The 72089-nt window shown below is 36.6% G+C and overlaps 5 protein-coding genes across 6 annotated transcripts in view; 3 read left to right on the forward strand and 2 right to left on the reverse strand.

The window, feature by feature from the left end:
• The first annotated feature begins 5897 nt into the window (after positions 1-5897).
• On the forward strand, positions 5898-13387 carry LOC113500020 (probable nucleoporin Nup58). Of its 2 annotated transcripts, XM_026880664.1 has the most exons (13): positions 5898-6142; positions 6363-6613; positions 7038-7178; positions 7637-7792; positions 8679-8723; positions 9477-9539; positions 9856-9986; positions 10558-10708; positions 11386-11529; positions 11837-11995; positions 12207-12329; positions 12697-12780; positions 12943-13387. In XM_026880664.1, the coding sequence occupies exons 1-13, from the start codon at positions 6063-6065 to the stop codon at positions 13074-13076; spliced, it is 1662 nt and encodes a 553-aa protein (XP_026736465.1). In that variant the 5' UTR covers positions 5898-6062; the 3' UTR covers positions 13077-13387. The 2 variants fall into 2 exon arrangements, with proteins under 2 accessions (XP_026736465.1, XP_026736466.1); XM_026880665.1 differs by lacking the exon at positions 8679-8723.
• A 3956-nt stretch (positions 13388-17343) lies between these two features.
• LOC113500194 lies at positions 17344-24467 on the reverse strand. The gene is made up of 3 exons (XM_026880904.1): positions 22779-24467; positions 19170-19486; positions 17344-18796 (listed from the first exon to the last, which is right to left on the reverse strand). Exons 1-3 carry the CDS (start codon positions 24465-24467, stop codon positions 17344-17346), a joined length of 3459 nt encoding a protein of 1152 aa, XP_026736705.1.
• Positions 24468-26284: 1817 nt separating this feature from the next.
• Positions 26285-29134, reverse strand: LOC113500242 (zinc finger BED domain-containing protein 4-like). The gene has a single exon (XM_026880948.1). The coding sequence runs from the start codon at positions 27721-27723 to the stop codon at positions 26731-26733; it is 993 nt and encodes a 330-aa protein (XP_026736749.1). The 5' UTR covers positions 27724-29134; the 3' UTR covers positions 26285-26730.
• Positions 29135-34560: 5426 nt separating this feature from the next.
• On the forward strand, positions 34561-41615 carry LOC113500240. Its single transcript, XM_026880947.1, has 2 exons — positions 34561-37121; positions 37152-41615. The coding sequence occupies exon 2, from the start codon at positions 37166-37168 to the stop codon at positions 41336-41338; it is 4173 nt and encodes a 1390-aa protein (XP_026736748.1). The 5' UTR covers positions 34561-37121; positions 37152-37165; the 3' UTR covers positions 41339-41615.
• A 29928-nt stretch (positions 41616-71543) lies between these two features.
• The window catches only part of LOC113500195, a 1233-nt gene continuing 687 nt past the window's right edge, over positions 71544-72089 (forward strand). Inside the window, exon 1 of the mRNA XM_026880905.1 lies at positions 71544-72089. This exon is cut by the window's right edge and continues 687 nt beyond it. Within this exon, the coding sequence (XP_026736706.1) occupies positions 71544-72089 (546 nt within the window).

Raw genomic sequence — 72089 nt, forward strand, 5'->3', positions numbered from 1 at the left:
AGAGCGGATACTGTTTTTTTTTCAAGATTACCTATTAGTACGAATTTAATGCGACCAACTCCGGTAGGCCGTCTTTATAAAGTTAAGTTCCTATGACCATCGTCCAGGTCCAGGAAAATTTGCATTCTCACGTGATATAGACAGAAGAATCTACCTGCAATAGTCAAAGTCAAGGTGTCTTTGTGTTGATTGCGTAGGTTACAGGTGTTAAATAATAATAAACCAGTACAGCAATCAGCCCATTTAGGCATAAAATAGTCAAATAGTCGCAAACTTTATAAAGCACGCAAAATTCAAGGAGGTCTAATTTAACTTGTAAGATTCGATTTTAGGCAAAGGGAAGCTTTTAACAGCTTGTACCACGGCCATGGTACGGCCACCCTAATATTACGATATTAATGGATGCAAATGCGTTGAAGTTAATTGGGCGTGTAGTGTGTATTTCCAACTTGGATAATTTGTGACTTGGACTTGGGAAAACCTGTTAGCGTTGTCAATCGATAAGGAAATGGGGAAATATTTATTCATGTCAAAAGTCCTTTGTTGTTGTTTTTGTTTTGGAAACCAATAGTGCTACTCTTTTGCTAATCTTCTTTTTAGTACTTCTAATACTTAAATCAGGCAATAATTTAAGATTGAAATCCTAATATTTCCAGTTTCAATAATGCTACATTTGTATATAAACATTCTGCAGTTGTAAATAAAATATCATATCTCTCTACTGCACTTAAGTCGAATAAAATCTACTCCGCCAGCTACTTAACGTGAATATGATTCAATAAATCAACCCCAGCAGCCTAATCTAAAAAGCAAACAATCTTATAACTGCATCCCGGTCACACATCGATCGCACACACACAAGCACACAGACGCAGCGCTGCGTCGCGACTGAGCAAATAAAACAAAATGCACCCCCCTCCCTTCAGTCTAGTCACTAGACAACAAAGGGTGGGCTTGCAAACTTAACACAAACATCAAACAAGCAAATTTCGGCTCTATCGTAATTGACTAAGTGTTATATTGATGGCAAAACTTACCGTTGCGTGGTACAGGAAGCGATGTGTTAAGAGAAGTTTAGACTTAATAGCGTTTACAGATTTTACGGTAGAAATGTTGTTAGTACCCGCTCCGTAAGTACTTAATTCCCTGTGTTTTTGTTCACGCCATATTATATTTTTGCTTTAAATAGGTAGGTGTGATGTTCAAAATTTAAATATTTTTACACTATCTGCGCCTTTGTTTTGTAGTAATTAGACGGAAATTTATAAATATTTGGTACAAATTTAATAAATAATAAATCAGGCGAGCCTATGGGCGATTTCGAGATTACGTCGTTGTCTTCTTAAGGCATCGGTGTCTGTTTCATAGGAAGTGGTTCACGACAGAACATTCTGGAGTAAAACGTGGGAGGCTAGCCAACGAACGCACAAAGAAAATGCGTGTTTTTAAAGTTTAAAGAACTTAAGGGATTCAATTTTATTAGATAACTTAATACAGTCTACAGAGTCACAGCAAATATACTAATTAATAACAATAATATATTTAAGTGCTTTTAAATGTGTTAAAAGAGCACGAATGGTGAAGAATGAAGATGAGTCTACGGCCACGTCTTAAAGTAGGTAATTAAATAGTATTGTTAGTGAATCTATAATCAGTATCACCTTAAAACCCATATGTATGGCTTTACCGTAAAGTCCTGTGCCCAACAGTTCGGCTTTTATATTCTGATATTTTATTATAAATATATTAAACAAATGCGTAACGTGCAACAGATTTAAAGTTTTTCTATTCCTCTTCATGTCGAATTTCAGCCAAAAGAGATTCATAATTTAATTATAACGAATAGGTAGGTAACGTACGGTAAACGTAAGGTAGAAACAGCAAACTATTCATTAAAAGTATAGTAAAAAGTAGTTGCAGAAAGATGCACTAATTAAAGTAGATAAATAAAACGGAACTTTGTTCGTTAAAACTGGTCGACCGGAAGAATGAAATATTAACTTTTTCTTTAGGAATTGTAAAATCTTTCATTACAAATGGTCGACACGACAGATCCGGATTTTAATTTAGGCACAAGTTGAATTTTATCATAAACTACTTTAATTACATACTAGATACTGACAGTAAAAGCAGCCAAACGCAAGTCAATACAAAGGGTTCATATCAGTAAAAAAAATCAGGTTTCTTGAAGAAAGAAAAAAGTTTCTCGTTAGATTAATACCTATATATTTTTTTTATTCCCTGCGTATTTTCTGTTATATCGGCAAGGTTTTTAAAGAAATTAAGTAAGTTTCACGCTTCTTGCATACCAAACTTGAAAGCAATATTTTCATAGGTATAAATATTTGATATTACATGTTACCATTATTTTGCATTTAATACAAAAGGTATTGTTTCCGACGAATTTCGGGCTCAAATCTCATAAGAGGAGCATTTGACGTTATATGCTCGGATACTGAGTTGTATAGATCACCACCCACAAAGCGACTTGCCGCGGGTTTGAACCCCGAGGACAATCATTTGTGTGATCCACGAACGTTTGTTTTAAATCTGGGTATCTTTTTGCCTTATTCAGAATTGAATATTTGTGAAACCATCCGCGACACAACGATTAAGTTCCTTAATGCCGAAAACGTGTCTCATTTTTAATCATAATTCTCAAATTGACTTCCTATGTTTTACTATTGTGTGTGGTACCGCTATAAAATCTTACTCTCTTCAAGGAATACGAGTTTACTCTTTCGAGTGAACGTTAAAAAGGTGTGAAAAAAATGTGTTGAAATCATTAAAATAACCCTAAATACGTCCCATCTACATCTAGAGTTTTCTCCGGTGTATCTTTTCTCAAGTTTGTAATTAAAAATCTTGAAAGTCAATTAAACTTGGGCAGCAGTGGGACCCTCGGTTTGCTTTTAGATTGAAATCGTAATGAATCGTGGAAAATCAAACTCCGTTTCCAATAATATAGGCGTCATTGTCTTGGGGTTGAGTAATCATCGATCCATTTGTCTAACTAGTGTTAGGTACCGATTTTGTCCAATTTCATTGGGTTATAAAAAGAGTTGGGTATGCGAGTTCTCGAGTGGAGACCGCGTCTCGGCAAACGTAGTCTATGACGTCCTCAGGCACGGTAGAGTGATGATCTACGCAAGATGGCTGGCAGGAGCTGGATGCAAGCAGCCGAAGATAGATCTCGATGGCGTGCGATTGGGGAGGCCAACGTCCACCAGTGGACGAAAATGGGCCGATGATGAGAGTTTCAGATTTTTAATATTGGAACAGACATAATTAATTAATTTTTAAAATTAGATTAGCATAGAAGTTCCATAACTTATAGGATACACATACATTTCAATAAATCAGCTTTATACAATTTAATAGTCTAAGACGCCATATAAATGCAACGAGCTGTTTCGCGCGGATTCGTCTGCGTAGCCATGAGATATATGTTTAGAATTTATAAAGTCGGCATACTAATTTTGGAAAGCACTTTTCATTTTCTTTTCTAAAACGTTCAAACAACGTCGTCTTGTCTCAAACTAAGCAAAGCTTAGTCTTATGAGTTCTAGAAAACTGATAAACATACTTATATAATTCAAAATTTTATATATACATAATACAGAAAAATTTCACCCAGACACACACAGAACAAATGATCGTGCTCATCACACAAACCTTTGTAATGGGTTCGGAATCAAACCCTCGACCTCCGGTATAACAGGCAGGGTCACTGACCATTAAACCATCAGGCCATCATCATCTTTCCGTTGTGTCATGTTTTTTAACTACTCTGCTCCTTTTAAGTATTGAATCACACCATATACTTATGTATATTATGTTCCATGGTTTTATTAAGTAGTTTACGAGATTTTTTCTTTGTTTTTAAAAGAACTCCGTTGGCGTTCCTTTTCTTCTCAAACAGCCGTGGCCGCGTGGTAAGTTACGTGAAAGATGCGTTTATCAGATACATCAATACTTGTTAGAATAACATTTAAACATGTCGGTTAAGAAATGGTAAAAGTGAATAACTTTCATACTGAGTTTAGGCACTTTTCGATGTAAAAAATACTTTCTTAAACCTACTGTCTGTTAATTCTTTTTTTTTTTTAATCGTTTGTTATCTAGTAGGTATCTACGGTACTAGATAACAAACGATTTTTTAAACCACGACTCCTCTTTTTTTACGTACCGCAGCCTGACAACAGCCTAGTTAAATAGATAATTAGAATTTTATTACCCCGTCATAACTAAAAATATTAAAAGATAATAAAAAAAGATCTGTAATTGATTGCATATCGAACAGAAAGGGACACATTTTTTACCATAATAATTCAAAACAAAATTAAAAAGAAGTGTAACCGTTCCAAAAAGATACAAAAACAAAAATTTAAGTAAATTGTTAATATTAGTAAAGGAATTAACAAGGCATTTGTATTTTGGTTGTTAAGTAAGAACTTGTTTTTCAACGTCTAGTCTCTTATTAGGTATGTTTACACACATACCTAAACATATTTTTCGAAAGTCGTCTTCTTGTGATCAGCGTTAACTAACAGGACCCTGTTTAGAGTTACTAAATTGTATCTAGGTACTTATTCTACATTATAATGATAGACACCAAAAAAAAATCACTTTGAGCTAAATGGATTTATTCAATTTTTTACTTACAACTTTACGGGTTACAATAAATTACAAAACTAAACAATATTTAAATACGCACATTTTATTACAGGGTGTAATCAACAATATTGTTGCAAACTATACTGCCTCTGGCGGTATCTATTTGTACTACGTAAACACCAAAATGCTGTAGTTACTTAGTATTACCGCAATAGATGGCGCTATTTTCAATAAATCAAAAACACCCATAATTTAAATTTTATCAGTTTAAAAATAAGTATGTAAGTATATTTGCTAAAATCAAATAAACGTTGCATCAACTATTTCAGCAGGTTTAGAAAAGGCTGATTCAGCCCTCAAGTTTCCTTTTGGCAGTCTTCTCAGCATTTCTGCATGCCCTTGCACTGGTGGACGCGTTACTTTCTTTATCTTTGGTTCAGGGAAACGCGTTATCAGAAAAGGAATACGAATATTCACTGGTGTAGTCCTAAATACGACCTTACAAGAGTTTTGTATAGGTCCTCCCCAAGCGAATTGATTCATGATTACTTCGTTGTGCAAATATTATAATAAGGTAGCAAAAAATTTATCTCGAATACCAATGATTTGTTTAATCAACTTGACAGATGTAAACTTAAATGTTTACTTGTCTGTGATCGTTACAAAAAATGCATAAAAATCCAAAGGAGGGCTCACGTCGAACGGGCTAAGTCAAAGAGACCCAACATAATATTACGCTATGCTAAAGCGTGCGAAAGAGATACAATGATATTAAGAATTTAAGAACACTGCCCACGAGTGGAATAATCAGCAACGTGAGAGCCATGCTTTAAAACCTTTTAAGGTCTTGCCTAGCCGATATTATTTTATGGTAAACTTCATTCATTTGACTAAACCAATAATTAACTTGTAAACGTTGAGTGGTAACAATAGCTGTCGTGTTTTATGTGACGACAAGGTTATTATTTTGGTCAAACTTGGGGCAATTAAATTAATGGAATGATCTAAGGTTACTTAAGTAGTAGTTTTCTGATATTTAACGATTAATTGGAAGTAAAAGCGGTAATCGGTATCCCCAAGTTCCCAGGGTGCCGATGCAATAATTTAAGTTTAGTTGAAGATGAAAAAGTAAAATTTATAATGTATGATTCTAGTAAAACATAAGAAACATTAAGGAAATTATACATTATTAATACATTTTTAGAATTCATTTAAAAATTACAACATTTTTCGGATTAGGTAGAATCGGAAGTATTCGGAAGGTGTTCGCATCGCAATAGCATTTTATAGTCTGTGGTCTTTCAAAACTCATTCGAAATGAGTCGTAATGGTTGTTCTCGTAACTGAATTCGTATGAAGTTTATTACCTTTCTCGTTCTAGGTTACTTTGAAAAGGCTGAATTAATCAGTAAATGTGTTTGATAAGTGTTTAACAACATAAAACAATGTCGTTTTCATTTGGTACCCCGTCAAGTGCGCCTGCAACAACAGGTCTTGCAGGAGGATTTAACTTTGGCGCTAACAAGTAAGTAAAGATACACAACCTTTTCTTTCAATGAACATGCGACTTCTTTGGTACTCAAATATGTATTTTGAAGAATGTAATGTCTATCGTTTTTATACAAAGAATAAAAATAACGTCTGTCAAAATTAGATATAACCTCTTTCTTGGGCACCGCCAACCAACTTTGATCAGTAAGTAAAGATTTTTTTCAATTGTTGTGATCATATTTTTCTTGTTTAAGACCAGCCACGCCTGGGTTTGGATTGACTGCAACATCACAGCCTGCGACTGGACTGTTTGGAAGTACACAGTCAACGGAGACGCCAGCGTTTGGTTCCACTGGGTTTGGGGCTACGTCCGCAGCGCCCGCCTTTGGCGCGACTACAACTCCTGCCTTCGGGACTGGGACGCCAGCATTTGGTTCGACTTCTGCGGCTCCTGCTTTTGGCACTGCTGCACCAGCTTTTGGAGCCACAGCACCAACAAATTTTGGTAAGTTAACATCCACATACTGAGCTATGAAGACGAGCATGTACTTACTAAATTCATGTAATTTTAATAAGTATAAACCCAAACTGTGGTGAAGTCACATGAAGATTGGTTATTGTAATTGTGCTAAGTGGGTGGTAATACGCAAAATTTGTTAAAACTTGGTCTAAATCTAAAATCTAGTCTATTTGATAGAAAACAGTTGTTGCCCTATAAAAATGTAGATCATCTTAAGAATGGTGACATAGATACACTTAAAACTCATTATAACATGCAGTTTTGTTTTCATAAATGCATAATCCTGATCACTTCCTAAGTGTTCTAGCTATTGACAAGAATCTATTCAATGAACCCCATAGTGTGTACAATTATAGTGTTGATTTCAATATTTCACACATTCAATTTCAATATATCACATTACTTTTAGGAGCTACTGCAACACCAGCTTTTGGAGCAAGTGCGGCTCCTACATTTGGTGCTACAACTGCACCAGCCTTTGGTACCACTGGACTTGGTACCGGAGGTCTAAACTTTGGAGCTGGGGCTGGTACTGCAACTTCTAACACAGGTAATAGTTGTTTCAACATGTGTTTATGATTAATTTTAATAGGTTTTATTATGACTATTCTATCTACAAAATGTGATGTCTTTTGACTAGAAGTGTGTGCAACTTGTAAGTCCAAATATTGCAATAGTAACTAGTTTAGGACAGTTTAGTTTTAGAAGTGCAAGTTGTTTAATTCTATAAAATCTTAAGTAACAGGCTCTGATTACACATGTCATCTATATTTTTAGTACTTTCAGATGGAAAAAAAATAGGAATATGCATACAAATGAAGGAATATTTTTCATTGCTTTCTCTTCATTGATGGGTTGGCTACCAAGTTAAACCCACTGTGTGATATGTGTCGCGGGTCCGATCCCCGCGTAAGATATAATTATCTTGTTCTGAGTCTGAGTGTCTTTTCTACATAAATATTTAAAAAAAAATTCCCCTCAATACAAACAACAAAATGTTTTGTGCAGGGTTAAGTTTCGGTGCCCCGGCCAGTTCAGCAAACACAACAGGGCTTGGTGGTTTAGGCAGCTTTGGGTTTAATACTACTGCCACTACTCAAAGCACTGGCTTTGGAGCATTTGGTAGTACCACAAGCACTACCACAACTACTAATACCCTTTTTGGTAAGTAATTTGATTTATCATGTTAAAGAATTTAATTATAGTTGAACAAATATATCAATTTAAGCATCTACTTAAAAAGCTTTATGACCAATCATTGAGTGCCACATTAGTGGGCCGCCCAGTTTTTCTCCAACTGCACCTATCTATTAGAACCTAACTGCAACATGTTCATGTTCCAATCCTTTTCTTTCAGTATGATGTTCCCAAACCCCAGTACACCATTAACGACTCCATACATCCCAGTTACGCAGACTTTTCAAATGTTGCCTCCCGTTACAACATTCACAAAACCTAACTTTGACCTCTCTCCCATACAATGTGAACCTACGGACTGTGCGTACAAGTTGTTAAGTGCTAAACGAGATTGCTATCATACTATTACACCAAGTAGTGGTGAGGTGCACTTTATATTTGTAATCAAGGTAGAGAAATAGAACACTCTGAGGTGGCCCCTAGTCCTACAATACATTTCATTTCATTGTGCGATAAGATTAAAAGGTGTTTCGGTCTTCGTCAGGACGAGAAATATTGTGACCTTCAGCGTTGTGTAATACTTTTTAGTTAGCTCGACACAATGCATTGTGAAATATGATTAATAAAATTTCAACAGGGTCAATCCTTGTGCAATCTTAATCGTACGATATAATTATTCGTCTAGGGGCCGCCCTAGTTTAATTTGATACACATATACTAGTTTAGAGGTTGACAAAGTCACCAATTAGCCAGAATGTTATTTACGGTCTAATGTTCATAGACATGTAGTCTTTTCCCTTTAAATTTTTACCTGCTTTTATAACCCCATGTTTTATCCGATCCTTAATCCCATTTTCTTATTTATTTTAAAACCCGTTTACATCCCTCATTTAGTTTAATCTTATTTTTTCAGGACCAAATTTGAGTACATCTTCTAGCAAACAAATACCAAGTTCAGGTGTGTTTTTAATTATCTACGAAATGGACTAACTCAAACTTTTTCTGGGATATATACAACCTTAGTTATAAGCTTTGCGAATATCTAATATTATAATAAGTTCAGCTATCGCACTGCATGCATAAATAATAAAAGGAAAAGGTGTTATTATGGCGTATATGTGGTACCATACGGGCACACTTGACTGAGTTTTGTTTGGTCATGTTTCTTGTATGAAAAAAACAAATCAGGAATGTGTATTCCACTCGGGACAATTAAATAAACCCAACCCTAATTCTTTTCAACATCGTCGTAGCGGAAACAATGTTTTGCAATAATAATTTAGCGTATGTCTGAATTTAAAGCAAGTTTAAAAATCATTATCTAATCCTTGGTGTTTGCGCGGTATCATTGCTACTGTTTACGTCGTCAAAACTACACAAAATGCAAAGTAAGCAGAATTGGTCAAGTGAAACATGGATAGAACCAGGCTGATGATGATGGGACAACATTTCCTTTCATTGTTTGAACAGGTTGTCCTAACAAATAATTGGTTGTGGTAGGTGTATAACATGCATTTACCTTTGATAGCTAGCAGTTTCTCAGGCAGAAACTCTTATTGTGCTTTGAAACTATGTGCCAGGGCATCCTGTCTAGCTAGTGAAGGTAAATACATGTTTATTATTATTTATGTTTAATGACCGAATGGGTTGGGTAATGTGATGTTTCGGTTATTATTATGTATGTTTTTTAACTTGAATGTTTTTGTTTCAGGAACTCCTAGCTATGGATTGAGCCAGGTCGCCAACACAAGCGGTATTGGAGTGAATAATAAAAGTAAGATCTTATTTCTTACTTTTTTAGATTTGTTATATCTATTAAGTAGACATATAGCCGGAAGAGCTTTGACCTGGATTAAGAATGGCCTAACTTCTGAAATAAGGTACAAGGGGCTAGAAAAAGTGTTTTGTTTTTATCAAAGAACGACAAATTATATTAGTTTAGAAGCCCTTTTATGAAGTCACAAAAATTACAAAGACTTAAAAAAAAAATTGCCAATGTCTTCTATATGGGGGATGTGAGGTCAATTTCCTTAATTCTTAGTCTTATAATTATATATAAGTATTGTCGTTTAATTAAGTTTTATTTCTAGGTGAACCACCAAAGCAAAATAAGCTGCCAAATGAAATATCAACTATGGTAGACACTTTCAAAGAGTTTGTTAAGAAACAAAAATCACTGAGTTCTGAAGTAATGAGGGTGTCGGTCAAACCATTGCATAAGGTATGTTTTTTTTTATTATTTGTTAGTTTTTAAACTTATTGTAAAGTTCTGTGCGTTAAATACTTATTCTTCCATCTGTTGAATAGTTCTGTAATAAGGAATGATAAATTTTAAGTAACAAGTAACTTACGCCAATAAAAAGTGTTTATGGGAAGGGTTTAAGCTAGCTCGAATTAACAATTAATTTAGTACCGTTTGTTGTCTCCCACTATTACGGTCCAAACTCGTCAGGGTTGCTTCTGCTAAAGCTCTGGTAATTAGTTTATACTCCCTTTGGTACCTTACATAGACACCAAATGAAGTGTAAATCAATTACTCTTTAGGTGTAACTAAAGGTACAAAAGCTGTAAATAATGTCATAAAATATATATTAAACAAAAAACTAGAGTTTGTGATTGTTATTTACTTTTTTTTGTTGCGGTTTAGTAATAGGTTAGGTAATGGTTGGCATGCAACAGTTGTATGTTATATTTTTGTATGTTTTTCTTTAGTCTATTAGTTCGGAAACCTCATTGTCACGAGTCAAACTCGCACCAAACCGGTTTATAATAATCTTGGTTTGTTGTATCAGGTGTCCCGCGAGGCGGAGTCGATCCTGCGCGAGGTGTTGTCGCTGAGCGGCGAGGTGTCCCGCGGGCGCGCGCACTCGCGGCGGCTGCGGGCCGCGGCCGCCGCCGCGCTGGCCGCCGCGGAGGCCGCCGTCTGGGACTACACCACGCCCGGTATCTACTATGTACTACACGTACCCTACCCTCACCCCACTCCCACACTAAAGAGTTTCAATAATATACCGCAGGCGATACGAACACATTCATCCGACTTGAATGTGTAATGTGGATCAAGAAATCAATCCCCAAAACGAGCATTTCTGGATTACAAGCTCTGTGATGGGAAAACAGGGAAATGCAGTCGGTTTGGCGTTTTAACTTTGGGATTAGACCTTTTCTCCACCACCACCCATTTTCTGTGTTATAAATCTTTATACCTTCAAATTGCCAACAAGTAACAACTGTGTTACTTTAATTAAAAAGCAGTATTAAAAATGATGACTAGGCTAGGTCAGAAACTTTTGTTACGCCTATCGCCCTAAAGAAGTAGGTATATTAATAATAATCATTTATTTATCAGATTACAAAATCCATTTATTAGTAACACAAGTATCAGGATCGCTACTAAAATGATCCAATGCACCGCTCTTTTTCATGTCAAGGGACATAATCATACAGTGATAGCTGCTCCAGGTTCATTGTCTGTCGGTATCTGTCAATGCGAGATCACTTTATGCCGGTCAGATACAAACTAACAATGAATATGTAGTATGAAATCGTCCACTCTCTGTGTATTGGCAGCAAAAAGTGTCTACATTCGATCTTTCTCATCAATATGTATTTTGTTTCAGGCTCTGAATTGGAAGGGACAGCTCCACCTGCTTACGTAAAGGAGTTGATTGCTGAGTTGGAACAGCAACTTATCACTTTCCGTAGACAAATGGATGTCGCTGACAAACAAATGCAGTCGTCGCCTAAATTACTTACTGAACAAGGTAGGTTGATGTCCGTCTGAGCGGGTATTTAGGTGCATCTGTTTACACTGGAAGCTTTTTCCCAGCTGTGTTGGTTAAATGAAAATGAATGAAAATAAATAACTTTCCATATGGATATCCAATATGGATGTCTCTTGTAGTTAATATTGTTATATTAGTAAGGGTTACGGCGATTATGAAAAGCATAAATTTATTGTGAATTGTATGTTAGTTCCGGATAATTAATAGTTCCGCTCATACTCCAAAATATCCGAAACTTGAATATAATATACTTAGCTCCAATGCATACCTGGTTGGTGTCCCGCAGAGCTGACGCTGGGCATCCGGCGCATGCACGAGTCGCTGGTGGCGCTGGCGGGGCGCCTGCAGGCCGTGCACGCCGCCGTGGCGCGCCAGAAGGACCAGTACCTCAACCTGCGCAAGTACGTGCTCAAGGACCCCACCAACGTCTTCGACACGCCCGACCGTAAGTCGCACACGAGAGTCTATCAGTTATGCTTGAGGTCACCGCGCCAAACCCATTTGTATCATCCACAAATGCTTGTTCTGACACAAGGATGGGATCTTTCATAGAAATTCGGATTTCGGCCCTGGTTTTATTCCCATCCAGGACAAACATTTGTGTGATGAGTATTTATGTATTTCGTTGTCTGAAAACTTCATTATTACACTTACAGCAAGCAATAGTCTCGACCAAATACTACGTGACGCTGAGACGAACAAAAAAAAAATGAAGCCAAACGCTTTCGCGGACATTAGCCTCGGCAGCGCTGTCATCTCTGATCCGAGAGCAGCTTTAGGTAACTATTTAAAACAATTTTTTACATAATAAAATTATGTACAGGTTGTAGCAAATGATTGTTTTATATTTATTTGTTTTGAAAGATGGAAACATACAGGGCGTCATTGAAGTTGTGTCACCCTGGTGTGTCCTGTGTATATAATAATAATAAATAGATGTTTATTTCACACCAAAATACAGGATCAATAAATTGTTGGTAAATTAATACTGAACCTAGTGTTGGTGAATATGACTCAAATTAAGTAAATTAATGCATCAAGCAGAAAAGCAAGCAAGTATATAAATGTTATAGTAAATAAATACACACCACTAAATATATTTAGATGGCAATAATGCATAGTTACTAAATAAATAAATGTTAACAGGTAACCTACAACAGTTGGCAGGCCCAACGCCTTTCACGTACATCGGCAGCACATTGTCGCCATTCCCTACGGCTGATACAAGTGGTTAGTATATTTTTGCATTGCTCTGACTGTAAACTAGATCGATGTACAGATTTTTTGAGTATACTGTAAAGAGTATTAACATTCTACTTAAACACCGTGCAATTTACTATATAAGCTTTAAATGTTTATATTTTAACATTTATTTTTCATTTATTGTCTCAGGTCCAAATTGGCAACCGCAGTCGCAGCCGACCTTGAACACGTCCTTTAACACGAGCGGCTTTGGAATGACTGCGGTCGACAACTCGTCCGGCTTTCAGCTGCAGAAGCCGCCCGGGAAGCGCGGGAAACAATGATATTGGCGCTAAACACGCCAGTGTTGACGTGTCCCACACGACTGACAGTGATCTTACAATAGTGATGTGTGATTACATGGATTTAATTAGTGTTCTGTATCAACACAAAATTATCAAATTAATAGATTTAAAAATCTTAAAACCTACGTTTTTAATTGTCACTCCATTCAAATTACCGAAATCGGTCCTGCCGTTTTTATAGTTGTAAATTGCGGTGTCATCAGGTTTGAAGTTACCCAGAAAATTTCAGCCTGCTAGCTTATTGGGTAGTGCTTCAAAATTCGTGAATCACGTGAGTTGGTGCGAAAAAACCCAAGTTCCCAAAAAAAATGAAATCACTTATAAGTAAGCTATGGGGGATTTACGCTTTAAGGCGTCCCTAAATTATATACCTTTCTCATACAAGATATGGTAGAGCGAAAGTTTAGTAATAAGAGTGAATTAGCCTGCTTGAATATTTAAAATTTACTGATGCAAATTGTTAAATACATTCAAATTGTAGTTACTAAATCCTTCATGGGTCCATCAATAAGTACATATACAGTAAATTATACATATTGTTGTCTATATATGTTATGTAATCCCCATTCAGTTTTTAATATTGATATAGAAAAACTGAAAATACGAAACATGTTTCTATAAAATTTAGATGTAAAGACGTTTTATTTTTCATTTAATTTGTTGCAAAAATATTTGTAATATGTTGGCTATTGTTTTGATTACATCATATTTTTATATGTATGTTGAATATTATTTCTTTGTCTTACGTGAATCACTACCCTTTATTGAATTTGAGTATGTTTGTCTTTTTTTAAGGTGAAATCCAATTCAATTTATGTCTCTCAATGAAAATACCAGGTATTTTGTAGGCTGCAGATATGCTATGTCATCGCCATCGTCTTGAAGCACTCGTTCAATTGGTAACGTTAAAAATACCACTGCAGGACCTGAATTCTGCTATTTACAATGGCCGATGAATTAATGGAAATTGTATGTAACAGAATGAAACACACGAGGACGCGTGTAACGCAGGATGGCCGAGTTTGAATTATTGGTCATGTGAATAAATTGCTAAATTTTAATTTAAACCTCATTCGTGATGAATAGTCCGCAACCTCATTCATGAAACCTTTATAGTTACTATTATTGTCAATACTGGCAGGTCGGAAAAAAGAAGTGCGATATTTAAATTAAGAATAGTGATTTATAAAATTCAAGATGTCATGAAACTAATTGATTATTGTGAAAAATTAAAATGAGTAATTATTGAGACGTATTTAGCGATCGTGGATATAGATTGTGTAAACTAACTAGATAATGTGTAATGATTGCACAGCGCAAGGCAGGGGAGTTTGCTGCGTCGTTTGTTCTGTCCAGCGCGCTTAGCAAGCGGCGACGGGCGGGCGTTGTTTTGAAAATGTCCAAATTGATGATTAGGCTAGGAATAAACGATGAGGTAATGAGGCTTGAATCTATCACGATGTCGGCTGTCCTGAAATCCAAGCCGACAATCTGTTTTCGAGATACCGGCTGTATATAATTAACGTGATTTCTATTATCGTCGAAACTTGTCTGCTGTCTGTCTGTTGACCCTACAGACATGGACCGTCCATCTTGAACAATTTGTTGTAATTCACTAACGCCTGTCGAAGTTTAGGTGAGTTACGGTGATGAGGAGCTTACGTCGCTGGTAAATCTAAATAGTCCGTAACTAATATACTTAAATAGACAAATAAAGTAGAATTAAGAGTATTCCTTTCTAAAACATGTGGAATGCAATAAAAGTATTGAGTGTTAAGTCTTGTGACTCGTCTGGTGTTGCTAGTGTCCATAAGTGGTCCACGGTATTGCTAAACTTCAGGGGATCAGACGGATCCTCGTCTGCTCGTTTGCTCCTATTTCATAAAATTAAAGAGTATAGTTTCATTTTCACAGCATTAAACCTATGACGTCCAAATGGGGGGAGTTCAATTAAGTCAGGACTTGATGGTTTCGCTGGTTGTTGGCGTTTTGCGAATCTCAGCAGTAATAGGCCTATTGGTTTTTGATAATTCTATTGTTGTTGGTGTCGCCTACTTTATGTATACTACAAGGTCAGGCCACGTGTAAGGTCTAGGTGCTGGTTATTATCATTTGGTCGTAATGTTCTTGGTGACGTGGTTTGAAGATCGAAGTGGCTTTGGTTTTCGATAAACGATTTTGTTTGTAAAGGTTCGTTTTGGTTTTTTTTTTGTTCTTAATGAAACTTTTGTGGTATATTTTGAGAAAAATATCGTCGTTGTTACTGGAATACTGCGTAACTTAGTAGGGAAAATCAAATACAAATACAAATATTCCTTATTGTGGTATATAGAAGTTTTTAATATCGTACACAGGTATGACCCGCCTTTAATATTTTTGTTATAATTGATAATGAAATAAGTACAAAAAAATAAGCAGGAAGGTATTAAAAGAATATACATTAGATATAAGGTATGTTAGAAATTATGTCAAGACAATTATTTTAGCTTCTTTTAGGGAGAATAAAAGAATAATAGTATAAAAAAGTTATTTTCACTCGTAAATCAATACTTAATACTTTCTTACTACAAACAAAGAGCTTCTCAATTATACATTAATCTATATCTATACTTATATATAAAGCTGAAGAGTTTTTTTGTTTGTTTGCTTGTTTGAACGCGCTGATCTCAGAAACTACTGGTCCAAATTGAAAAATTATTTTTGTGTTGAATAGACCATTCATCTATACTTCTATACTCTATACTTAATATATAAAGCTGAAGAGTTTGTTTGTTTGTTTGAACTCGCTAATCTCAGAAAGTACTGGTCCAAATTGAAAAAATATGTTTGTGTTGAATAGACCATTCATCGAGGAAGGCTTTAGGCTATAAACCATCACGCTGCGACTAATAGGAGCGAAGATACAGTGGAATATGTGAAAAAAACAGGGCAGGTATAAATCATAACTTATATCTTCTACCCAGGGGGACGAAGTCGCGGGCAACAGCTAGTTAATGAAATAAAATATTTCATAACATTACATTATCGTCGACCAGCAGTGAAGAGCACGTAAGTGTTTATAGCAAAATTTTACCTTTTTTTTTGCAATTTATTTTTTCTTTTAGAATTTAATTTTTAGTGGCGAAGATATTACCTTAAGTTTTTATGCATGCCTTAGGTACGTATCACATTGTTTCTTATATCGTGTGCCTAAATAAGTTTGATGTACGACTTACAAGGTTTTCATCACCACTTAATATTTTTTGTAATTTTATATATGGTTTTCCAATTAAAACGATGTATCGTTTTGGTAATCAGTTTGTATTTTCTTGCCATGCTTACATAAAAATAATAGTATTACGTAAGGGGATAATAAAATACACCATAAACTTTAAATTTGACTTATAGACTACAGACTTCTTCCAAAATTATAAACTTGTACAAACAAAACAAACTAAGAAATAATATTTAAAATTCTTCATTTCAATATCGTATATTAATAGGCACTTAATCTGGCAAAGGTAGGTGGTAATTATTTAAACACAGTAAAATGTATAGAAAAAAACACAAAAAAAACTTCCAAAGGTATGAACTTTGAACAAAACGAAAACAAAGTATTAAATGTCTCCATTATCTAGCAAAGATGCGTAAAATTATCACATCATATTATTAGAAGATCACAAAAGAAATCATTTTTAAAAATTATAATAAGTACTTAATATAAAATTAAAGCTACCTTTTAATACTCAATATTTTATTGCACTCCATATGTTCAACAGGTGTTACATAATATAAGTATAGTACACTTACACTATGGACTAAAGATGGCGTTATTGGTTGAATTTATTTATCTGTTAACCGATAATTGATATTTTTTTTTATCGATAATTTTATTGGTTGGAAATATCGAATATTTTATTCCGTTGAAAAATAAATTTCGCTAATGTTGATCGTGAATGGTTGATTATATCTACGTAATTTTTTATTCAATGAACTTTCCTTCATAATTTCACAGGCTTAGGACTGTCTAGCTGACATAATGGATAGTTATCAGCTTATTTAGGCGTATTTAAAAGTTCATTGATTTTTTGTACATAATATTTACAGTGTATCAATATAAGTATTCACATTTTTTCTTATTTACATTTTTTTTTTATTTACAATAACGTGTATTTTTGTATAAACTATGGGTATAAAACCCATAGTTTTTTTTATAACTTTTTGTATTTTTTTTTGTTTTACTTATTAACACACTATTAACATTTTATTACAGTTTAAAAACATAATTTGTGAGACGGGTTCTTCGATCGTTTATAATATATCCTACTTTGGAAAATGCCCGTTCACAAGAAACTGACGTCACCATAATATTACATCTTATTTTATACAGCATGGGATATATGCATTTATGCGTTCGCCACCAACTCAGTGGGCATGCTTTTCTAGAAATTATTGTCTCCTTTACATACATATCCAGTTCTTCTTTGGCTTTCATCTCAGATGTCTTTGGAGCATGAGATGATCTTAATTTGGAATCAAATTCACCCCATATTGATAAATTATCGCTACTATATATTTGGTGATCTTGGTTATCCATCGTCGCTGAAAGATCTTCAACGTTCGTCTGAAGTAATGCTACCATCAATGACAGAACGTATGATTTAGTTCTATCTAGTGATGGAGCGTCAGGGAATGCCACTTCCTTGTACCGAGGGTCCAAAAGTGTGCACATGGTAATGTGTGGATTATTCTTAATATCACCCAGCCTTTCTGTCAGCCCTTGTTTTAATTTTCCTAATAGATCTATCACAGGTGAGTAAAAATCTCTGGATGCCAGACTGTCACAAACAGACATCAAGCTTGAGGTCAAAACCATAGCGGTACTTGCGGTCAGATAATTTTCTCCGCTCATTACTTTACTAACCTCGTAAAATGGTTTTAAAACAACGCACATTTGCGCGATGCACTCCCACTCTTCGTTCGGTATTATAGGGAGAGCAACATTCATAGTAGCAACTGTTGCTTGTATTGCTTCCTTTAAAGAGTAAAATCTCTCCAGCATTAGAAAAGTCGAATTCCACCTGGTGGAAATGGCTTTCAGAAGAGTTCGATGCTGTTGGACGTTTTGGTTATTCATCTGGTATTTCATTAATTTTTCTTTACCAATACAGCTCTTTTTGAAAAAGGATACCGTTCTGGTAACCTTGTCGATCGTATCTTTGCTAATGTTTAAAGCATCCTGGACCAGTAGATGTAATTTGTGCTCAAAGCATCCAAAGTGACTCCAATTAAGTAAAGAGCTTGCTCGTAGCATGTTTGAGGCATTATCTGACACAAAAAATATAACTTTTTGAGATATAGCCCATGCATCTGCTATATTCTGAAGCTCCTGCGCAATTCTTGAACCTGTATGACTGCCATCGAGTTGATCACACTGTAGTAAAACTGACTTCATTTCTAAGTCATTAGAAAAAAAATGAGCAGTAACACCCATATATTGGTCCATGGTTCTTGAGGACCAGCAGTCAACTGTTAAACATACACTTTCCGCGTTGTCCTTAACATAATCAAGAAAATATTGCTTACGCTCTTCGTAAAATGCAGGTAGTAGTGACGATGAAATTGTCTTCCTGCTTGGCAACTCGTACGATGGATTTAAAGCATGAACAAACTCCCTGAACCCAATATCCTCAACTATCGAAAATGGTTGACAATCGTATGTTATTTATTTATTTATTTATTTATTTATTTATTTATATAGGTTTACCAACAGCTTCTGTGTACAGTAATGCTTATGTATTTTGATAATTATGTCTAAGACTTACACAGTCGCCAATTACTGGTTAACCAGCATTCACAAAAGAAGTGATAAGTGCTAAGAATAATCCAAAACTAAAACTAAATTAACTAGGTTACATGAGCTTGAAGTTAAAAATACAATAGAGCAATAAACTTAAAACATACTTATAAAACAAAAACAGTATTGTCTCTTTGCAACAGGAGAACAGGAAAACTAATAATAATAACCTACTGAGATCAGAGTTGAACTTAAAAATAGATAACTTAATTAATAATAATTAATTAATTAATAATGTTATTAGCTTGATGAGGCATTTGTCTATGATTTTTTTATCGCCTGGCCGTAGCTTCTTAGGTAAGTAGGAAGACATCATGCGTTGCAGTTTATTAGGTGGTTCATGAGATGAGGATGCTGCAGCCCTAGAGACAACAGGGTTTGGTTGGTGTTGAAAAGTTGGAAAAGTTGCTGAATCGAGACCATTACCGTCGAGATTAGGATGAATGGTTGCGGCACCAGCCCCACCACCACCATTGCCACTTCCCCTATCACTACCACCACCACCACCAACACCATCACCTCGACGAGCTACACCACCAGCTGCGACATTTATCTGACCATCAGATTCACCACTTACTCCATGTGTACCTCGTGTTAAATTTGAATACAAGCTGAGGTGCTTTGTTTTTAAGTGAATTTTTAAATTTTTTGTAGTACCTTTATACGATAAATTTTTCTTACAGTAATTATAATTAGCTAATTTTTCCATTTCCGTGCACTTTTCAAAATGCTCCCAAATTTCTGCATTTCGTTTCGGCATTTTAAATTATATTGCAGCACGCTCACAAACAAAGTACAAGTCTCAAACACACGAAGTTTGTTAAAAAAGTCTTTTATTACCGTAGTACACTAGTACCTAATCAAAAAACAACAATGCAACTTTATCGTCACAGTAGTAAATCTGCACTGACCTGTGACCGGCCGAAATATCAATTACTAAATTACGTTGAAACAATCAACCAATCACGTCATCGTCGTCACAGCAAAAATATCGTCTAAAGTAACCGTCATGAGAAGCTATAAATTTTGTAAACAAGTGTTCAGGAGTTCACAACATTTGGACCAACAAAAAAAATGAATTTGTTTAAGATTTAATAAATTATTAAGTAACAAATATTAATTAACATAAATATTATTTAAGAATAATTATTCGTCAGATTCAGATGTTTCCATTTCTGTGTCAGAATCAGTGACATGTATCACGAAGCTGTCTACAGTTTTATCAATCATCTCATCGATTTTGGAATAAAAATTATCTTCTTCCTTGATAACATGCTCCACACAACGCTTCCAATTTTCCGAAGTAATCTGCTGCAGTCCCTCTTGTAATAATTGTTTTACCTCGTCAAATTTAAAATTTGTATTTTTGCGAGCAACATATCCTTTTACGTTGGCCCAAATTAGCTCAATTGGATTAAGCTCACAATGATATGGCGGGAGTCTCAATACTTCCACCTTATATTTTTTTGCAAGCTCGTCCACTACATAAGTTTTAAAATTGTCTTTAACATTTTTTACTTTTAGCAGTAATTCAGTCTTAATTTCATTGTCGTCGTAAGAAATATTCTTACTTACAAGCCAATTTTGTATATCATTTTTTTTCCAGGCAGTAGTAGGAATTCTTTCAAGACGCCTTGAGTGGTATGGTGCATTGTCCATTACCACTACTGCATTTTCTCCAAGTTTTGGGAGAACGTTTTCGAACCATTGTTCAAAATGTGTTGCATCCATTGATTCATGGTAATCTCCCGTCTTCTTGCATTCAAATATATTTTCACCGCCCTCTACAAAACCGTTCTCATTGCCGATATGGGTAATTATTAATCGTTTACCTTTTGACGTTGGGTTACGTGCACCAATGCTAAGTCCTTCTAGGAAAGCCTGCTTCTTACTTTTAACTTGTTTGTCTACCCAAGTTTTATTTACGGTATGTCCTGTAAAAACAATTAAACATTTGTTAATTAGCGTCTTGCGCAGTAAAAGAGTTGAAGTACATTATTATTAATACACACTTGTGATAGCCCTTAAGAACTAATGTCTCAAGGTCGGCGGCGCGTGGGTTATATTTATTTTGCAAATAGATTTGCAGTATCATACACATCACTTCACGGTAAAGGCGACGGTATTTGCTTACAATCAGGCGAACCGTATGGTAGTCTGCCGTTTCACTGCAATAAAAAAAAACACACTAACCTGCATTCACCCATGTCTCATCCATGTAAAATATCTGGCGATTTTGTTGTCTATAGTCTTTAATAGATTTCAAATATTTTCGCCGCCATATTGTTATGTCATCTCTATCAATAAGTGCGTTATTTCGCTGTCGTTTTATATATTTAAAGTTTAAATGCTTTATTAGCCGCCTGAGAGTTGTTTCGCTAAAATTTGGCATATCTTCATCGTCATTGACTGCCTGAAGAATCTTGGGAATTGTTGGTAATTGGCCATTTAAAAAGAAACTGTGAATTTTTTTCCTAATTACGGATTTATCAAAATCGTCTACTTTCTGATAAAATTTAGGCCTGTCTTTAGACTTGATAGGTGATTTTATTCCCTCTTCTGATTTATATTCTTTTAATATATTATACACAGATGCTATGCCAATTCCCAAAATCGATGCTGTTTTTTTATTTATTTCGGTTTTGTAGGGATATTCATTCGATGGCCAATTTTCTTTCACGTACTTATATACGTTGATCACCATATTTTTCTCATTAACCGTAAAGCTCGTCACCTGTAAAAATCACCGGTAGTCACTTGTCACACGAAGCTCAAGCTATATCTCCAGGTATACCAATTAACCTAACCAATTACTTCACAATTTAAAACCTACTTCTAATATTAACCTTAAGTTTCCAAAGATTAGCGCGTTTGAACAAACAACTCTTTCTTTTTACTTATTATATATTTTAGATAAATTGTATTACGCACCTTTTGACGTTTTTTTCGTGGCGAATTTATTTCCTTAGATGTACTGGCTACTGGCTCCATTATACGTAATAACAAATAAAATTAACGCAACAATTAAAGTAACAACAATAAAAAAGTGATAACGAAACAATAACAAAATTAACAATAACAACCAGATCCGCGATATATGCAAAGCAATGAAACAAACTCGTACGCATTCGAAACTCGAATGATGCGTTTATTTCAAAATGGCGTCCCGATAGTTCACAATCCCTGCGACGGACGCGTTCCGGTACCAAGAAACACAAACGATAGCGCTTTGCGTCGTTAAAATATGATCCGACTAAATTAAATAGGTTGTTACTTTCATATAACCCGTCTATATTTCATGTCGATTGAATATGGTCAATTTATTATTATCTCGCAGTATAAAATGTTTACTTAGTAAAAGATGTTTGTTTACATAATTTATAGCTTCTCGTGACGGGTACTTTAATTTATTTCAAACAAAAGTTATTACAATAACAGAATAAAACTTTGAATTCAATATTGATCTTTATTTTCAACATTATAGAGCATACATTCCGAATGCATCATATTAAAATATTAAGATGTTAAGTTGACACATCTATAAAAGTCGAAAATAAATCTCATCGTAAGTGAAATAAAGCTGAAATTGCTGCTTCGCATCGCATAGTGATATTTCCGATACTTACGCATGGTATGTGCTGAGTAGGGGTATCCACTTAAAAAATATATCGATATTTATATTCGATGTAAAACATCGGATTCCAGCATCCATGTTTATCGATATATCGCTAGAAAACATCGATATTTTTCTACTATCGAATACTTTCCACAAAAGTTTAATATTACCTTTTTCCAGTAAAATGCGCAAAATTTGTGGTCTTTGATTTTTTACGTTGCCAACGTACTTTTTTATGGCAAACAACGCATCGGAGTTGCTTAGGCAGCCTCTGTGGGAAGTGTCCACTTCCATCTAATGCCAGTCCTGGTACTGCGGATGATGGTTTTCGTCTTCGATCTTGGCGTCCATCTGATTTCAAGTACGATCTCGAGATGGTACGACGAAAATAAAGCTGGTCAATTTTTTCTTCATGGGTCAAAGTATGTAAACGCCAAGCATTAGCTAAAGCCAAATCTAACATGTAAGTAAACAACACCCACCACCATTTTTTGCCTCGAATAGCGCATCTGTATACTGCAACAGACTGATCTGCTTGGTCGACACCACCCATGCCTTTATTATAATTTTGAAAAACGTGGGGGATGTCCATATCTACTTTTCTCTTCTGTAAGCTGTCCCATCTCTTTACTTTTCCTAACGGATGTACGCTGTCAAAGTTGGTACCCATAGTACACACGCTGTTATCAAGCCAACGAACAAACAGAATTTGATTACTGGTATCAAATCTGTAGTCGTAATCCGCTCTATTCTTTTTTTTTTTCATATCTTTCATCGATATAAGAGGACACTTTTTGGTCCTATTTTCACGAACAGTGCCCGTTGCACGAAATCCGGACTCGCGCAGTTCTCGTAACAATGCATAGCTGGTGAAAAAATTTTCAAAATAAACAATATGCTCATTTGGAACACATTTTATTTTTTCTAGCAAAAGCTTCACTACTTTTGATCCTAATGGTTCGTTATTTATTTGTAATGATGATTTCCCGCAGTAGATGTCAAAAGCGTAACAGTATCCATCCGAACTAGCTATCATCCAGTTCTTGTACCCAAACCGCACCGGCTTTCCTTTTATGAACTGTTTTGCCGGATGACGTCCAAAGTATTTTACCATAGATTCATCGATAGATAATAATAATTCATGAATTACACCCCATTGCAAAAATTTTTTGATAAGAAGGTCAGCCAGTGGTCGTATTTTGAACATTTTATCAGTGGATCCAACAGAAGCTTCATTGTCACAGAAATGTAAAAACTTCTTTATTTCGAAGAATCTATTTTTCGACATGGTTTTGGAAACTATTGGAATGTTGCAGTCTTCATCTAGAGACCAGTATAAACGTTCCCTTGGTAATGAATGGTATCCGGTAAGTATAAGTATTCCAAAGAATTTTTTAAGCTCTTCAATGGTCAGATCAAAGTCATGTTTATTGTTTTGTGCGGCATATAGTTTTGAATTTACTAAAATCATGTTCATGACTTCTTCATCGAAAAACTTTTCAAATATCTCTAATGGTCCTAAATCTTTTAGTTCCGTCACTAAGTTTTCTTTGCGTATATTTAGATTTTCATCAGTCGACGCAAAATTTTCGTAGGAGCTTTCGCATTTACGCCACTTTGGATCAGTTGCCGCAGGTTTCCTAACTTGCTTTTGCAAAGGTTCTTCATCACTGCTGTCCCAATCATTATCAATTTGAGGAGCAAAAACTTCTACTCTGCCAGGAATGTCTCGAGGTAATATATTTTGCTGGATGTTATCTTCGTCAAACTCTTCTTCATCAGTCAGAACACTAGGATCTGGAGGAATAGCAACTAATTCATATTCAGTTTCCTGATCATCTTCGTCGTTCAAAGTAGTCTCTAGTGCTTCTTCAAGCCCTCGGTAATCATTTATTACATCAAATTGTCTTTTACTCATTTTTGATAAGTAACGTGTGCTAAAAATAAATGAGAAAAAAATTACAAGTTTATTATGAAAATATAGGGATGTGCCCAATGTCCCTATACAGGGTGTAAGGAACACCGTACCACCAAAGTCGCATAATGACTTTAAAATAACGTGTTAATTAATATTAAAGAAGTCGCTACCGTCGGAGATTAATATTTATAGATTTAGTCATTTTTGAGCACGCAATGAATTGGTTACCGCGCGATCCTTACGCTCAGCGTACGTACTTACACGAACTGTAATGTGGTAGGAGGGCGACACTCGGCGACACGATCGAAACATTCGAAACGCGCGCGCATTTTATAAAAATGTTGTGATGTAACGAAAAACAATCACAAAAAAATACCAATCAATTTACACTATTCTGACTTCAATCTGTGTCTTGTGTATTATTAAATCAAACCTACTCTTACCTTAATCTCGCTCACTTCTAACCAGATAAGGTTCGAAAATTTCGAAATGTCAAATTTTGGCGCGGCGAAAAATCTGCTGCTGAACCCGGGGCAAAAAGTACCGCGTCCAGTAAATGTTCATCGCGAGACTTGCATTGCCACGTGCTTCGCCATAACACATTAGCATGTTGCCATTCTCCCGGGCGGTAAAATAACCTATCGAGCTACTAGGATCGTAATTTAAATAATACACACACAACACACGCACTTATATCACTTAACACAATAAAATTGTCTGCCTACACGATAATTAGTCCGCGAATTACCCGATTGCACATGCACATTCGATTAGCGTAAGGAACAAACTGAGTAAAAATAGGTACTATTTTGAAAAAAGCCGAACTTTCGGTTTTACCTTTGAGTAGTGTTGGACCTAGGTACCTATGATTCTTTATCGATAAATTACATGAGGTCGAAGTGAATATCGTAAAATTATTCTTGACAATTAAGTACTTAACTTAAACCTTTAAAATTGATTAATCACAAAATGTACTTTTGTGTAAGAACATAATTGTTTTATGTGACTGGAATAATTATTCAGCAGTTCGTAGGAAAAAAAATGATAAAAAATTTTAGGCAGGAATTTCATTAGTAGATGATGGATATTAGTAACAAAACAGACTTTAATTTTAGAAAAAATAAATTATTGTTTATAACAACATGTTTTAGAACTACAGAATTCTAAACAAAAACAAACTGTTAATAATAAAAGGTTTTAATAAATTTCGTGATAAGTTGATAAACGCTGAGAAGGTGATTTTCTATTTTATAACATGGAACCCGTGTAACAAAAATCGATGTACTATTTTATCCAGTGTCACAGGTACGTCACTCGCCGATACCGCTGTAGGTGTCGGCGACGCGCTGGCGGTGTCGACAAAGGCGGCTAGCGGTGCCTACAAAGCGCGCGGCTTTTTTTAAAGGAATAGTAGGCAGGATTACGAATAATGCGTGCGAGTGCGCGCGCAATAGTTGCGCTATCTCTTACGCTTGTCGCTCATGAGTATTGGTTCGGTTTTGACGTCACTTTCGGTTAGATTTGCAAGAGAGCGATGACCGACGAGTACCTTTACGAATCAGCTGATCGGGAGCAGTTTTTAGTGTTTCATTTACATTGCCTTTTTTTGTGAAAACGGCTTAATAATGATTTTGTTTATGAAAATATTATTGAAATACGTAGGAAAAATGATTTTATGACACATAAAATTAAAAAAACGCGAAAAAAAACTGCAATTTTCATGAAAAGACCGATGAAAAATTCCAACGCAGTGGGGTTTGGAATCATGTCTAGAACTCAGGTCCCACGGAAAAGTCACGGTGTTCCTTACACCCTGTATAGGGACACCTGAGTAAACTATGACGTCTATTCACCAAAACTTAAAAATATTCATATATTATAATATTATATGGTTATTGATAGTACAATCTAATAATAATTACAAAAAAGTGTTAAAAATTTGCTTATAAACATACGATAAAAAGCCTTACCTTGTGGAGATAATTTTTGTGTAGACTTGCGCGGACGAAATTAACAATTGTATCACTAATATTCCAAAAAACTGTCAATTTTTTTAAATAAATTCTAAGATACACTATTAAGCATACGAAATCCAGTTAATTGTTATAGATACCTAAAATATATAAAAACTTGTGGGTAGTTGAACAACTGTCCCTGTACAGGGACAGCAGATCCAAATGGGTTAGATCAATGCTCTTTAGACAAACTTTGCAAAAATAAAAGTTTACTTAATCTTTTACCTTTCATTCTATTTCTTTGTGGATTAACTATGAGCAGCCTTAGAAAATAATCGTTCAGATGGAACAGAAGTCCCGACAATAGTCAAATATTTGAAGGCAATCTTATAAAGCTTAGGAAATTGAATTTTTAGATCTTGCCAAATCTCTAAAGGATTCTCATTGAGCCTTCCTACTACTGGACTACGCAAGTACATTGATAATTCATCAGAAATTGCATCATCTGATTGTGATGATTTCCAACTCTTGCTTACTAGTTTGTGATGATTATCCCATAAAGAAAAGCTCTCTTCTAGTTTTTCAGATTGATCAGAATCTGATTCGGACATTTCAATATTTTGTGTAGTATTTTTCATAAAGTCTTTAATTTTTGCGACTGCTGTGGAGCAAGCAAGTGCGTCTTGGAAGTGAATTTTTTTATACCTGGGATCCAATACAGTTGCTATGGCGAGTGGAGTTACCCTCTCGATAGCGCCCATTCTTTTTTCAATTTCATTAAGCACAAACGATTTCAATTCATTGGCAAGCGAATCTTCCAATTGGAGAGGTTGAATTTTTAAAACTAAGCAATGAACTAACGGAATCACCTTGCTGCTTGTGCAGTATCTGTCCCCAGAAACTTCTTTAGTAGCAGCTTCCAGCGGTCTTAAAACTAATAACACAGAAGAAAGAACTGACAGTTCTGATGCATTGAGCATAGGTGGCGCTGTCTTATGGCGAAATATTATTTCATTGATTACAATACGTAACTCTAAAAATCTCTCAATCATATAGTAGGTAGTGCTGTTCCATCTTGTTGAAACTTCTTGAATTAACTTTGTTTCTTTTTCTGTGGCTTTTCTTAATTCATTGCTTGCTGTATTACTTTGCTTGAACCATGTTACAATAGTCTTGACCTTAGTTATTAGATTTTGCAATTCTGGACAGTGTTGAATCGCATTTAGCGCAACTAAATTTAGAGTGTGCGCAAAACACGGTATGTGTTTTTTACCAAAAGCCAGGTCGACCGCCTTAATCATAGATGTTGCGTTATCCGTTACTACAGCCGAAACTTTATTATCGTCAATGTTCCATTCAGAACAATTACGCGTAATTAGTGTTACGGTCAAATGACTGATATACTCGAAGAGTAATAGAAAAAAAATCGGTACATATACCAAAGTGACCGGTAATTCCAAGAAAGCTTCTCATACTCATTGTTTCTGTCCACATATCGGTTGTAAGTGTTATATTTTCTACACTTTTTAGTTTATTTTTAAACACAGCTGATAATGCATCATATTTGTCATCAACCCAGCGAGTCAACGTTGTCTTCCTTGGAAGCTTGTAATGTGGTGCAGTTACTTTCATAAGATTACGAAAACCGTCATTTTCTACAATCGTGAAAGGTTGATTATCTTTGCAAATCATGTAGATGAGGGCATTGTTGACTTTCAAAGTTTTATTGCCACTTTCCGAATAAGCAGATATATTTTCGAAGCTTTCATGAATCGACTTTTGCCGTTTTAATGGCGGAGGTACAGGATTATCGACATGGATACCTTTTGACGCAGCTGTACTTGTTGATGGCAGTGGTTCAGGGCTGGGAAAAACAGGTTCAGAATCTGCTTCATTTGTTTCATTGTGGATATTTAGTTAGTTAGTTATATAGAAGTTGACATTGTTCAACACTTGCGAATTTTCTTTATTCATATCTAAAAACGCAGCCTTATGGATATTTTTTTACGTGGCTAAACAGGTTTGATGTATTGCCACAAGATTTAATTTGTTTTTGACAAATTTTGCACTTTACAAGATTCTCATTTCCCTCAATTTTCGTAAAAAACTTCCATATATGACTTTTCTTTAGAGGCTCCCAATTATAACTATGATAGTTGTGGATGGACTATAGCTACCCACTCATTATTTTGTCAAGAATCTGTTTATAATTTGCTGCAGGCATACAGCAATTGGTTATCTCATCACCAAAATGTTGATATAATTTATGCGACATGTTTTGACCTATCTCATAACTAAACATCATTATTTTGTTGTTGTTATTACTTAATAAATTATTATTTATTGGCGTGACGAAGGAAGTACTTGTGAGACTGTTACACAATGCTACAGGATGAGTGATCGGTGGTACACACTCCAGAGAAATAGCTGGCTGTGAACAGTCCGGCAAATCTGTTTTACAGTCTGATGTTTGACTATTTATAAGGGAGTTATACATTCTCATTTTCACTGCACAAATCCACCAGACCTTTCATTGCCAGTATATATTCCCCAATTTCTTTTTGTGATGTGTCATATTTAGTTATAATTATGCTTAAAGAGTCATGTAGGTGGAGTATCTCTGACTGTAGGTGTTGTATATCAGCCTCATATTTATTTTTTGCATTTTCATAGTTAGATTTGATATGTTTACATTTATTTAATGTTTTAAAATTATTATTAAAACAGTTTTTGTTACTTTTAATAAGTTTCTTTGTCTTCTTGATAACTTTTTTAATTTTAATATACTTCTTTAACTTGTTTTTACTGAATGTTAATTGTGAGTCTGATATAAGGGTGTTATCACAAGTTAAATCAATTGTTTCTATTTGACGGAGCGGAACCAACCAGTTTATCAAACAGTGCATGTGTGCACTCTGTCTGGGTCCTCTGGCTGGCTGCGTCCTTCGCGAGAATGGTGTCCTGGGCGACACTTAATCTACTCTTAAGCTCAACGTTGTGCTTGAGGGTTAAGTCAAACTCATCGCTGCACTGGTCAAACTGATTAACTAAAAACTTAAGCTTGTCCCTTTCTTCATTGACATTGACTAACTGATTTAAGTTTGCTGTTATTATTTAAAATTTGAAGTACCTCCTTCTCATTGTCATCCTGCTCTTTTTGCAATTCCTCGCACAAGTTCCTATACTTATTTAACTCTTGTAAGGTAAGTTGGAGTTTTGATTCCTCCATGCGAGCAGCACCCCTCCTGGTCATCTCTCTGTCCATTTCAAAAATAAAAAGAACAAGTGCCAACTCAGAAGGATGTTATAGTGGAATTATGCAAGGATGACGCAACGAGGGATTGCAAATGTTACACTAAGATGTTGGATATGCGCCCCGAGACACAAATAGTGTTATAAAATTGAAAAAATATATTGAAAAAAAAACACTTACAGCTACTTTATGATGACAATGCGCTTTACAATGTTCGTTACAATTTAAATTGGTTTGACAGCGACACGCGTCACAAGTTTAAACACTTTATTAGCTAAAGCAGAATAAACCACGACAAAATGACACTGTCCCACCAAATATTAACAAATATTATGTATGAAATAGGTATTTAAACTTATTAAAACTAAGAAGTTACAATTAAATTAAATTTAATAATTGGGAGAAGTTTTGTTGACGTCTTGTCAACGGAGTTGCCACAGACTCAACTTTTGAAGATCACTTCAGGAAGATCCTGTTTCACGGACCTATTGGACTGCGGCGGCCACATGTCTTCATTATTAGTTAAAAATTGCAGGCCTGTCCACCAAAGTGCAGAATCGCTGATAAGATCAGCCTTCAGCCCACGAGAGACAAGATCCGCCGGATCCTTAGACGGCACGTATCTCCAATCACCACCCGAGCTACTTTCTTGAATCTCGTTGACACGATTTCGAACTGTGAAGTCTCCGAACCTCGGGAAACTATCGGGAACGGGAATAAAGCAAAAGACGTTGTGGATATTACGACATTTATTGAGAGACAAGACAACCGCGGTTGCTCCGCAACCTGTAAACACGGACGACTTGTCTACAGATAATTATAATCTATCCACTTACATCACACGAACAACGGGCTTTAGTTGCTGAGACGGTGTAGACAACTAACCCAGCACTATAGTAGAATCACACCAATATTGAACGCGGCGTAATGGCAACGTGAGAGAGTCTTTGACCTTCGTGCACAACCTGGATCCCAACAGAGCGCCATACAGCTCTAACCGTGGAACTGTAGAAGGCTTGACCGGTGCCACACGGCTTTTGGAAGTTAGCAAACGAACAGTGACTGTACCGGAACTCGATACCGAACGAATGTATGCGCACGCGCCGTAGGCCCTTTCAGATGCGTCTGTTAATATATGAATTTCATGGGTTAAAGAATTGTCAGCAATGCTTCTTTTGGTCCTTTCGCTAGATTCATCAAAAGATTTACAAGGGCGACCTGGATGATTTGCCGTTGTGACCGGAATGTCGAATGTACCTTCCAGCCAAAGTTGTTTTTTCAGACCTTATTTCAGACGTTATTTCTCGACTACCAAAAGTACATTAAAATAACACAAATTTTAGTGAATTTATTACATTTTAATTGTCACATACCTGTAATTTCCGAATCCATTGCTATTTTGCACCAAGTAAACACGGAAAACTTCAGTTTAACACAAAAAGTTAACGCTTTTGTAAATAGCCGAAAAGAGACACGTACACAAGGTTTAACGATCAACTTTCGACTGAATTTTCCTGATAACGCGTAACGGAAGAAAGGTGGGAGTGGCAGTCTATTGTTTGTTGTTACAGTCTGTTATTAGCATTCCTTAAACTTTGTTATTTTGACTTTTGGCCGCCTAGATGATTAAAATACCCAATAATAGGTGATAAAATGTGCAGCGGTAAGAGCCCGCGGGACGCGCGTCTGCTATCCAACATAGCGCGGAGTTACTGAGTTACCAAAGACTACAATAGTATACTGGCAATAGATAGGCAACTCTACCTTATTTTTTATTATTAAGAAGTGTTCGACCACCTCTTAATAATAAAAACTCAGCGACATCTAGTTTTTGGTTAAGGGAACTTATTTATACAGGGTGGAAGGAACACCGTACCCACAAAGTCGCATAATAGCTTGAAAATAACGTGTTATTATTGTATATAATATTAAAGAAGTCGCTACCGTCGAAGATTAATATTTATAGATTGAGTCATTTTTGCAGTCAAAATACATTACGTTACGAACGTTGCACCGTGTAAATGTGCAAAAACTATGTATTGTATTTTTTACATTGCGAATTTATAGGATGGAATAAAAATAAAACTGGTGGTGGAGTAGAATACGGAATCTCGACGCACAAAATATCGATGAATGATATTACGATGCTACAAAATTGCGATGCACGTTACAGCGAAAGACCGTGTCTGCGAAGCCACTACATTTCAAGGCATGTTACCGCGATACATCTTCACCGCGATACTACTAAACTTCGATGCACGTTACCGCGAAAACCTAGCTAAGAAACCAATTGTAATAACGGCGTTATTACTGATATTAATTGGTACAAAATTATAAATGAAAAACAAATAAATCGTAGGGAAAATTGGTTTATTTCTTAATGTAGCATAAATACGCAAGACCATCTAAATATGTTACCATATCCATGTCACCTATCTTATTAATATGCTCTTGGAGTTTTTTATAGTATTCCGTTTTTCTTTTTGATTTTTTTTCCATCAGACCAGCCAGCCTTTCTATTTCATACTCCGTATTTTTTTGCTCTTTTACAAGTTCTCTCATTGTTTTGTATATATTCATTTTCCTTCTGTTGAGTAGACTATTCCAACGGTTATTCCAGCTTTCAACTGCATTTTGGGTGATGGGTATACCTGTGACAAAGCTATCCCAAACAGACCATAAATTAGGTGGGAATAGGGGTGGTTGTTAATTTTGTACCAATTAATATCAGTAATAACGCCGTTATTACAATTGGTTTCTTAGCTAGGTTTTCGCGGTAACGTGCATCGAAGTTTAGTAGTATCGCGGTGAAGATGTATCGCGGTAACATGCCTTGAAATGTAGTGGCTTCGCAGACACGGTCTTTCGCTGTAACGTGCATCGCAATTTTGTAGCATCGTAATATCATTCATCGATATTTTGTGCGTCGAGATTCCGTATTCTACTCCTGGTGGTGTATTTCGTATTATAAATTTATTAAAATAAGGTTATTTACTGAATAGAAATAAAAAAAAAGACATATACAGTACCTAATATTAATTGTCGTGGTAGTTTTTGAAACAATTACGTTTCTTGACAAAACATACTAAATTGCACTTGACACAAATTACATTACTCAAGCCTTTCTTACAAAATCTGCATCTACCCTGAATAAGTGTGAAGTCAGGCATATGATCCACATTATTGAGACGAATAGCATCGGCAGGCCGTGGTACAGTTGGCTTTAAAATTTTATCAACTTTCATTTGCTTGATGCTTTCATAAGATGTTGTACATGCAGGTATTCGATTTTTAGAAAGAAGTTCTTGGTAAATCTTAATCCTAAATATTTTCAAAGTATTTGGAACTTTATTGTACTTGGAACAATCTTTTCTATACATAATCCATGCATTTTTGACGCAGATATCTAAGACTTGAGAGAATATCGCCATATACCATCTTTTCGTTCTATAATTAGTACGATAAAGAGAAATTAGCATGTCGCATAAATCCACTCCTCCCATGTGATGGTTATATTCCTTAACTATTTGGGGACACGGCACATGAATTTTGGACTGGCTTCTTTTGAAAAACGTTTTATATTTTCAATTGGAAAAGAATCCACGTATGAGCTTGCCAATATTACAGGCTTATTATCGTGCCATTTAACAACAGCCAATTTATTTTTATTGCAAACTAATTGTTTGCTTGAGTCTACCTTTTTTTAATAAGACCTTACACTACACTACACTAGGTAGTTTTTCTTGACACCCTCTTAGGCGATTGGCTCTAATGGTACCTAAGGAAAATATACCATATTCATGCCGTAACAATTGAATAAGCTCGAGTGAAGTAAAATAGTTGTCGAAGTACACAATTGCAGGTTTAGGTTGAATACTCTTGCACAGAGCTATTACAACTTTGGATCCAAACCCTAAAGAGTTTTCATATTCTGCGAATGAATGGAATCTAAATGTGTCTTCACCAGCATACGGAATAAAATCATAGACACAACCAGATACCCCAGCTCTAATGAAAATCTTGCCCACTTCTTTGGCTTTTTTGCCATATTTTGGCGTCTATTTCCAGCTCTTGTGCCCTTATATGGCACCATCATCTCATCGATACTATAGCGATGTTCTTCTTCTATTTTTAGACAGTTTTTACGCACTCCTTCTAAAATCGGCCGAACTTTGAAATAACGATCTGTATTTTGGTGAGAATTGTCAACAAAATGTAAAAATTGACGAATTTGTTCGTATCGCTTCAAACTCATTACGTTGGCAATAAGGTTGTATCGTAGTTCTTTCTTCCAGTAGTCCCGATAGGACGGCATTTAAACAATACCCATTAAAAGATTGATTGCGATAAAATCTCCTCACGACAAATATTTATAGATTTCAGAATTATATTCAGAGAATAAGTTCGTATTTTGAATAAAAAAAAAACAAAAAAATAATCGGATGGTGACTTTGAATCGGAACCAAATTGAGAAAATATTATTTTGTCTAATAGTGCACAGTGCTTAAATTTCCCGCCTTCCCATTTAAAATCCATCGGCTGTCTAACAAATTTTTTTTGTGAGTAATATTGGTTGATTCGATCTGTTTTTTGATCGAGTGTTTTTTAGAATTATTGATAGACACTGGACTCGGCGAAGCAGAAATAAGGCGAAGATATCGACTGCAGTGTAGGCAAACGCTGTGGCGGGTCATGTGTTGCAAGAACTTCACTGATAACTGGAGTAGGCGGTAAAAATTCTTCGGGCAAAATAGGTGTAGGTGGTATGTCTTCGGGAAATACGGTGTCTGAATCATTATCATCAAGAATGTTAAGTCGCTCTAGTGAAGAATCTGTAGATCTGGGATCAGAGCTGTATTCAGTATTATCAATTGGTGTGCGCGCCATCGCGCACCTAGCAACAGCGGGGACGCGGGGTCCGCGGTAACGCGCGATCGCCCGCGCCGCCCGACAAGCGGGGAGGCGGGTACGCGGGGGCCGCGGCAACGCGCGATCGCTCGCGCCGCCCGGCAACGGCGGCAACGGTCATTCGGCCACAGGAGAACTGAGCGCACCGGACGCGCACTGCGCACGCGTCGCTCACCTAGACTCTATCTATCTACATTGTAATATTGAGCCGTTTCAATTTAATATATAATTTCAAGTAATCAAAGTTGATCGTTTAATTTAATCATCAACATATGGCGACCGTGACTACTGCAATATTTTGAAGAAATTTCTATTGAGAAAAGAAAAAATCCCGTGACCCTACTGCGTCCTCCTGGCGTCGGTGGCTGTCCGGAAGAAAAAGGAGCCTGGCTGTTTGCACCTGCACTGCAAACCTCTGCGGCCCGGCGTGCCTGAGCACGTGTTGTCTTCGTGCTCCGCTCGTCGTGTCGTCGCCTCGTCGGTACTGTCTGCGCCTGTGCTGCAAAACTCAGCGGCCCGGCGTGCCTGAGCACGTGTTGTCGTGCTCCGTTCGCCGTGTCGTCGGTGCTGTCTGCCTGCGCCTGCGCTGTAAAGCAGCGGCCCGGCGTGCCTGAGCACGTGTCGTCTTCGTGTTCCGTCGCCGTGTCGTCGGTGCTGTCTACACCTGCGGTGAAATACTCTGCGGCCCAGCGTGCCTGAGCACGTGTTGTCTTCGTGCTCCGTTCGCTGTGTCGTCGGTGCTGTCTGTCTACGCCTGCATGCGAAAGTAAGCCCGTTCCATAATTTCCTTTGTCCCTACCTATTTTCCATTTTCTGTTTGGTGTGAGTGCTTAGCAGCTTTCGGGCGTCGGGGAGGTATCCAGCTAGTAGCTATAAAATATTCCTCGCATTTATAATCTCTTACAAAGCACTGCAAGCTAACCTAACACCACGTGCCGCTAAATTGCACGCTTGAACAAAGGTCTACTATTATTTTGTTTCTTGCACAATAGTTCTCTTTATTTGCCAAGTTATCGTAACTTATTAAGTCCGTGAAGTGCACGTTTTGACTAAGACCTACTTTACTTTCTTGCACGAATAGCTATCCCCATTTATCGAGTTTTTGTAACTCATTAATTCCACGAAGTTCATGATTATTGCATCCCATTCAACGAAATCTGCCGACTATTCCAGCTTGGTGACTGCGTGCCTGAGTCCTTCGTGCTCCGTTCGCTGTGTTGTCGGCGGGCTTGACTGCGCGGCGGTCAGCGGCGCCCTGCGTACGCCGCGCACGCGTTAGGCGAGCTCGCAACGACGGTTTGTTTGCTGGACTTAAGAGGTAGATTGCAAATTATTTGTACAAGTGATAGTGTTTTGTCAACGTTAGTTCAGTTAGAAATTTGAAGCCCAACCCATTATTGACAAATTATTTAAGTGTAGTGTGTAACTAGTAATTTCCTACATCACAATTCTAAAATACTAAATATAGAAGCCTTGTATTGTTAAACATGTTGGCCCCACATTCGGTTGCCTCTCCTAGTGTAGAGAGTAATGAAAGTTTGAAAACGTTATTCCGTAGACGTGGGGGAATTAGGAGTCGAATAACAATTTTTAGGAATTATATGGATAATTTTAAACTTCACAAGACTCCTAGTAATATAGACATTAGAGAATTAACATTAAGACTTAATCAACTACAAGAACTTATGTCTAAATTTGATACAATACAGTCGGAAATAGAAGCAATAGCTCCGAATTTAGATGAACAAATGTCAGAAAGAGATAGTACAGAAAGTGAATTTTATTCTTTGATTTCAGTGGCACAGGAATTTATAGGGTGCCATTCTAGTGTACCAAAAGAAGACAATGAGTCTATAAATTCTAATAAATCAAGCTGTAAATTGAATAGTTCAGTTAAATTGCCTACCATTAACTTGCCTACTTTTGATGGTAATTATTCTAAGTGGCTAGAGTTTAGGGATACATTTGATTCCCTGATAAATAAAAATGAATCTATCCCAATAATAAATAAGTTCCATTATTTAAGAAATTCATTAGTAGGTAGCGCTAGTGTTGCTGTGAGATCAGTAGAGTTTTCCGAAGGAAACTATCTGATAGCGTGGACATCCTTATGCAATAGATTTAACAATACAAATATACTTATTAATAATCACTTACAATCGTTAGTTAATATCAACACAATACAAAAAGAATCTTTTAGAGCATTAAGATACTTAATTGATCAAATTCAAAAGAACTTGCACGCTTTAAATATTTTAGAAATTCCCACTAAAGGATGGGATCCGTTAGTAATATTTTTGGTTTAATCAAAACTAGATCCTAGAACGAATAGTAAATGGGAGGAATATAAAGGTAATTTGCCACACCTGCCTTCTCTAGAACAATTTATAAGATTTTTAGAAAAAAGAGCTATAATTTTAGAAACTGCAAATGGTGGTCAAAATAATTCGGGTAAACATTCTAATTATAAAGAAAATAAATCTGTCAAGTCTTTATCAACTAGTATAGTAGGTTCTAATTCTAAGGTATGTGTTATTTGTAAAAAATTTCATTTTTTGTATCAGTGCCGTAAATTCAGGGCAATGACATTAAATGAAAGGCTTTGTGTGGTACAGGAGAAGAATCTGTGTCACACATGTCTCCGCAGTGGGCATGATAGCACATCATGTCAATTAAGACTTTCTTGTAGGATTTGTAATGCAAAACATAATACAATATTACATAGACACAGTACTATGTCAAATGTAGTTAAAGAAAATATAGAAACAACTCAGCCTGCTATAAGTATCAATGACCTACCTGTTAGTTTATCAGCCCACTTGCCAGGCCAAGTTCTTTTGTGCACTGCACAGGTAGAAATTATTAATAATTCTAATCATAGCTCTATTATTGCTCGGGCTTTACTGGATTCTGGAAGCCAGTGTTCATTTATAACAAAAAATCTTAAGGAGAGGCTAGGTTTGAACTCTAACCAAGTAAATAAATTTAATGTTACAGGTATAAATAACAATATTGCCTGTGAAATTACAGAGCGTTGCAGTTTAATGTTAAGATCACGAGTAGGCTCATTTAAAAGGTCTATAGATTGCCTAATTATTCCTAAGATTACTGGTAAATTACCCTGTGTTCAAGTAAATGCTGAAAGTTTAAAGTTTCCTAAAGAAGTGGTTCTAGCAGATCCTTTATTCTATAAACCAGCTGACATAGATATTTTGATAGGAGCAGATTACTTCTTTAATATTATGTTAAATAATAAAATCGATTTAGGTGGTGACAAGCCTACTTTACAGGAAAGTCAGCTAGGGTGGCTAGTTGCTGGGCCTATTGCTGAACCCTACTATCGTTCTAATATTCATTGTAATTTAGTAAATAGAGATAAAAGGGTGTCACTACAAGATATTCATAACTCAGTTAAAAAATTCTGGGAGGTAGAAGAATTACCTACAGATTGTAATAAGTATTCTATTGATGAGCAATTTTGTGAGTCTCATTTTGTTAAAAATACCCGTCGTTTAACAGATGGACGTTTTTCAGTCATGATGCCACTAACGGAAGACCCGGAGCAGGCACTTGGCAATTCATTCCCTATGGCAATTAAACGTTTTGTTAATTTAGAAAAGAAATTGAGTAAACACTATAAGGTTAAGCAACAGTATAGTGACTTTATTGAGGAATATGCTAAATTAGGTCATTTAAGCGAAATTCAAAGACCCAAGTTTGCTTGTTATTTACCTCATCATTGTGTCATTCGGGAACATCACGATACCACTAAGCTGAGAGTAGTCTTTGACGCCTCAGCCAAAACTAGTTCAAGTAAATCATTGAATGATATACAGGCTGTTGGCCCCATTTTACAGAGTGACTTATTTTCAATTCTTATTCGTTTTCGAATTCATAAATTCGTATTAATAGCAGATGTAGAAAAGATGTACAGACAGATAGCGTTAGATGAATCACAGAGACACCTTCAACTAGTATTGTGGAGGGATAATCCTACAACTGATAACAATATTAGTACAGATGATGTTAGTCAGTCAATAAAAATTTTACAGCTCAATACTTTAACTTATGGCATGGCCTCTGCTCCATTCTTAGCCACCAGGTGTCTAGCTGAGCTAGCTGATAAATGTCAAGATAAGGTTATAGCCAACGTCATTAAAAATGATTTCTACATTGATGATCTTAATACAGGTGCCTCAAATGTAGAGGAGCTAAGGCATATTTATTTAAATGTCACGAAGGTTTTAAAATCAGCTTGTTTTCCACTGCGTAAATTTCGAACAAATTGTCCTCAAATTCTTAGTAGTACATCAGATTCAGATAGATGTGTTGAATTTCATGATAAAGCTAATGTCTTGGGTTTAAATTGGTCACCAAAGACCGATGAACTACATTTCCCAGATGGGATTGAGTTTAGTTCAAAGGTTACCAAACGAATTATCATTTCCACAACATGTAAATTATTTGATCCATTAGGTTTAGTTAGTAGTTGTATAATTAAGGCAAAAATTTTACTGCAGCATTTGTGGATTGCAAAACTAGACTGGGACGACCCAGTACCAGAGCTTTACGCAAAAAGATGGTTAAATTTCATACAAAATTTACATTATTTATCTAACATTTTTATACCTCGTCATGTTTTAATTAATAACAATTTAAATGAGCAGACTGTTGATTTACACTGCTTTGTTGATGCGTCTCAACAGGCATATGGAGCCTGTGTTTATATACGTTCTCAGGATAGGGAACAAAATGTTACAGTGAGATTATTATGTGCAAAAACTAGAGTTTCACCTATTAAAGCCCTCACTATCCCACGTCTTGAGTTATGTGCAGCTCTGATTGGTGCTCAATTAAGTGAAAAGGTTTTAAATTCGGTACCGTGCACTGTAGTAAGTAAATATTTATGGACTGATTCAACAGTGGTACTTGGATGGCTGAAAACTCAAAATAAAACTTTGCAATCTTTCGTACGTAACAGGGTCAATAAAATTAATGAATTAACAAAAGACTTTGAATGGAAGCATGTTCCAACTGAATTAAATCCAGCCGATTTGGCTTCTAGGGGGATTGACCCACAGCATCTGCAGTTCTTAACTTTATGGTGGGAGGGTCCTTCATTCCTAAGAGAGGATCGTTCTCGATGGCCTGCTCAACCTCACACCATACCAAAAGATTTACCAGAGGTCAAGGTATTACACTCTGCTGATGATACTAATAACAATATTTCATTTATTCCGTTTAAAAAATATTCTAACTTTATGAGACTTTTAAGAGCCTATGCGTATGTTCTACGCTTCATCAAAAATGTAAAAAATAAACAATCAAAAATAAAAGGGCCATTACAGGCAAACGAATTAGATAATTCATTATTAGTACTACTTAAGGAAAGTCAGGTTGAGTCATTCACAAAAGACATTAAAAATATTCAAAAGGGTATAGAACTTCCTCATAAAAGTAAAATATTGTGTTTAAAGCCCATATTAGATACCAACGGGTTGCTGAGAGTTGGGGGTAGACTAAGACATTCAGATTACCAATATGATAAGAAACACCCAATATTACTAGATGGTAAGCACCACTTAGCTAAACTTATAATGAAATACGAACATTTACATTTGTTACATGCAGGGCCACAGTTGCTTTTGTCCTCGGTCCGCGAGAGGTTCTGGCCTCTTGGGGGCAGAAACTTAGCTCGCAGTGTCGTTAAGCAATGTGTTATCTGTACCCGTATGAATGGTCAGACGGTGCAACCTATTATGGGCGACCTGCCGAACGTAAGGACAAATGCTGACTTCCCCTTCAATTGTAGCGGAATGGACTTCGCGGGGCCATTTATGATTTCCTCTAAAAAGGGACGAGGCAACCGTGTAACCAAGGCTTACCTATGTGTCTTTGTATGTTTAATAACCAAGGCCTTACATTTAGAAGTGGTAAGTGACCTATCCACAGAGGCTTTTATATTGTGTCTGCGTAGGTTTGTGTCACGTCGCGGCAAACCTTACGCTTTATATTGTGATAATGGTAAAAACTTTGTTGGTGCCAATAATGAGTTGGGTAGGGTTATAAGGTCCAGCATTCAAGCGGTCACTGACTATGCAGCGAATGAGGCAATAAAATTCTCTTTTATTCCCGCGTACTCTCCACATTTTGGTGGAATATGGGAGGCGGGCGTTAAATCGGCCAAGTATCATTTAAAACGCGTAGCTGGCAATACCCCCCTGACGTTTGAAGAGTTAGCGACGCTCTTCACCCAAATAGAAGCTATTCTGAACTCCCGACCACTTTCTCCACTCTCTTCAGATCCTAATGATACTAATCCTTTGACTCCCGGGCATTTCTTAATTGGACGTCCGTTGATGTCAGTACCTTCATTACCAGTTAACACAGCTAGACCTAACAGATATGAACTGATTGAAAAGACAAGGCAACAATTCTGGAAGAGGTGGAGCCGTGAATTTATCGCCGAGCTTCAAAATCGCGCCAAATGGAAAAGGAATTCCAAGGAAATTCAGGTCGGAGATCTGATTATAATTAAAGAGGATCACTCGATGCCGCTACACTGGCGTATGGGACGAGTGGAAAGGCTGTACCTTGGAGCGGACGGCATCTGTAGGGTAGCAGATGTACGGACAGCCACCGGTACCGTCAAACGGGCGGTTACAAAATTGTGCCCTCTACCGGGGGTAGATCAAGAGGAGCAGGAGTTGAAGATTTCAACGCCCCGGAGGATGTGCGCGCCATCGCGCACCTAGCAACAGCGGGGACGCGGGGTCCGCGGTAACGCGCGATCGCCCGCGCCGCCCGACAAGCGGGGAGGCGGGTACGCGGGGGCCGCGGCAACGCGCGATCGCTCGCGCCGCCCGGCAACGGCGGCAACGGTCATTCGGCCACAGGAGAACTGAGCGCACCGGACGCGCACTGCGCACGCGTCGCTCACCTAGACTCTATCTATCTACATTGTAATATTGAGCCGTTTCAATTTAAATATAATTTCAAGTAATCAAAGTTGATCGTTTAATTTAATCATCAACAATTGGTATATTTTCAGTATCATCCTCGGATGTGCTGATGTCACTGGAGGCAGCATCCTGTGGTGGGACTAGAGCCAAAATTCTTCGAACTCGCTATAACCGTGCATTACGCTAAAAAAGAAATAAAGCAAATATTCATGCAAACACCCTAAAAACCCATACAATATGTTCATACACCATATTATTTACAAATGAATAAATCAATAACTAAACCTCCGTACATTCGCATTGTAAGCTATACTTTACATTTTCGTACTTATGTCAATCACCGTTAGTATCGCATTGTAAGCTATACTTCACGTGCAAATTTAAACAGTTATAGCGTAAACAAACATACATTATTAGTAATTCTGTTATTATAATATTATAGAATGCAATCATACACACATAAAAACTCTAATTTTTTAAAGTAAATTTATCATTTTAAGTTAAAAACTCAATAATTCTTACCTTTTGCGCGGGAGTAGCTTGTTGTCGGGATGCCATTTTGCCAACCAGTGTCAATTGTGTCAAATGCCCTTGGATCCATTTTTTTTCAAAAAACTGGGAGGGATTGTGTAGGCAGTGGCGTGCACAGACTTTTTAGGCAGGGTAGGCAAAAAAAAAAAAACACTCACCATCACCAAAAATTTTCAACTTAGCGGCTTAGGTTGTGATGCATGTGATTTGCCGCCTCAAATATACATAAATTGACTGATTTTATGGACATATCAATTTGCGGATATTCGAAGTGGCCTTTCGGCACGTTTGTCTGGTGTTTCGTATCGGCACAATACGTAAAAACGGAAAAAAGAGTTGTTCGAGTGATATGCGTGTACGGAACTAACAATATATATTTTAAAAATAATTTAGTGTTTTTTTATTTGTAAATTAAATCTACCCGTCTATCTTTCAGTAAATATTTTTGCAATACGGAATCGTAAAAATTATTATCGCGTTTCATTTCCAAAAGCAGGTTTTTTTCTATTGACATAATGGAAAGATCTGTAAGTCTTTCCTGGCCTTGGGTGTTTCTTAAATAGGTTTGAATACGTTTTAGCGACGAAAATGACCTTTCAGTTGAAGCACTGCTCGCGGGCACCGTAACAATTAATTTTGACAAACGCAGTACTTCGGGAAAAATTGTACTTAAGCCGGTTGTGTAAAAATAATCTATAATTTGGCAAATATTCATATTTTTTAACTCGCTGTTTTTATAAACACATTTGAGCTCGTTCATGAGGCGTTCTAAGTTAAAGTTAAAAAATTTGTAGAAATCGACAAATTGCGTTACTAAATCTATCGGAAAATTATAATTATATTTTTCAAAGTTTTCGCACGACAATAATTCAAAATATTTTAGATCTTTTAGATTTTTATAACGCTCGCGACATTCGTTTGATATATTATCTACTATTTCAATAAAAACCCGCTTAACAAATGATTTTGTATCTACTACATTACGTTTTTGTTTTGGCGGTCCTGTTACCCTTTTAACGCGTTCAAAAATTATGTCGAACCTAGATCTGAATTCCTCTAAAAACGATTCAAATTCTTTTATTTTTTTCACGCAATAAACTACATCCGATGTCTTTTTTTGAATAATATCGTAAAGAATATCGGTTTCCGCGAATATTTCATTAAACACGTTAAGGAAAAACTGAAATTGAAAATCTTTTAAAAAATTTAAAAATGACGAAACTTGACTTAAGGTTTCGCCATCCCACGAACTGACATTTTCTTCGATATCCTCAAATAAAGCAATTAAAACATTTAAGGAATTATAAATGACGTTTACAGTACGCGAATTATAAGTCCACCGAGTTGGAGCAACGCGAGGTAATTTTTTAATATCAGCAAATTTATTATAGTGACTTTGCCTTTTAGTACTATTATTAAAGAAATTGGCTAATGTTTTTATATCGTTAAAAAAACTTTTTGTTTCGGGAATACGGTTACACGATTTTGAAAGTACTAAATTAAGAACGTGAGCGGAACACCAGACGTATGCAGCGAGAGGGCATTCCTGGTGAATCAACGACTGAACGCCGTTGAGTTCAGATGACAATACAGCGGCGCCGTCATAGGTCTGAGCGATTAATTTTGAAGAACACTTAAATTCTGATAAAATCTGCAGAATGACAGTACTTAAAGTTTGCGCGGTGCGGTCGGAACTAACGTCAATGTATTTAATGAAACGATCATTAACTTCCGACTTATAAAAATATCTAAAAACAATAACAAGTTGCTCTTTACCGCTCACGTCTGGTGTTTCGTCAACCATCACGGCAACGAAATCAGTTTCGGCGATTTGTTGTTTTATTTTTTCTATCATTACTGACGCTACACTAGAGATAAGGTCATTTTGAATTCGATTTGACAAACCCGTAAATGAGATTGTGCTATTTTGTAAGTGATTTTCCAAAACAACGTCATAAGCCGCGAGCAAGTTGACCATCTCTAAATAATTTCCTTGATTCGACGACGAAGCCGATTCATCATGTCCGCGAAACGCAAGTTCTTGTTTACCTAAAAAGCAAACAATGTCTATAAGTCGCCGAAAAATATTTCGATTCCGATCAACTTTTGCATTATGCCTATCGATATCGATTTTAATTTGTGAATCTAAACACGTCTCTATACGATTTTTACCAAAGCCGTGATATTTCATACAAGATTCTAAATGGTTTTCCGAGAGCTCGTGTTTTTTAGCCGCGCTGAGAAAATTATGAATGTCCGAGTAACCGGTGTTATTCCAGACGGTTTTGTTATTTGAAAATAATAAACAAGGAAAACAGAACAATCGGTTACTATGAATACAACCCGTTAGCCAAATAAATGAATTATATTGTTTTATATTAAATTTACGATTAACTGTACCTTTCGTTTGTATCAAATTCAAAAAAGGCGTACTGCGGCCTTTCGCGATCACTTGTTTTTTGTCACCGAAAGATAGTTTTAAAAACGCACCAGTTTTTATTTTCTGTACACACACACCACTAGAACAACTTTCACAGTTAAAAACTTCCATTATTTATAATAATTATACAATTATCAACGATAAAATCTCAAAGAGATGCGTTTACGAAACGAATCAAACAAACAATAATAATGGCGTCCAGGGTTACCCAATTTGAAAAAATACCCATATATTTTACTTAATATTACCCATTTACCCCAAAAAAGTTGAAAAAGAAAAACCCGAATAATCGCAAGGTTTACTTGTTCATTTGATAAAAGTAAAGTATTTAGAGTAAAACAAAGAAACTTTATTATTTTGGTTAAAATCAATGAATAAAAAATCTGAAGTCGTTGAAAAATGACACAGAATATTTTTTAAATGAATAACAATGAAACACATTGGAGAAAAACTATAGTCGTAATTTTTAAATGCTAAAAATATAATGTAAAAATTCCATAATCCTTCTTAATTACCCACCTTAGAGGGTAAATCTTTTCAGTTGGGTGGTAACACTGATTTACGACAAAATTTCGCGGTTGTAATAAAAAGTCACTGCCTACAGTTGTGTTAGTGTGCGTAGTGTTGACGTAGTGTGTACAAATGATTACATCAACACACACAACAGTGTTTTTGTATGACTACGAGACTTTCACACGCACACATAAACACTCCACTGAATCAGTTAGACATTTAGTTTAAGTGTCTATACGCTTGGCGGCGCTAGCGCAGCGTTGTTAAGAATGCAAAAATGTTCGTAGTAGTGTACTAGTATAAATGACAGATGGCGTTGTTTTAAGTTTTAAACACTTCACTTATTTAATTGTTCTATAATTAGATTAATATATGTTATGTAAAAATAATTATTAATATTTTAAATAAAATATTATTGTGAATGTCTGTCTTAGATTCTCAGGGTAGGCAGTGTCTTTTTGTCTTTATGGACTGTACGCCACTGTGTGTAGGTATTGCAAAGTACTCTCCTCATAAGCCTAATACTTATACACATCGAGTTGTAGAGGCTTATGCTCAATTTAAAGCAGTATCCGCTGGAGTTGCATCTCGCCTAAAACAAAGCTTCTAATGCGACTTATATAGATATTTAGTGAATCTGAAATTACCTTAAGTGTACTGTACTATTCTGATTCGGTGAACTCAATTCCAGACCCTAAATCTATTAAAGCCTTCAGAACGCATATTTTTAATTTAAGAAAACGTTGCAGCATTTCAGCTAAACTGCAATCAATCTCGTCTTGCAATAAAGCCACGGATACACTAGGGGACAAATGGAGCAACATGTTCCTCAACAACTACGTGGAATGTGCCGAGATGCATGTCGCGGAACATTAAATCGACCACATTTCTCAGTGTTTATAGAAATGTCGCCCGAGGAGGTTGAGGCTATTAGTGCTGCGTACATACGCGACTACACTCTGTGACAAATGGGGCAACACTAATGCGGGACACGTGCGCCCGCTCTCGAGGCGGGAGCAAGTAACATGCCCCGCGTCACGTATATTTTGTGTTGCGCGTCATGTTGCGGGTAAAAATGTTCCCTAGTGTATCCGGGGCTTAAATTATAGATATTCTATTTCACGAAGTCCGTTCCGGCTTTGTAGTAGTGACGTATCCCGACAAGCGCGCTTGTGTGTAAATGTACCTAGGTAACGTTAGCAAAGAAATCTGATATATTTCAAGTCGAGATTCAAAAACCGAAATAAAATTTTGGTTTTAAAAGTATTTTTAGGAACCAGAAGTGGAGTGATTTAAAAAAAATAACAAACGAAATAACCTCTAATACAATTTACTCGAAATAATCACACTTTAAATAGCTTATACACGAACATTCACAATTTTAATATTAAGATAACTTTAAAAGAACAAAGAAACAATCAACCATCAATAATTAGGAAACGAAAACAACAGAAAAACCGTTACACAAATTCAAACTAACTCACGTGCACCAACGATCCTTCCACACGAACGTCAACTGGCAAAATGGCCTCCAGCCGCCGTTCGTTCGCTTTTATAGAGATCGCTAGTGACGTAATTACAACCAGTGGGGTAGAAAAAAAATAAAAATAATCGATTCTAATACGGCCTCTCCTGACTGTGGTCTTCCTCGAGCACCTCCTCCTCAGCGGTAGCCTCTTCAGCCGTGCTGGTTCCTGGATTCGCTGGAGGTTCGGTTGAAGGTCCCGCCTCTGCCAGATCATCGTCATTGTCCTCACCTATAATCACAATTATCAGTATAAGTCTAGTGCTATGAAACTAGTAATGCCTATTCTTTCGTTCGTCTCACATTCAAGGCCCTCTTTCATAGCCAATAAAGAGTCTAAGTTTCTGCATTCATGATCATTATTAAAACATTCATCTCTTACGAACATCACACATTTATTTTAACGTACGGCCGTACTAAAACCCCTACACATCAAGCGATTTACTCGTATATCACTTAATGTGCTTTTTAAAGAGATGACACCGCAGCGCATCTTTGATGTGGGGACAGCGATACCGCAGTATGTGTCCCTCACATCCAATCTGACATCACCGCAGTGTGTCCAACTATCAGATCGGATACCGCAGCACCGATCTGACTTTCTCTCAATCTATGGGGCATGTCACCGCAGTGCACACCGCATTATACTCCTTCGACAAGTACCGCAGCACAAGTCAAGGTTCTCGTGATGTGGGGACAGCAATACCGCAGCACGTGTCCCTCACATTCACAACGCCGCAGCGTGTCCAGCTATCAGCTCGAATACTGCCGCACAAGTCAGACTGCTAAGTTTTTAGCCAGCCTCGTGCACGGAGCATTCACCACGTCTACAGCCACAGTTATCATCACTCATACAACCGTAGTCAATCACACATATTATTGCAATGTCCTGTAACATAAAAGCAAACCATTACTCACATTCAAAGAAGGATGCGCATGTATCTGGGCACCATTCTCCTTTCCACGGTACCATATATTGTGCCGCCGCTTGGGTCTTTTTCCCGCGAGCACCGGTGAGCAACTTAAGCTCATATCGGTCGCTTGGAAGGATCTTCTTGACCTGATAGGGACCCCTCATGCCGGAGTCCAATTTTCCAGTGCTTTGCGAATATTTTATCACGAACACCAAGTCGTTTATTTTAAATGTCCTTGGAGAGGATCGGTGCCGGTTGACGTAAGAATCCTGTTCAGTTTGGTTCTTACTCAACAACTCACTTGCTCGACTTCTACATAACTCTCGCCAAGCTTGATGATTAGGGCGGGAGTTTTCTAAGGCCACATCTCGAACTAGACCACGAATGACCGGAGTGGTCGTATCAGAACCGATTAACAAGTTTAATGCGGAGTGTTTAGTGGTTTTCTGTTTCGTGATATTTAGAACTAATTGAAGTTTCCACAGATAGTCAGACCAACAAACATTCTTATTACTAACTTCGAGACGAATCATGTTTAAAACGGTGCGTATATAACGCTCCGCTTGACCGTTTGCATGATGCATCTCAGGTGTAATGTAGTGTATGTCAGAACCCAAATCAGTAATTTGTTTTACAAAACTAGAAGATTCGAACATACGACCGCGATCACAAACAATCAGTCTAGGGACCCCGAATAATGAGACTGCGCTATTAAATACACGTTTTAAATCGTCTGCATCTTGCCTATACATGGGGTACAATAGACAATACTTCGTGAAAGAGTCGACAATGACAAGCACAAACTTATGCCCGTTGGATTCAGGCAGGGGACCCAGAGAATCAACGTGCACAGTATTGAAAGGTAGTGAGGGTTTTTGCCAAGAGGTTATTGGTTGTTTTGGGGCTCTAGGAACACGCTTCTTTGAGATACAGGCAAGACAATGGGACACATATTTATTTACAAATGACCTAAGCCCAGGGAACCAAAAATGCTTAAGGATCAAATCTAATGTCTTGTCGGCCCCGATATGTTCGTGTTCATCATGAAATATCCTCAGCAAGCTGAGTCTGTGTCCCTTTGGGATGAAGAAAAGAAGACGGGGCTCTTCGCCTACAGGAGTATAACGGTAGTAAAGTAAATAATTTTGACAGATATATCTCCGCGAATCTAAGTTACCTTCTCTGAGTTTCTGAATTAAATCTTGGGTTTCACTATCTGCACTTTGTGCGATTTGTGCCCAATTTCGTGGTCGGTCAATATGATTCACTTTTACCACTGGTGGATTCCTGCTAAGATAGTCAGCATGGGGCATTAATACACCCTTTCTATATTCAATGGTGAAGTTATAATCCTGCAAGTAAATCCACCAGCGCGCCACCCTTGGGAGTAAGTCCTTTTTACGTTCAGTGGCCTTCAGAGCGTTACAGTCAGTGATAATTTTGAATTCAATCCCGATTAGATAGTGTCTAAAATGTTGCAACGCTCTGACGACCGCTAACGTCTCCAATTCGTATGAGTGGTATCTACACTCAGCCCCTTGAGTCGTTTTGCTGAAATAGGCGACCACTCTTTTTCTATTATCATTATGGGTCTGTAGTAAAACAGCCCCATACCCCACACTACTCGCATCCGTGTGGAGCTCGGTGGGCAAGGATGGGTTGAAGATTGCAAGTATAGGCTCACTAGTCAATTTTTCTAACAGATACTGGCGTGCGGATTCCTGTTCAGGACCTCATTCAAATGGCACGTCCTTTTTCAATAGACGCGATATACTTGCAGTCCTTGACGCGTAACCCTCAATGTATCGGCGAAAGTAACCCGCCAGTCCTAGAAATAGGCGGACCTGCTTCACCGTGCTTGGGACAGTGTTGTGTGTTGTGTGTGAGGATCAGGTCACTCTTCAATGAATTTTTTCTTTATTAGGCTTCTTATAAAAATACTTTATTATGATGGATACAGTACATTCAGAAAAATATTATGTAAGGCGAATAATATGTTACGGTGGTGTACCGACTACCACCGCAGTTGCTGATTGAAGGATGTCAAAAAGAAGTGATCGATAGGAGTGAATAATTGAAGTTCCTCGGCGACCAATCAGAGCTCGCTGCTCGCTGCACGCCGGTCTCGTTCGCCGCTCACAATCATTCGCCGCGTCTCCGTCCGCCGGACGATAGAGGGTGTCTCGTATCTTAATCCTTTTCCACTAGATGGCGTTAGCAGTAGCGTTAACATATGCCCCCGGCCTTGGAAGCTCCTGCTTCCAACGAAGTACTGATAACTGCATGATTATTGTGAACTCGTAGTTTTTTCTTCTTCTTGCGATAATAAAGGACATATTTTAGAGAATGCCCTTCGTACCGTCCCTGTCGCCGTTTTGATGTCAGCGACTCGTGACAGGCCATCCTTCCCTGGAAAAGTATGAAGGATTCTTCCCAAGCGCCACTTGAGAGGCGGCAGATTGTCCTCCTTGATTAGTACAAGAGTATTAGGTACCAATTCTTCTCTGCGTGTCTTCCACTTCGTTCTTGTCTGAAGCTCCGCGATGTACTCCTTTGACCACCTCTGCCAAAACTGCTGCCGCATCTGTTCCACGCGGTCGTAGCGGGACAGGCGATGTGAAGCTGTAGTCGTCAGGTCTGGGCAGGCCGGTGCGGTGAGCGGTCGGCCAATCAGAAACAGAGAAGGGCTGAGGGGAAGAAGGTCAGCTGGGTCTGCGGACAGTGGATACATGGGTCGAGAGTTTAGGACGGCTTCGATTTGAGCCAATATCGTGCTAAACTCTTCATAAGTTAAGTTCGCGTTGCCTATAACACGACGTATGTGGTACTTGCAACACTTAACTCCTGCCTCCCACAATCCCCCAAAATGCGGTGTATATGGTGGTATGAAATTAAATTTTATATCATCATTAGCTAAAACTTCAATTATATTATCACAATTATTCCTTAAAAAATGTGTAAGTTCTTTCATAGCTCCAACAAAATTTTTACCGTTGTCTGAGAATATTTCAGAGGGTTTACCCCGTCTAGACATAAAGCGTTTTAATGCTAATATATATGCATCAGTTGTCAAAGCAGTCACCAACTCCAAGTGAACTGCACGCGTAGAGAAACATATAAATAAACAAATATAACATTTTTCTAATTTAGCGCCCCTTCCTTTACGGTTCAAAATAAACATGGGTCCTGCATAATCTACACCGCACCTTATAAATGGATAACCTGGTTCTAGCCTTTCTATAGGTAAGTTACCCATTTGTACTGACATAGTTTTACCTTTAATACGTGTACATGTCACACATGTATGTACAACATTTCTGGCCAGATTACGACCTCTGAGGGGCTACCATTCTTCTCGTATAGCAGCTAACAGTTGTTGAGGACCTACATGTAGTTGGCGTATATGCTCATATTGAAATAATAAACGTGTAAAAGTATGTTTACTACATAACAAAATGGGGTGCTTTTTATTGTATGAAAAACTTAAAGAATTATTTAGCCTACCTCCTACTCTAATAATGTTATTATTGTCAACAAATATATTAAGACCAGATATATTACGATTACCCTTTAAGATCCCCTTTGAAGATATATCAAGATCAGGAAACGACTGAATTTGTGACATTCGAGTTAATTTAATAATAGATTTGTTTAACTCATCTACTTGAAGCGGGCCATATTTACGATTTAACTTTATTTTATGACGAACGTTATCAATGAAACGTAACATGTAAGCAAATACACGTTTCATACGAATAAAGGAAGAAAATCTCTCAAATGGAAATGTATTCTTATTAACTTGATGTACTAACAGTGTGGTCGTTAATTTAGTATCGGGCAACTCATTAAAATTAACATTATGACAACTATAATCATAACTAAAATTACACAATCGTTCGTGTAAAAATGCCGGGCCGCGCCACCAAATATCAGCTGTGCGCAGTGCGTCCAGCGTGACCCCGCGTGACACCAAGTCAGCTGGGTTGGATTTACTTCCTACGTGTAACCATGGTAAACTACCCGTGAGCTCATTAATTTGAGCTACCCTATTTTGTACGAATGTTTTAAGAGTATTAGGTGACATTCTTAGCCACCCTAGCACAATTGTGGAATCCGACCAAAAATAAACATTAGTGAAATTCGAACGAAGTGAATTAATAATTTTAGTGTACAACTATGCGCATAATAATGCTCCGCACAATTCTAAACGCGGTATAGTTATAGGTTTGACGGGCGCGACCTTCGACTTAGCGCATAATAAGGCTACGGACACCTTGTTATTGTTACCCGAGTACATACGGACGTAGGCACAGGCGCCGCACAGTGGGCTGAAAATAACGTTTCATGGACATTCAAATTTTTTTTCCAATTTGACGTGTTTCTTTATTGGAATCTGTTAAAACATGCTTCTTATTGATATGTTTTAAATATAAAATCATAGATCATAGCGAAAGGCACACTTTTGTTTTTTTTTCAAAAACTTTGTATGGGGAAAACCATAAAATAAGCTATATCTCAGCTGTCGCGTGAGTGCGCGTTATTTTTTTTCACATGATTATTGCTCTAATTTTTTGCAAAATTTTGACGTATTGCACCACGCTCGCGAAAGTGCGATTACTGAGAAAAAAAATATTGAAAAATATATATATTTTCCTTTGAAAAATTCGTAAATTTATTAAAAAAAATACCTATATATCTCTAAAAATTATAACATTAGCGGCCATAAACAACTTCAGTGCTGTTTAGCTCTTCTCAATTTTATAATAATGAACAATATGCGGCTAGATATGTATCAGAGAAATATGTTTTTACCTAATTTGTTTAAGACACACGGTTTTGGATACCAGACCCTTTTAAAACAATGGATTAATATCAGTAAGTACCTATTGTTGCCATATTATTTCGTTGCCATCGGTCAGCTTTAATGGAACTAATGAGGTCATGAACACACTGGAATCATCATTTCCATCTTCCATTTTCTGTTTATACCTGCTTTGGTTCGATGAACCATCAAAACCCCACGAAGCGAGCGAGCGAATATGAAGACTGGCTTCAGTGTGATATTGATTGGCCAAGTTGCATTGCAGAACCAAAGGCATCAGATGTTGTGGCGTCTGAATCTCATATCACTCTCGAATGTCCAGTCCCTTCTACATCTTCGTCAACTGAAGCACAGACAAGTATGAAGCGTTTGCTTCGAAAACCATTTCAAGATTTAGGAATAAAACAAAAGAAAAGAAGGACTGAAAATCAAAGAGACTGTGAGTCCAGTGAGCTTGCATATGCTGCTGTGCGAATGATGAGACAAGAAGGTTTGAACAATATGGCTTCTGTTATTGAGTTTATGATGAAACACCCAGAAGCTGCTGAAAAGTTAAACTCGTTTACCAAAAAAGCATATCCCAAGCATGTTTTTACACCAGAGAAAGCACTTGGTATGTTTTTATCCTTAAAATTGTCCACGTGGCCATATATAACACTAAGGGAAATTCGAGAAGGTGTGTCAGACTTGTATCCTACTTTAAGCTACAGCAAGCTAAATCTCATTGTTATCCTGACAAAAAAATAACAATTACAGTGACGGATACAGCAGCCAAAATTTCCCTTCAAGCTCTTCTAGATTTAACAGTAACAAGAATTTTGAAAAGTTTACCTGTGTGTGTCGAAAAAAATTACCTTATTTTAGTGTCCAAGTGAGGTTTTGATGGTTCATCGAACCAAAGCAGGTATAAACAGAAAATGGAAGATGGAAATGATGATTCCAGTGCGTTCATGACCTCATTAGTTCCATTAAAGCTGACCGATGGCAACGAAATAATATGGCAACAATAGGTACTTACTGATATTAATCCATTGTTTTAAAAGGGTCTGGTATCCAAAACCGTGTGTCATAAACAAATTAGGTAAAAAACATATTTCTCTGATACATATCTAGCCGCATATTGTTCATTATTATAAAATTGAGAAGAGCTAAACAGCACTGAAGTTGTTTATGGCCGCTAATGTTATAATTTTTAGAGATATATAGGTATTTTTTTTAATAAATTTACGAATTTTTCAAAGGAAAATATATATATTTTTCAATATTTTTTTTCTCAGTAATCGCACTTTTGCGAGCGTGGTGCAATACGTCAAAATTTTGCAAAAAATTAGAGCAATAATCATGTGAAAGAAAATAACGCGCACTCACGCGACAGCTGAGATATAGCTTATTTTATGGTTTTCCCCATACAAAGTTTTTGAAAAAAAAACAAAAGTGTGCCTTTCGCTATGATCTATGATTTTATATTTAAAACATATCAATAAGAAGCATGTTTTAACAGATTCCAATAAAGAAACACGTCAAATTGGAAAAAAAATTTGAATGTCCATGAAACGTTATTTTCAGCCCACTGTGCGCGCCGTACGCATTCTGAGAGGCGTCCGTAAATATGTGCAATTCTATATATTGCATTTTACTATTTATAACCTGACGTGGTATACGTAATTTATCCAAATAATCAAGAGTATCAACGAATTTTTTCCAACTAATTAAAATATCGTGAGGTACCGGATCGTCCCATCCGATTTTATAAGTCCATAATTTCTGTAATAATATTTTTGCAAGTATTACAATAGGTGCTAATAAACCTAATGGATCGTAAACTTGTGAGATTGCCGATAACATAATGCGCTTAGTAACGTGATTCTCGGTAAATTTAAATTTAGTCGTATAATATAATTCATCGGTGTTGGCAAACCAACCTAAACCTAAAGTTTTACTTTGACAAGACTCGCCTAGAGATAAATTCTTTGATGCGTTTAAATTCAAAGTTGACAAGTCGAAATTGAATAACCATTTTCGTAAATAGAAACAACCCGATTTTAGCACGTTAGAAACTTTGTTACAAATGTCTAATAATTCCCTTTTATCATCACAACACGTAATTAAATCGTCTACGTAAAAATCTTTGTAAATAATAGTAGCGATGTCGTTATCAGTACATTCCGACGCAAGTTGTTGCAAACAGCGCATGCTTAGGTATGGCGCGGACGCCGCCGCGCCGTGCCGTAGGTAACTGTGTTAAGGCGGTATACACCGAGTGCATCGAGCGGGTTTTCTCTCCATAAAATTAATTGTAAATATTGTTGATCGGGTTGAATTAGTATTTGTCTGTACATTTTTTCGACATCTGCACAGGCAATATATGTGTACTGACGAAATCTTAAAAGAATGGAAAAAATATCATTTTGTAAAGACGGACCAATCATTTGGATATCATTTAGCGATTGACCGGAAGTAGTTTTAGCACTAGCGTCAAACACAACTCGTAATTTTGTAGTCGTACTATTTTCTCTAAATACACCGTGATGCGGTAAGAAATAATGTGGAGACGGATAAGTATCTATTTTTGTCATATGACCGAGTTCTAAATATTCACGCATAAAATCAAAGTATAATTTCTTATAACTCGGTGTGCAGCGACCTAACTTACGTTCAAGCGCGAGGAACCGACTCTCGGCTTGCGAGTACGAGTCGCCTAGTTGATCAGCTGATTCGCTTAATGGGATCCGCACAGAGAAACGACCGTCATTATCACGTGTAGTTGTTTTTATAAATAAATTTTCACAAATACTATCTTCTTTAGACATGTTCGAAGTTTGTGAACTTATCTCCTCTAATTCCCAAAACTTCGTTAATTGAATATCTACGTTGTCGTACGTGTGCGTAAAATTGCATTGAACTCGATTAACGGATGAACCTTTTGTGTGTACGACACCAGATACAACCCAACCTAACTTAGTATTTTGTAGGTATGGGCCGTTTGTAAGGCGAATTAATCCTTCACTTAAAAGATCCCAAAATCTATCAGCGCCGATTAATAAATCGATATTCTTGGACATATAAAATGTAGGATCGGCGAGTGATACATTACTCGGAATCATCAATTTTGCGACATTATGAGCAACAGAAGGCAACGTTGCAGTAATACAAGGAAGGACGAGACAATTTAAATGCGTATTAAATTCTTGATTTTTAGATCGCACCTGCACTTTGCAAGATTGTGTAGATTGGGTTACCGAATTACCTACCCCTGCGATTTGTACTGTGGACTGTATCAAACGAATTTTTAATTTATCGCATAACGATTTTTTAATGACGAATGTTGACTGCCATTATCTAAAATTGCACGAATAGTGTGATAATTGTTATCACTGTCTAAAATATCTAATAATGCAGTCGAAAGAATTACGGGCTCTTGGAATAAATACCCATTTTCAACTTGATAACGCGTTGAAGTTGACGCACTGTGTAGCGCGGTACTGTGTACACTGGACGTTGTCGTCGCTTCGGACTCGCCACACGTTGCGGACGCTAGCGCTTGCGCGTCCTGCGGACCTACAGACTTTGACGTATTGCTGTTATCACAGCACCTTAGATTATATACCTATAGATGTAACCATGGCGTGACCGCACTTGAAACAGAAATAGATTTTTATGGTGTTGCCTAATAAGTTGGCAATTCCCACATATTAGGTAAAAAATATTATGAATTCTACTTGATCGCGAACAGACATTATAAGTACCTGTAAGTACTTCGCAAACTAAAAATTCTGAATTAGCACATTTTATATGCTAGCTTCAATAATGTAACTCTTATGTCGTAGTCGTACGAAATACTTTAATAAAACCTCCTTGGTCTAATATTTCGTTTTTACAAGGGCGGTAAGGAGAATCGTATGGACATCCATCGACCGACACGACATAAAACACACACGACACGTTCAATGATGAAATAAAACCAGTCTTTATCATAAAAATATTTATTACAAACCATAAGGAAATACCTACATTCATAATTATTGACCCTTAAACAATATTAACTTAGTGTGCATATTTCTGATTCTTTCATCTCGATGAGATAATGACGTCATTATATAATGAATCCTGACTTCAAAATATCTAAAAGCGATAGCTTTAATTAATAATACAAAATGATTTTCAAAAGGACTTTGTTCATTAATATGATTCTTTATTTCTGCAAAGACTTCTGTACCAATAAATTTTTTCAAAACACTGCAAGTCATTTTTGGTAAAGTGCCTTTTTGTGAAAAATAGGAATTCCCGTGTATTGATGTGGTTTGTCTTAGAATTTTTTCGGCAAACACACAAATTTTTATAACATCTTGTGATGGATAATGTAATCCGCCAACATCCTTTACAGCAATAAAACTCGGAAACTTTTCAATTGCAAATATTGCTCCTAAACATTCATCACATTTTATTATTTTTTTCAAATTGCGCACTACATATCCAGAAATATAAGTTATGGCTTCCTTTGAAAATTCTGATAATTCTAAGTTTCCTATATAGTCATGACCCTCGGGCAAATCAACAATTGAATCTTCATCGAGACTTTCGTCATTCATAGCCAATATTCTTTCTCTTCTACTGTTTATTTTACGACAAATGGAATTTGAATTGCACGTCAAAATATTAATATTATCTAATGGTATGCAATTACCTGTGGTAATATTTTTTAATTCACCATGGATCAGCAGTCGCTTATACGCCGATACGAACTGCAGAGCAGTAGGGTTATTGTTAAACCCACCTTTAGAGCGAATGGCACTAAAGAAAACCTCCAAATGGTCTTGGCTCATTTTATAAGTACATAAATATCGAAGAGGAGCATTTCCAATATGTATGTACTTGTAAAAAATAATTCTTAGCGCCTTAATAGAAATTAAAAACCCCAGAAACCCTGTTTTTCTTCCCGAATTAATGACTAAATCACCTTCAATGAACCTGAGCGTTTTGAGATAAGTTTCTAACTCTTCTAATTTTGCATTCATCATATTTTCTTTACTGATAGGTTTTTTAAAACCATATGAATATAAACTTCGGCTATTTAGAATATCAAACAAATCATTAAAGTTTGTGATAAATTCAATAGTAGCTCCTGAATGTACAAAGTCTTCTATGGCTAGATAACCCTTGCATAATATAAGAGCCTCGGCGACAGATTTGCTGAAAGTTTGCGCAGCGAGTCTAACTTTCATTATTTGTTTCTTGTAATTAATATGAGCAGCTCTGAGCTTATTCCCTAAATGCAGTTCTTCCAGTTTTTGTAAATTATGCAATTTTTCAATATAATTCCAGGATATTATTTCGCCATTAGCATTCAAAATCTCTTTTTTGTCGGCTAGTGTATTTCTAACAAGTTTTAACATGTGACATGCATCTGGTATTATTACTATGATTTGACCTTCAATAGTTATTGTTGGATTGATATTGTTAATGTCATTAAATTGAGCGCCTAGATTTTTTGTCATGGCGAAATTTGCAGGACATCCGTCAAATGTCACCGATACTATTTGTACCCCACATTCTATTAACAAATGTACACAATTTTTTAATAATTCACTACGTTGGTCCCCGTTGACACCATTTGTCAGAAAGTACCCAACTGGTATTTTCCAACTGGAGTTTAACGCCGTAACCATAAAGACCAAAGCATCCTTAGCTAGCGGCATACTATCGGTGTCTAGATTATGTCCTACATTCACGTATCCGACGGTGCGTTTGCCATCCCACTGTAGGTGTTGTCGGATTGACATTTCGTCAAGACTAAGGCAGCATAATATTTTTTCATTAGACTTACTAACTAATAATTTGATAGCTTCAAAAGCTTCACTTGTGAATCCAGGTTCACAATCCACACATTTATACCACCTATATAATGTTTTAGGATGGGGCAAGCATGTGTTAAATTGCTTTCTCACAAATGCATAGGCCTTAGGGCTTAAAAAATGCAAACACAATGCAAATTTTCGTAACGATGGCGAATATTTTCGCGGACAGTTCGTTTTATCGAGGTATCTTTTAAGAAAATCTGCATTTTCAGATTCAACATTTGACAGTAAATCTAATTCTTCAGATTGCATTTGTAGTTTGCATTTTAATTCTGTTATAATATCTTGTAAATGTGCTGTCTTTTTAACTAATCGTCGTTTAGATTCACGTACAGCACGCAATTTTTTGCGACAATTATTAGATTTTGTCTTCTCTTTCTGCAGCAGATTTTCTAGTCGTTTTTCCTTCTTAAGAGTCGCTGGCTGGACAACAGGTTCTACATCAACTTCATAGCTGGGACCGGCCTAAAATGAAATTAAGTAGATTTTATAGTTCTTCTATCAAATATTTGTAAGTTTTACAGAGAATCAGTACGTCAGGTAAATATTGTTTCATTTTGCGCAGGTATGCTTACCACAGTTAACTTCTCTGGTTGAATATTTTGCACTTCTCGTAAAATAACCAACTTTCTTCGTTTATTAGGAGGTGATAAAGATGAATTAAAATTCTCTTTGCTCTCCTGGCTCGTAGATGGTAATGGAGTATTATCCTGTTGTGGACACGGATACGTTGAGGCTGGACTCTGTAACATTTAAAAATAAATACGTAAACAAGCAAATAATGATTAAAAGAAAGACTCAATATTGCATTATTAGAATGAATACTAAATACTTATAGAATAATAAATACTAAATACTAACATGTATATATTTCGTTGGTACTGAGTGAGGTTTTACTTGTACTCGTTTATTTTTATATAGTAATGAATCATCATCAAAATGAATCGAACAAATTTTTGAATACTTTGTTGGCTGCCAATTTTCTCGTCCAGTGGCATCCAGCCATTTCTTTTTATAAAGATTGGATGGAAACCTGAAATTTAAAGAACATTTTATTCACATGCTACGAAAGTTTATCTTTATTGAGTAATAAGTTAAATAAACTACAATAAAGTACTTAAATAAATCTAAGTAAATATAAATTTACATACAGAAGAATTAATTTCCTCTCAATAAAAATATTAAACTACTAGCTTTTACCCGCGACTTCATCCGCGTGAAAAGTATCCTATGTGTTAATCTAGGTAATAAACTACTCGTGTGCAAAATATCATTGAAATCCATCCAGACGTTATTGCGTGATTGAGTAACAAACAAACATTCAACAATACAAACCCTCGAATTTATAACATAACTACGATGAGTACCTGAGCCAACCCAACAATCGTATGTACTGACAAAAATGAAATATGATTTATTTGGGTAAATTCAAGTAGCTATTATGGCAACCCTGAACCGTTCATAGTTTTAGGTTATTTTATTTTGTGATATTGAAAACACGTATCACAACTCAATATTCTTGGCTCACGTCACTGAATTCATTACAAAACATCATAATCAATGATCATCTGGCCTTGTAGGGCGTTGTATTAACAAAAGAAATGATAATTTCGCCTACTTACGTGTGAAATGTTATTCCTTCAATTTTTCGCTCACTCCGGCTTTTACAGCCCAAAACACTGCAACCCACCATCGCACTTACACTAAATATTCTTTATCATCCAATTTTTATACGCACTAAACACTGTAAATTCGCACAATCACAGAAAAATCCGCAAGACGCCAAGTTTGTTTGTCACAATCTGTCAAACTCAGATCTTGCCAAACAACAAGACCGGCCATGTTGACAAAGACAAAAAATATATATTGTGTCCTGTTTCTTTGCATAAGTCTGACAATTAACGATCTCGCTCTATCAAGGAAAGTCATTTTAATGGTTACATCTATAGGTATATAATCTAAGCACAGCACTCACCATGAAGAAGCGAATTATGTTTACGATTGCATAGCTTGCAAGGGCCGAACCAGCAATGAGACACTGCATGTCCACCACGCAAACAATTTTTACACAACTTGTTTTACGAATAATAACTTGTCCTTCATAGGAAGGTCACTGAACTTACTGCACGAATAAAGTGGATGATTTTCTTTGCACATATTACACCTATGCTGACGTTTGGAATCACTGTAAGAATTATATTTTTGCGATAATTTATTATACGAATAATTATTATTATTACGCGTTGCGGTGTAGCTATGTGAGCTAACATGCTTAGATTGATGGGATAATGTTTTCTTTACGAATCCCTCTGACGTTTGCTTACTAGACTCATGTGTACTTTTTATGGATTCTAACATGTCCGCCCTATCGGTAAGAAATGTAATCATATCGTTTAATGTTAATTTTTTGTTAGCGTGACTTGGTAACTTAGAGAGTGCACTTTTATGGTTCTCCCACTCCTTCTCGGTGGCTGAGTCCATCTTAGTAACTATAAGGAATATGATTAACGTATCCCATTGATCCGTGGGCTCATCTAGACCTTTAAGAGCGCGAATATTCTTTAGTACGTTATCTATCAATTTACGAATATGAGATGCAGATTCTTTGTGTAATGACTGTAATGAGAACAGAGCTTTAACATGGTTTTGAACGAGTAATCTATTATTATTAAATCTGTTCTCCAATAAACTCCAAGCTATCGCGTAATTTTCAGCGGTAAACTGCAACGATTTTATCATTTGACTAGCAGAACCAGTGAGCGCGGAACGTAAGTAATGAAATTTTTGAATATTATCTATAGTTTTAGAATTATGAATCAAGGAAATGTAGGTATCTCTAAACTCTAACCACTGTTCAAATGAACCGTCGAAGGAAGGCAATGTAATAGTGGGTAATTTAATACTAGACGTCTTATTACATACTTTAACATCGTTATCAATAATTTCTTGACTCTTTAGCATGCATTTCGCTTTAGATGTGAAATCGTAAAATAAATTTTCAAAAGTTTCTCGCTCAATTAATTGTTTTTCACTTTCTAATTCAGAATCCTGTAGGTGAAATTCTATGTCATCTTGAATGCCTGAGAATTGTTCTAACAGTGAAACAGCATTCTTACATCGATCTTCTAGAGCAATCTTATGAGATTCAGTTAATTCTAAGTTTTGTAAAGATTCTACATATTTAACGAATCCAGTAAACTTTCCTTTAACTACACCCCGTTTCCTAACCAAATCTTTATAATCGTCTATTGGCATTTTGGGAGACTGCAAGAAACAAAAGAAAAGTACTTACAGTTTTTAACCCGGTCGAGCTTGAAAATCACGCTGCACAAAATGGCGGCAAGTAGGTACTTCAAGACGCGGTCTCGCGACGACGCGCCGCGCCTCCGTTACTAGAAATTTAAACACGATATTAGCTCAAATGATGCTAAGGGAAGGGTTTGGAAAGGAACGTTGAATGGCCTGACCGTTTTCTTCGTATGCAGGTTGCCGGCTTCTTCCACGTGTTCTTCTTGAAGCCGCTCCGATCCGGCTCGAAGGACCAATTTATGTTGTGTGTGAGGATCAGGTCACTCTTCAATGAATTTTTTCTTTATTAGGCTTCTTATAAAAATACTTTATTATGATGGATACAGTACATTCAGAAAAATATTATGTAAGGCGAATAATATGTTACGGTGGTGTACCGACTACCACCGCAGTTGCTGATTGAAGGATGTCAAAAAGAAGTGATCGATAGGAGTGAATAATTGAAGTTCCTCGGCGACCAATCAGAGCTCGCTGCTCGCTGCACGCCGGTCTCGTTCGCCGCTCACAATCATTCGCCGCGTCTCCGTCCGCCGGACGATAGAGGGTGTCTCGTATCTTAATCCTTTTCCACTAGATGGCGTTAGCAGTAGCGTTAACAGACAGGAGTATCCACTAAAGCTGCTACTTTACGCGGACTCGGCCTAACCTGACCGTGAGATATGACACGACCAAGATATTCTACCTGATTAGTAAGAAAGGAACATTTTCGGAGGTTAATCGAAAAACCAGCATCTGTAAGAGTTTTTAGGACTTCGCGAAAAAGGCTTATCCCTTCGCTAATGGTCTCGCTTATTAAAAGAACGTCATCGACGTAGACTAGAACGTTGCCGGTTTTTATTAACCTCCGAAGAGTGCCATTGATTATCCTTTGGTAAACAGTCGGAGAATTACACAATCCGAAAGGCATTTTCAGGTACTCATAGTGACCTTCTGGGGTCACAAAGCCAGTTTTGTGAATAGACCTTTTATTGATGGGGATCTGATGAAAACCAGACGCCATGTCTAAACACGAGAAGAATTTAGCAGACCCTAAACGATCAATGTGATCTTCTATGAGAGGTAATGGGTATCGATCTTTAACAGTAATTCGATTTAGAGCTCGGAAGTCTACGCATAACCTATTTGAACCGTCTTTCTTCTTAACTAATAATATTGGGCTGGCGTATTCAGACTCCGACTCCCTGACTATACCCTTTTCTAACAAATCTTTAATGATTTCCCTTACTATTATTTTTTCTTGGTATGATAAGCGGTACGGGTGATATACTACCGGCGCGTCACTAGTAAGGTTTATGTGCATTTCGCCTGTCTTAACTGTAGTAGTAGCCGTGCCAGATATTAAAAAATCCGAAAAATCGTTAATAACTGACATAAGAGCAATTTTGTCGTCACCATAGAAATCTAAATAACAAGGTAATAGAAGTGCCAACGCCGCGTGACCTTGTCGCCACACTGGTGTCTTGGACGACACCAGCGCGCGAACTTACGCTCAGTCGCTCGCGGAACGTCGTCACAGCAAGAACCACTAAAAATGGTGTTTTGCGGTGTTTCTCAGGCTGGAAATTCATCTGCATCGTGTAATAACATAAATTAATAGATAACATTTTATCGGTAAGTAAATTATTGCAGTAATATTGATGATACTGCAAAATTAAATTTCAAAACATAACCTTCATTATAAACCATATTTATATCGCACCATCCTGCAACAATTGCATTCTTTACTAATCATTGCCTCTGCAGTAAGAGACTTACAGAAATGCACCGTTGTAAAAAGAGAAATGTATAACGAAAAATAATATTTATCAATGCGATCGTATTTGTAGTGGCACGGCCGCACAAAACTGTCGGAAATAGTGATGTGGTTAAGTGCGGACAAATTATCCAAAATGAACATTGTATACGAAAAGTAACAATTTTAATAGTCGTTTGTTTTTGTGAACATATTATTGAATATATTTTTATTTCAGAATCTCGCAGGATGCAAATAAATACAAAAGACAAGTGGATGACTACCACGGGTAAACGAAATTGGTACCCTACAACTTAGGCCGAATATACACTATGAAATTAGTTGCATGCTTGATAACTTGCCGCCCGCCGCCGCCCGCGCCCCTCTCCATTTTTACGGCTCGGACCGCGCTCGCAACTGAATGTTTCAAAAATTACGCCATGCGCTATAGCATAGCATTGAATAAAAATTACAATTTAAATTTATCCAAATCTCATAAATACCTATTTTTTATTATGAACGTTTACTAGTCATTCGATACATGAACTGGGCTGCTTTTGTAAGACGACTAAAAAGTCACCGTATAAACCAAACCTACCTAGGTACCAAGTATTTCCTAATAATATTTTTTTTGTCAACCGACAATTAGCGAATTTTTTTTTGTAAGTAGTTACATATTATAATGTAATCCATAGAAGAATACAACAAAAAACATTATCACTCATAATTTCGTCTTTCATTATATTTCGGATCCGTAGTCAATCCCTAGTGTAGTTTACGTAATCACTACAACTAATGCAAAAAAATGCAATGACTGTGTGAGTTAGTGAATCCATACAACGACAAAGTCAACCTTATTGCATTAGACGTACGGCCTAGTGTTGTTTGCTTGGTCTTCTCGATGTTAATGTTTGCGTGATTGCGTAGTAATTAGCTGTGAATGTGTTGAAGCCCCGCCCACCGGCGACATGCGTTTCGATAGATCGCCGCGGTGTATGCCATTTCTATTACCTTGTTATTTAGATTTCTATGGTCGTCACCCTGAAGGGGCGTGCTTACGTCACTAGATATATCTCTCTGGATCGCATAACCATTAGCAAAATTGTTAGAGGAATGTGTCAGATACTGCCTGTCCTTGGTTCGGAAGTAAATAATGCCGTCTCTATTTAATACGTCTGTGCCTATTATAATCGGGGTGTTCATACAGGAAGCAGGTACAACCACTAAATCAACTTCAAGGGAAATATTCTCAAATTCAATAGTTAGCGTAACGAATTCTCTAGAAATGATTTCTGTGTCACTGACACCTTTTATGACGCACTGTGTGATTTTGCGGGGACAAGAAAATAACTTGACTACGTCAGAAGAAATCAAGGAGATATTAATCGCACCACTGTCTATCAAAACATCCACTGGGGTACCTTGAACCACAGCTGCGGCTACGTCACTATTACCGGAACTATTCGAAATTTCTTTACATAGATTCACAGTTTTATTTTGATTTTTGTTGTGAGCTTCCACTCGTCGTTTAGTAAAACACTCATTCTCGCTATGACCTGTCTTTTTACAAAAGGTGCAAGACTTTGTAGTATGATCCGAGGTTTTGGAGGGGCCTTCAGACGCTTTAGGCTTCTTGTGGCATTCGTAGCTTCTATGTCCAGCCCGACCGCACACGTAGCATTTTAAAGTAGGTGGATTAGCGTTTCGCTTTTTAGTAGAATGAGGGGGTAGACGAGTATCAGGCTTTGTGCGGGCCGGCTTGACATAAATTGCCAAAAATGAAACTAAATCCTCTTCGGTAAGGTTGGCGTTAGCGGCCGCTGCACGCACTTGCGGGTCGGTTATGCCACGTATAACAATTTGAACCATAAGTTCGCTACTCAATCCTTTAACGACACGCAAGCGCAGCAGCGATCGTCGAGCGTACTCCGCGTACGTTGAATATTTGTCAGACGTGTCGTTCATCACATCAAACAAAATGTTCGCGAAATCTAACTTACGGGGACACAAAGGCGTAAATTGCAATCTAAAATTTGTCCAAGACCGGTCATTAGTCACCGGTCATTAAGCCAGTCATTAAGCCAGGTCTTGGCATCACCTTTTAAGCAATTCGAAACTCGCGAAAGACATTCAGAATCTCCCAACCGTTCGTCACTTTAGCACGTTCCACCTCTTCACTAGAGATGGGTCAAACCGTAATTTTTTCAAATCGGTTAAACCGAATCATAATTTTGCTCAAACCGAATTACAAACCGATTCAACCAAACCGAATCATCCAGTACTGTATGACATTATTCATTCGTTCATGAACCCCGTTATAAGTTATAAACCGTATTACGATACGGTAATTCGGGTAGGAGTACCCGAATTAAAATCGTAATAAATAATAGGGATGAGAAAAAATATCGATGACTGAAAAACAGTGTATTAGGCGTTTATTTATTATTAATCATATGAGTATTTATAAATAAGATATGAGAAAGAAACCAACTTCTCTTAAGTACCTATTATACATATAGTAAAAGTATTTAGAACAAAATCAGATGACTTTCCGTAAAATTGTAATCAAGTAGTTTATTCTTAAAATTATGTTTGAAGATATCACGTCATCAGAAAAAATAATGAGCTGCAGTAAATAAAAAATTTAATCATACAGGTATTCAGACTAAAAATGTGTTAAAAATTACAATATTTTTATTGCAATATAAAATAATTTAGTCAAGTAAACTTAGAAAATAAACTTGTCTTCAAAAAGTTAAAAATCAGCCTTATAACTTGAATTATCAAATACGTATACCTATTATTATATTCAAGTAACTATCCACATACAACTATGAAAAAATTAACAGTCTATAAATCAGTCTTCCATTTTGTAGTTAGGATATCGCTAAATACACGTTGTGTTTATCGTGTAAACATAATTACTATTAAAATCAATAAAAAGCAACTAAACAAACCTCTTAGTAAAAACAAAATAAATATAAGTACAAACAAAAGCAAACTACTTGCTAAAATTAAAAGTGTGAACAAAAACAAATTTCTTAGTATAACAAAATTAAATATAAGTTTAAACAAACATAAACGTTTTCTTCTTTTAAAAATAATCTAAAAAGTAATCGTGTATATAATGTAATAATAAAAATAAATATTTATAACAATGGATTGGAACGTTTTAATAGTTATAGCTATTAAGGAATAATATTTGGTCAATCTTCTTTGGAGCTAACCTGTTTCTCCGTTCATTACACAAAAGGCCTGCTTTTGAAAACAATCTTTCTGAAGGTACCGATGTGGCAGGTATGCACAAATATTTTAGTGCCATTTTATGCAAGAACGGAAACAAAGTTTTATTTTCGTCCCAATATTTTATTGGATCCCTTTTTCGGTCCAAATATGGTAAGTCGATAAACTGTTTTACCATACTTGCTGCAGAAGTAAATGGTGTCATTTGATGAGAGGATTCTGTTATTTTTTTGTCTATGGGGCCCCAAATTTCATCAGTTTCGTCATCACAATCATTTATGGTATTGTCACTTGCGGCTGTAGAAATAACTGGTCCATCAGTTGTGCATATAGAAATAATTTCCTTCAATTCGTCTATCAACCACATCTGTGCATTGGTTGCATTGGTTTCAGTGGAGAAACCTTTTTTCTTGAACCTTGGATCTAAGATTGTTGCTTTGGCTGCCGTCCTGTTGAGTTCGTACACACCGAGACGTTTTTCGACCACATCCATTATTTTTTTTTTCAAAAACGTTCCGGTTTCCGTTTTTACATTTTTTTTGGAGATCGCGGTGCGTAATCCTAACACCAAAGGTTTTACTGATGATAATGTCGGATACGCTTCTCCTGATAAAATAGAAGTAATTTTTTCAAAGGGCTGTAGCAACAAAACAGCGTCTTCCACCAAAAGCCATTCATTAAAGTTTAAATTGTTTGGAGGCGAGTCTAGCAGTGGTATAGTAGCGGATAGAGGTATTTTTAATTTTAAAAGCCGTTCCAGCATATAAAATGTACTGTTCCACCTTGTGCGAACGTCTTGTTTCAGTTTCAACATTTCTAAATTCATTTGTTTCTGCATATCTATTAGAGTGTAGCTTGATTTGGTGCTGTGCTTAAAATGGGTAACTATAGTCCGGCATTTATTTATTAAGTCGAAAAGAGGCTTGTTATGATCTTCTTCTGCGTCTCTATCTTTGATCTCAATGCAATCTTTTACTGAAAGGTTGATGGTATGAGCAACACAGTAATGATTCCTTTTGAATAAAAAATCATTAACCGCTTTTTTCATAGACGCGGCATTGTCCGTGACCACGGTAACAATTTTCGATTCAATTTGCCATTCATTGAAAATATGGCGTAGGGCGCTTGCAATATTCTCGGCAGTGTGCGTTTTATCAATTTCGGCAGTGGAAATTACAAGTGATCTTAAAATACTTGATTCAATGAAATGTGCGGTTACACTGATAAAACTTTTATTGCTATCAGAAGTCCAAATGTCGGAGGTAATAGCTATGTATTCGATGTGATGTAATTGTTTTTTGACTTGTCCAGAACAAATTGTATATTTTTCCTCTAGCATTTGCACTAAATTCTTACGACTAGGGATTACATAGGGGTTTAGGGTATGAGTAAATTTCCGGAACCCTTTATTTTCTACCAATTGGAAAGGCTGGTAGTCCATTATTACCATATTTAGCAAAGCATCATCTCCCGATTTTTGCTTTAACTTGGCAGGGACAGCCAATCTGGTTTGCCTTAGCCTCTTAGCTGGGGGCTCGTCGTTAGTTGGTACCGAAGCAGATATGGCTTGTGATTGTGAGTTTGCTACACTGGTAGAGGCGAGGGATGATGAGATAGGTTCTGAAGACGTCGAAGGAAAAATGTCAGATGTGATGTCAACATGCCTTTTTTTGATGTGTAACATCATTGTGCTAGTGTTTCCTGAATATTTGTAAGATAAGTTACACTTTTTACAAGTTACCTTCCCATCGATTGGTGAGTTGAAGACTTCCCAAACAATAGACGTTTTTTTCGGGGCCATTGTTCTAAAAAATAAAACATAAAAAAACATTATTATTTTATTTTAATAAATAAATTTACATACACAAATAATATATTAAATAGTAACAAATTACGCCATAATTAAATTACAAAACACGCCGCTTCTTAATCTATAAAGAGATTATTCCCTCATAAACAGTAAAAACTAGAAAGTACATACTTGCTTAAAATGTCATAAAATTATATCGTTAATATTCAAATTTATCGACATTGATAAGTAATATCGGTATTATATTAACTCATACTACACTACAAACCATAGACAATATTAATTTAATTAAGTAATTAATATTAATTAAGTAATTAATTTTAATTTAATTAATATTGTCTTTGGAAATATTTATAAGAATAATATTGGAAAAAAATCAAAGAAACAATTAATTTAATTGTTTCTTTCTACAAGTACAACAATGAATTTGGTTATGTTTTTACAAAGACCATAGGTATTTACAAGAACAAATCTTAATAAATTTTAATTACTGCTGTAACAATAATTAAAATATTTAGTATATTTAACTATTTTTTCTATGTTTTAAAAGTGTTAAAACAAAATATGTAAACATTTCATTAGATATCATCAAACAACTAATATGGCGCTCGAGACTTGAATTGAGATCACTGTATTTATTATATTTAACAACTAATTAAGTTATTCTGTCTATCCAATCTAATTTGTAACCCCTAACTTTTGATGTAAAAAGTTTATCATCGTACATCGTATTTGCACACCAAAGTTTCTATAAAAACATTCAACCAATGTATAAGAATTTTCTTACCTTTTTATGATTTAAACACTCACTTGTTACTTTTAGTAGGTCAAGTATTTATATACTTAATATAATAAAATGTATTAAAACACGATGTTAATTAAAATATAATACGATAACAAACAAAATTAAATGCCTAATATAATACGGAATTAAAATTTGGCGCCACCATTTGACATGCAACTCGTCGCGTCGCGTCACCGGTCGGCGCGCGGTGTCAGCAACTTCATTCGGGATAACTCGGTTCCGTTCGTTATTCATTCGGGCGGAGCGTTCCGCCCGCATCAGCTTATTCGCATTGCATCGCATTCGATCTATTTCGTACTCGCTCGAACTGGACACGAGTTGACGCGATTGCGGTTTCAAACTGAAACCGGGTTGGATAGACTCTAGCTCGGTTTGATGCGAGTTGCCCTCAACCCGAATTGATTCGGTTTGGCAAACCGGGTTGTCACATCTCTACTCTTCACACCATACCTCGATATCATGAATCGACGGATCAAAGTTTGACACAAAATAGTTACGAGATTTATTTGTTATTACGGTACCTAATAGTTCGACTAATGTTTTTTCGACCGAGGGTATGTCGTTATTTTTTTGCGATATTTTATGCGAGGCTGGATGCGGCGGAGTTCGCGATGTACTTACAGAGCTTTCCTCTATAGCGTTAAGACGTGCGATTATCGAGCTCAAGGTTTGTTTTACTGAGCTGTCACAGTGGGAATCAGAGTCACGTGATTCGGAACGGGATCGTCTGCGATCATGATGCGAGGCACGAGTACTTTCACGATTATTACGTCGGGAGCGAATACGAGAACGAGAACGAGTACGGGAATGATAACGTTCGGGGGTGGTTTGTCGAGATGGAGCATGAGTTCGCTCAAAAGAATCTTGACGCTCATGCGATCGCTCCGACGAATGCCTATCTCTGCGACGACGCCCCTTTTTATCGTTTATTGATGGCTGATTGTTTTTTTTTTTTTTAAAAAGCTCAACGATATGTGGACACAGGTGTATCCCACTTCTGATTTTAGGAACCAGAAGTGGAGTGATTTAAAAAAAATAACAAACGAAATAACCTCTAATACAATTTACTCGAAATAATCACACTTTAAATAGCTTATACACGAACATTCACAATTTTAATATTAAGATAACTTTAAAAGAACAAAGAAACAATCAATAATTAGGAAACGAAAACAACAGAAAAACCGTTACACAAATTCAAACTAACTCACGTGCACCAACGATCCTTCCACACGAACGTCAACTGGCAAAATGGCCTCCAGCCGCCGTTCGTTCGCTTTTATAGAGATCGCTAGTGACGTAATTACAACCAGTGGGGTAGAAAAAAAAATAAAAATAATCGATTCTAATAGTATATACTTTTTGATTAATTAGATAAGTTGCAATAAATACAAAAATATTAAGAAGATGTAGGCATTAAATTAATTAATTGGTGTTACAGAATGGAAATGAAACAAGTACAGTAAAAACCGTTTAGCGGCCGCTTTCTATATTCGATCTCAATCCCTATTTTACGGATCGAGATTGATATTTGAATCACTTTCCTAGTTTTAGTGTTTCTATAACCGATCCATGGATCATTATCTCGATCCTTTTCTTCAATCTATCTTTGGGAGGGCGGATCGAGATTATGCGTTTTCTATAACCGATCTTTGGTTTTGACAAATCTATTTTTTGACGTTTTTGATGTATAATTGCGATCCCCAAATTTAGACCGATTGCACGTATTAACTTTACGGCAAGTTTGACTGATGCAGAGTTTACCTTCAGATTCAGTATTAATAAAACTGCAGTTGAATCTGTTCTGGCTGAAATTATGCCGGTCATCAAAGTAAAATCAAGACGGTAAATTTGTTTGCTAACTCAAATTGCTTCAAAATAAATAAACCTCAAAGAACAAATATCTAACTATATAACATTTTCAGGAATAATGGTATACCACCATTGCATCAACTGTTCGTAAACATCGTAAAACAATCGATCAATCAATCGTAAACATTGAAAATATTGACAAGCATCTGAGCAGATGCTTGCCAATATTTTTTATACAAACTACAAACTAAATATATATATATACATATATACAAATCACTCACTTCCCTCCGCGCGTCGGTACGGTGCAGTGGGGGTCTAATGCGCTGCTCGGTTAAATTACGTTTACGGTGTTCTGTGTTCGAATCCCGGCTCGTGAATTGTTCCCAGTTGTGTGGTATAGTGTTCCTCGTGTACGGTTTGTAATACATTGTGATTTAAATTTAAATTTGTGCTTAATTATTCGACATAATCATCCGGTAAGTCATTTCATTTTATTTCTTTAGTTGAGGGTAGCGTAATATATTTCTGCGGCCGGTGTTAATACTCGTTAACGATCTTATTAATACTTTATTTTTGTACTATCATCTGTAATTAACTCGCTTTCTTTATCAAGTGTAAGTAATGTCGGTATATTTAAACGATGACCCGCCGGATCGCGGCGGGAATGCTTTTGGTAGAAGCCATATGACCTCAAGGTCACCACCTTCCGTGACGTCTAAAAGACTATTCTGTGAAATATCACCATCGAGCGTTTCACCCGATATGTCCAAACGTGTACAACGGTCGGAATCTCATGAGGACCATGAGTCGAGTTTAGACACCTCCAACGCCAACTACTGCGATCTCGTATCCGAAGCGTCAACTTATCTCTCCAAAATCAATGACCTCGTAAACGATCAGGGCTCGCGCATAAATATCGCGAATAAGTCGGCCATTATGGACATGACTCAGCGCATAACGGCTATAGTTTCCTTGTTAGCCATTAAATCGTCCTGCAATGAGACAAAATTAGTTAATACGCAACGCGAATTAGATCTTCTTAAAACCAATCCGGCTTCTGAGTCCCGCGTTAAACAAACGAAGTCATACGCCGACAAACTTAAACTTCGCTTGCCGCAAGCCGTCCCACCGGTGCAGTCGCGCGCTCCGCTGCCTTGTGTAGTTGCGTACCCGACGGAGGAGCGTAGTGCAGATTACGTGACGTCATCAGCTACAAAGCAGGCGCTTATG

Source organism: Trichoplusia ni, chromosome 13 (genome assembly GCF_003590095.1).
Source record: "Trichoplusia ni isolate ovarian cell line Hi5 chromosome 13, tn1, whole genome shotgun sequence".
NCBI classification, from domain to species: Eukaryota; Metazoa; Arthropoda; class Insecta; order Lepidoptera; family Noctuidae; genus Trichoplusia; species Trichoplusia ni.

What these genes read in the sequence shown, in the direction of transcription:
- LOC113500194 (XM_026880904.1), bottom strand. Translation starts at nt 24,467, where the DNA reads ATGAGTAAAAGACAATTTGATGTAATAAATGATTACCGAGGGCTTGAA. An exon ending in GCGTTGTTTGCCATAAAAAA is followed by an intron (nt 19,487 to 22,778) that starts GTACGTTGGCAA and finishes TCTGATGGTCAG; the next exon opens with ATAAATGTCGCAGCTGGTGG. An exon ending in TGCCTCATCAAGCTAATAAC is followed by an intron (nt 18,797 to 19,169) that starts ATTATTAATTAA and finishes TAAATAAATAAC; the next exon opens with ATACGATTGTCAACCATTTT.
- LOC113500242 (XM_026880948.1), bottom strand. Translation starts at nt 27,723, where the DNA reads ATGATTAAGGCGGTCGACCTGGCTTTTGGTAAAAAACACATACCGTGT.
- LOC113500020 (XM_026880664.1), top strand. Translation starts at nt 6,063, where the DNA reads ATGTCGTTTTCATTTGGTACCCCGTCAAGTGCGCCTGCAACAACAGGT. An exon ending in CAAACAAATACCAAGTTCAG is followed by an intron (nt 8,724 to 9,476) that starts GTGTGTTTTTAA and finishes TTTTTGTTTCAG; the next exon opens with GAACTCCTAGCTATGGATTG. An exon ending in CCCTACGGCTGATACAAGTG is followed by an intron (nt 12,781 to 12,942) that starts GTTAGTATATTT and finishes TTATTGTCTCAG; the next exon opens with GTCCAAATTGGCAACCGCAG.
- LOC113500240 (XM_026880947.1), top strand. Translation starts at nt 37,166, where the DNA reads ATGACATTAAATGAAAGGCTTTGTGTGGTACAGGAGAAGAATCTGTGT.